Genomic DNA, 71,684 nt, shown 5'->3' with positions numbered 1-71,684 from the left:
TTAAAAATAAAATGTCACAACTTCAGCTCTAGAATGGTACATAAATAGGTACAAATTGATTCGTATTGAAGGGAGAGAATCTTTAGATAACATAAAGTCTAAATTTATGATTGCTTTTTATTTATCTTTTATTATTTTTCTGTCTGGATCCATAATTCCCTTTACTAGCTCAAGGAGAAATTTCTGCAGCCCGTGATCTTCAGTAATTGTCTTGGGGCACCAAGCTCACACAGCCCTAGTGTGACAAACAGGTCTCAGACCCAAGACTTGTGAGGCCTATTCTCCTTTTAATACAAGGCTGCCTGATAGCTGATTTTTCTTTATATTTAAATACAAAATAATAATTTTAATGGCCAATGCATTACTTTACAGCTACGAGATTGTATTCAAAAAACACTGAATGAATGGAGCTCCCAAATCAGCCCTGATCTCATTCGGGTAAGTGAAATAACTTTTTAAAAGTTTAATTGTATGTAACTAAATATTAGTTCTGTGGTTGTTCACATCTTGTTCATAACAAAAGTGAAATTAGCAAGAAGTTCATTATGTCTTTTGACTGAATTCCTTTTCGTTTTTCATGAGGAAAACACAGTACATTAACATCTTATTCCCTTATTACACATCATAATACCCATTAATAATTTGTAATGGCAGTTTCTTTTACTGGACTACCTTGGAGCAAAAGATCAACTAATCCAAAAACATTTCACTAGACTTTGTGGCAAAATAGAACTCTTCAAATGATATTCTAATGATGATATGGGAGTTTTATTTAATAGGAAAGATGTGTATGGGTGAGGCTGCCCCCGTGGGCGGGTGTGTGGGTGCCCAGCAGGACTCCTCCTGCAGCCTCAGTGGGAACTGGGAGGGCTTTGCTTTAGGTCATAATCAGCCTCTGAAAAAAAGAGAAACCAAAAAGGAAAAGTGATCATCCCATGACAGAAGGACAACGGCGCAGCAAGACAGATGAATTTGGGGATGCCGCACCAGCCTTTGAAGGCTATAAAGAAATTTGGGGTGCCCTGAAGGCTGCTGCACATGCCTTTGGGAGCGATGATCATGAACTGGCACAAGCAGTCGTGGATGGTGCACACAGAACATTACCACATGGTGCCCGCCCTTACCCGGTGTGGTGAAGAGCTGGGAAGCTGCGTGGCCCCACTGCTCAGTAAGACAGAAAAAGAGTGATCGAGAGACTCCCGAGAGCCCCGATCCACCTCCGAATCTTCCCACAGGCAAAGGTCACAAACTTTTGGCTCCTAGTACAGACACAGCGTACACAGGAAGAGGAAGTTGAATGCTGTGGAAGGAGTGGAACCACGCGGTCAGCTGGTTCTTTTCAGGCAGGCCACTCACTGACAAAAAGAAACTGGAAGAATGAAGATCCCAAAGGCCTGCGCAGTACAGGTTCTTGTGAGCCAGCCCTTGCACAATCCAACACCAGCGGAGAACTGAACTGAACCTGGTTTTTCCTCTTTTATGGCATGAAATTTATTTTCACTGCCCTTATTTGCCCATGAATGGATTTAGTTCTGAGGAATGACCAATGAAAAACTCCATCTGTGATGGAGATCTGTACAAAAAACAAAACACAAAGAGCCAGCCCTTGAGACTCATGTGATTGCCATTTCAAATGCAAGAATCAACAAATAAAATAGATAATCATTTATTTAAAAAAAACCAAAACAGAAATCCAACATAAATGGCTTTGTTTAAATGATTTGAACTTTGAATAAAGCAGCCATCCATGAAGAGCAGCACCTTTGGAATTCAGAATAATTTTTTAAAAACAAAACAAATTATGCTGTTTCAAAAAATTCCTACTGTGTAATTTGTCCCCAAATGCCACTTCTTTGATGGCAATGGAAGTGCAGTATTTTGATATTTCTGTGCTGTTTTTAACTGCTGTTATTGATAACTCATCCATCAAGAGGAAAAAAGGGGAAAATATCCCTAGCATTATGTTTCAGCATTCCTTTGCCTTTCTCCAGTTTGTTGAGATTTTTTTTTTAAACCCTTACCTTCCGCCTTGTTTAGTCTTTAAAAATAAAATGTCACAACTTCAGCTCTAAAATGGTACATAAATAGGTACAAATTGATTCGTATTGAAGGGAGAGAATCTTTAGATAACATAAAGTCTAAATTTATGATTGCTTTTTATTTATCTTTTATTATTGAGTTTATTATTTTTCTGTCTGGATCCATAATTCCCTTTACTAGCTCAAGGAGAAATTTCTGCAGCCCGTGATCTTCAGTAATTGTCTTGGGGCACCAAGCTCACACAGCCCTAGTGTGACAAACAGGTCTCAGACCCAAGACTTGTGAGGCCTATTCTCCTTTTAATACAAGGCTGCCTGATAGCTGATTTTTCTTTATATTTAAATACAGAATAATAATATACCACAGTATTGGTTCCAAGGCAGAAGAGTGGTAAGGGCTAGGTAATGGGGGTCAAGTGACTTGCCCAGGGTCACACAGCTGAGAAGTGTGCCAGATTTGAACCTAGGACCTCCCGTCTCTAGGCCTGGATATCCATCCACTAAGCTACCCAGCTGCCCCCGAGATTTTTTTTTTAAATGTTCATACCAATTTTGGTACTTTTTATCAAGCTGGTGGTAGGCAGCTTTATGCTGTTACTGACTACTGAAGCACTAGGCAATAATTTAGTAAATATAGTACAATCTCAAAAAAAAAGATGTGTATATGTGTATTAATGTGCACATATATAGACCTGCAGTTCAATTGGTATTGGGAATTATTAAGTAAGGAAGCTGTCCCTACCAGTGCAGGTTGGTATCTTTTCTCCAACTAATAATCTGAGAGCACTGAATGAAACACTGAGAGTTTAAGGGATTTTCCCAGAGTCACACAGAGAGGGAGGTCAGCAGCGAGCCTTGGATTGACATGCTCTTGGCCCGGAGGCTCACTCTGTCCACCATAACATGATGCTTCAAGTCTCAGAAATCCAGGCCCTGAATGACAGTGGTCCATGGGCTGGCTTCTGGTGGTACAATGACAAGAGGAAGACAGAGTTTGAGGGGGATATAGTCCATTTTCGAGTCATACATACACATACAGATAAAACTTATTTAAAACTATATGTATGTATGGGGCAGCTGGGTAGCTCAGTGGAGTGAGAGTCAGGCCTAGAGACAGGAGGTCCTAGATTCAAATCTGGTCTCAGACACTTCACAGCTGTGTGACCCTGGGCAAGTCACTTGACCCCCATTGCCCACCCTTACCACTCTTCCACCTATGAGACAATACACCGGAGTACAAGGGTTTATTTTAAAAAAAAACTATATGTATGTAGACATATGAGTATAGAAGTTATCCCAGTTTTAAGCTATTGAAGTCTAAAACTTCATTAAGACTTCTGGAATGCCCTGGCTCTAACCATTTTAACCATTCTACTCATATGTAAATATATGTATTTCTTCTGGTTACTTCTACTTGTGCCATTAATTGAACACTGTTAATCATTTAAATTTTTTTACCTCTGATTCCGAGACCACATACAGTTTTCTGTATGATCTGTAAAGCAGATATAAATCATAGCCCTCACTAGAAGAGGCATAGGCTTGGTTGGCCCATATCTGGAAGGTGAGATTCAGTTCTGAGTGTCTCATTTTTGGAGGAGCACCACAGCCAGAATGTGTCTAAGGGAGAACAAGCAGGTTGGCTAAGAGCCTCAGGTTTATCAACTCTAGATCAGTTGAAGGAACTGGGAATGTTTGTCCCAGAAGGGAAAAGACTTGGTGGCTATAAAAGAAAAGATTTGGTGGCTTTTTTCAAGTATTTGGAAAACTATCAGTGGAACAAGAAAGGAATTAAACTTGTTTTTCTTGGTGTCAGAGGGCAGAACTAAAAGGGAAGTTAGAAATTGCTGAGAAGCTTATTTAGATTTGATGGAAAGAAAAATTTCCCATCCAAAAGTAAAGCATACTGCTTTGGAAAGTAGTGTCCCATTTCCCTTGAGATATTCAAATGATCATCCAGCCCTTCCCTGATGAGTCTGTTGTTGTCCACTGCTAGAAGTCAGGCTGTGGTTTCTCCTTTATTAGTTAACAGCCTGAACTAGTTGACCTCAGGTATTTCTCAGTTCTGAAATTTGACTCAGATTTCAAATTTCACTTGATTCTGTGATCATTTGCAAAAAAGTCTCCATATGTGCAAGACACCTTCAAAGAATAAATGTTAAAAGTATAAGCTGAGTGTGTTAAATCCATGTTTGCCAACAACTTATTCCTATCTCATAACATTTTAAATTACAATAGAATTACTTATTTTTAGGATTTAAGATTTAGCATGAATCATTGTCCAAGAATGTTAGAGGCACAATAGAACTTAGAGTCTAACTCTTTTATGAATTATACGATGTAAATAGTAAATAATTTTGCTTAAAAGTTTCTACATGTTTTATGGAGGATTTTTATACAGAATATATCTTTTCCCCAAATAACTTTAACCTAATGTGTCTATTTTGAAAAATACACAATTTTTGAAAGGTCATTACTTTACCTGTGGATTTTTTAGGTAAGTATAATACTTTAGTCAAAATTTTCCATTTGTTTTCATTTTGTACTGATAATTATTTGTTTACGGCACCTTGATTCTAAAGCAATTGACCTTAAGGAGGAAAAGCAGAATTATTCATTAATAATCATCTTCTGAACTCAACTCTCAAACCTACTCTCTTTGTTATAGGAGTTACCAGATGTTTTGGAATGTTCCGTAGCTCATGCAGTAGAAAAGATAAATCCGGATGAAAGAGAAGAGATGAAAGTTTCTGGTAAAGTCCATTCTTTAACACCCATCTTACTGTTCCATTATACAGTGCCTGTAACGGCCAGATCTTTTCAGGAACAGAATGAGCCCCTATTGCTTCCTCATAGGATGCGAATCAGTCTGCACAGGCAGGTCATTCAGATGGATGGCAAGTTGTGCAACGCCAGGGAGAAATGGAAGAATGAAATTCGCTGAAGACTCAATTTAATCAAGAGTCAAAGAGAATTGTCCATGAATTGGGTCTCCTGTGTAAGGCCAGGCAAGGGGTGCTCTGTGTGGCTATGGGGATGTCTCAGTGCTGTGGATTTTAGGGTGCAGCTTAGCCCTGGATAATCAGGGAAGAGGGAGTTGGAGCAGAAGGTAAAATGGAAAGTCCCGTTCCTTTGCAGAGGAGCTGTAAGCCGCCCTTCCTGTCCTGGTTGGGAAGCTTCCTGGAAGTCAGGATCTGGGGAAAGAGCACCCAACATGGGAGCATACCTATTTGGAGCTAGAGAGGAGCTTAGAGGCCATTCAGCACAACCTCCTCGTTTTACAGATGAGGAAACTGAGGCACAGAAACATTTGAGCAATTTGCCTAGAGTCAAATGAAATACGATTAGTAATAAATGCTCTTTGATTGATTTACGAGGAGGCTACTCTTCTAGCTTTGCCTTTCACTCACACGTTTAAAATGTGAATAGGTAGGGGGCAGCTGGGTAGCTCAGTGGATTGAGAGCCAGGCCTAGAGACGGGAGGTCCTGGGTTCAGATCCAGCCTCAGACACTTCCCAGCTGTGTGACCCTGGGCAAGTCACTTGACCCCCAATGCCTATCCTTACCGCTCTTCTGCCTTGGAGCCAATACACAGTATTGACTCCAAGATGGAAGGTGAGGGTTTAAAAAAAAAAATGTGAATAGGTAAACTGTCCTTTAATTGTGAAAGCAGCCTCAAAATCAATCAACAACCATTTATCGAGTGCCTACTGTGTGCCAGTCATAAGAACTAGGAATACAAAACCAAAAAAACGAAGCAGCGCCAGTTCTCGGGAAGGCTCCGTTGTGTTGGAAGAGCCTCGTGCCTGCAACAGTATGTGCGGGGGAGCTGTGGGGTCCTTCCGGGTGCCAGAGGAGGGGTCTGCGTGCTCCAAGGCTGGGGCAGGAGGAGTGTGTTCCGAGCACGCAGCCCAATGGAGGCAGAGGCCCCGACGTGGGGTTGGAGAGCGGCATGAGGGGCAGCGGCCGGACACGCCATCCCGGCCAGAACCTGGGTTCTAGGCCCTGAGGCCGGCCTCCACGCCCCGAAGCCCAGGCTCCATCCAGCTCTGCCCCTTCTGTGGGGAGGCGGAGGATGAAGGCTCCTGCCCTCGGGGGCTCAGCCAGCCGAGCAGAGCCTACCCCTGAGCCAGGCATGCAGGGACCCGGAGCTCGGGGAGAACGACGCGAAGGTCCTGGAAAAGTCTAGTTTCGTGGAACAAGAGCAGCGCCGACTGGGCATTCCGGGGGCCGGTGAGGACCGGGCCTTGGGGCCGCTTTGGCTGTCCCGGTGAGTGTTCCACCAAGGGAAGCTCCCAGCTAACACAGCGAGGCTCCCAGGAGCCGGGCCAGCCACGCCTCGACTCCCTGCAGCGCTTGGGCTGCCGCCGTGGAGGCCGGCACACAGACGAGAGAAGAGGTTCTGGTGCCCCGCGAAGGGGCCGAGCGTGAAAGCTGTGTGAAGTGAACTGTGATGGGCTGGCTACTTCACATATCAAAGGGTTCGTCATTATTTAAGGAAATTCTGTAGACGGTTTAAAATCAAAGCTCTAATTCGTACCCAGGACTGTTAGTGAGGCACCTCGTTGCTGCCTCGGAGGAGCTGACCGTCTCCTTGGGGAAAGGAGGTCCCTGCGAAGACGTTAAGTGTGACAACATGGTGGGAATTGTTTTTGAGGGTATGGGAGGGGGTGACAGGCCTGGTGCGGGCCGGCAGAGCCCACTTTCCGGATGGGCACCGAATGCTTTTCAGACTGAGAAAACCCCCTCTGCGTGGTTAAAGGCAAGCAGGAAGGAAGTAGCAGAGAGGGAGCTCTTCAATAATGCTGGCGGGAGAACCGGGACCAGAGGAATAGATGATGTCTTAGAATGTAGATAGCTCTCCACTTTCTTTCCTTCTCCTTTTCCCTTTCTCCGTGGATCCCTTGAATGAATTTAGATTTTTTTATATCAGGTTTACTGAAAGGGAAGCCTATTGGTGGTATTTTTATTGAGTTATTGAAAGACATAGACCTTGTAGAGTGAAAATAGTAGCCACTCTAGAGAAAATAAAAAGCATTCCTCCAAAGGGTTTTATTTTTTTTTCTCCCTTACTACTACTACTACTACTACTACTACTACTACTAACTTAAAATTAAATCTCAAGTAAACCTGACCAGGTCTCTCCCTAGCTAACATATAAGCAAACTTTCCTGGTTTTAACTAAATTGAAAGTCAACATCAAGAGCTTTACCAAATCTTTGAAATATAAAACAAAGGACTGAGTACCAATAGAAGCTGCTGCTCTCTTGTTCTTATCAAATGAAATCTAACTCTTATGATCTGAATTATTTGCCTCATCCGCCTTGCTCCAACTAATATAAAGGGAATAAACTCTTTTTTAATGAAGATTTCTGTTGATATGACATATCATTAAGGAATCATTATGGATATAAATTTTATAATTAAAAAACTAAATTCAATAAAGCAATTAATGTGAGGCGAGGTTTAAAGTGAGGAAAATGGAAGAAAATTTCTTTTGTGCTATTTAGAAAAGTTCTGGAGTACTTCAGGGCATACTAATTTTTAAAAAGATATTTTTTGCATTTAGCATTAAAAATTGAATACTTGCTAACTTCTTTTGTTTTTTTATTTGGCGGACAGCAAAACTGTTTATTGTAGGATCAAACTCTTCCTCCATGAGAAGCGCCGTTGAAATGGGTAAGCAAGAACAGAGCTGCTCTTTTCCTTCATGTTGGGCTTTACAGGGAGAGGCCTTTAAGTTGTTGCTGGCTGACATCACAGAGAGGGCACTGATCTTGAGAGAAATCGTTTTCTCTTTTAGAAGCCTACATAAACTGCAGATGCAGGAAGCATGAATCGTTCTCATCCATGAGGTTGAGAATGGATGCTTATTTTGGCATTTAAAAAGGTACTCGATCTCTTTTGTGAGTGAGTGTGTGATGGCTGCAGAGGCTGCCTGCCACCTGCGGCTCTCTACATTCTGGCCCCACAGCTGCGTGACCACAAGGGCCCCAGGTGTAGACACGGGTGGTTTTCCCCGCCACTAATAAAACGAGATTGACGTGGACAGCTGAAAGAAGCGGTTCACACATTTCTGTTTCTGGAGTGAGCGGTCATGTCTAAAATCATGCCAAACCATTCTTAGGCCTTATGGCACCATCACTTGCCCGTGTCTGGGAATGTACATCAAGAATGTAGATCCATTTGCCATATTCTTGACTTCAAACAAGGCGACTCAGCAGATGGAGCGCCGAGCCTGGAGTCAGAAAGACCCGAGGTCCGAGCCAGCCTCAAACTTGTAGCGATGGGACCTGTTTGCCTTCGTCCCTGAGGGAAAGAGATGACGCCCCACGCCAGGGTCCGTGGGGAGACTAAGAGTGGGGTGCGAACGATTGAACAACAGCCACTCACTTCCAATAAGAAAGACTCAGTGTTGGGAGAGGAGCTGCCAGGGGGCTCAATGGTTAGAGAGCCAAGCCTGGAGACAGGAAATCCTGGGTTCAAATGTGGCCAGAGACCCTTCCTGGCTGGGTGACCCTGAGAGAGTCGCTTAATCCCCGCAGCCTAGGCCTTCCCCCGCTCTGCCTTGGAGCTGCTCCTCGTTGATTGTGAGACAGAAGGGAAGGGTTTTATATACATATATAGGCACACCCTGGGGGTCCATTCTCCCTGGGCAGCAAGAGCAGCGATAACTGGGAGGCTTCCCAGCAGAGGCCGGGGCCTGGCCCCAAGCAGTCCGGGGGCGGGAATCTGGGCTGCAGGGTCCAGAGCCCCCTAGACCTCACAAGCTCGCTCTCTGCCGCCAGCTTGCTCCGCCCTGGGCATCGCGCAGCTGGATTCCGTGATCATCGCTTCACCGCCTGTGGAAGACGGCGTGAATCTTGCCCTGGAGCACCTGCAGCCTTACTGGGAGGAGCTGGAGAACCTAGTGCAGAACAAGAAGGTGGTGGCCATCGGCACCTCCGACCTGGACAAAGCGCAGCTGGAGCAGCTGTACCAGTGGGCACAGGTAAAGGGCAGCTCTGAGCCAGCCGGCGGCGAGGGCAAGAATTAGGGCATGAAAGGGAGGCTTAGTCAAGCAACTTCAGACCCCTCATTCATGTTAGGGATTCCTATTTTTGTTATTAGCCTCCGTGGAAATGAGGAAGCAGCATTTTTTAATGCACATAGAAGTGTTCATAGAGGAGCGGTGAGAGCTCCAGGACTGGCCTCGAAGGCCCCAGGTTCAAATGTGGCCTCAGACACTTCCTTGCTGGGGGACCCCGGGTAGTCCACATAACCTCCCTTCTGTTGTAGGGTGGATACCAAGGCAAGAGAGCAGGGGAGAGACGAGGGCAGAGCAGTGACCAAAGTACCCTTTTACATGGAAGTTACGTTAGGCCGGTTAGCCGGTGTGGGAGAAGAGCATTCTCCATGATAAATTTTGTGGAGTGCATCATTTATTGTAATTCTTAGTAGAATCAAGGCCTTTATGCTACAAATATCGGTAGGAGAGAGCTGTTCTGGGGTTACTCCCTTACTCATGTCTCTTCTGCCCCTTTCAAGGTTTTTAGACTTATTTTGGCTCAAAGAGCCCCAGGCCAGGACGTGTCCATCACAGAAGCAGAGGTCTGGGCACTGCGCTCAGCTCTGTCCCTTCTGGCCAGTGTGACTTTGGGGACGACGGTGCCCTGTTGGGCCTCAGTTTCCCCTCTGAGCTGGATGGTCTTTCGGGGCCTTTCCACCTCCAGCATTCCGTGACTCAGTGTATTTGGTCCTCTTCCTTCCTTGAGATGTTACTGCTTGCTAGAATATGGTTTATTTTAAAACAAATGTGGCGTTCTGCTCAATGGTGCTTGCCGTGGGCATTCTTAGCCATGGATCATGAGGATTTTCTTCTTTTCTGGCCATTCACCCTGACTCAGTTATCATGAACACAGACTAGTGGTTATATTCATAGTTTTGACATTTGAACACTTTGTGATGGAAGGGATTGCTTTTGTAGCTCCTAATTTGTTAGGAAATAACTCAGGATCCCTGTAGCCACTATAGAAGTGCATTTGTGTCGTCCTTTTGTTTTTCTGCAGCATTTGTAAACTTTTGGGAGATCTAGTTATTTTTTTAAAAACCTAATCATGGTTCCCCTTTTTTTGCCGCTATGGCATTTTTCTACAGCAAGAATCCTAGATGGTGACAAACTCTCCATGTCCTGATAAAAGTCTGTGATGGTGCTGATCTCCCCATTTCAATTTATACTTTACCACTTGAGAAACAAAGTATGTCTGGCATTTGAGTTTTGATTTCTTTGTGATGTGAATGTTTATGTGTACCAAGGCCTACCCTGTGTCTTAGAACTTAAATAAAGGCCCTTGGATCGGTGAGAGGGACGTGTTTGATTGGCAGGCCAGGACGCATCTATGCCAAAGAACTTAAGCTGGATCTGGAAAGCCATCATTAAATGAAGATTCTTTTCACCCATAGGTAAAACCAAACAGTAACCAAGTGAATCTTGCTTCCTGCTGTGTGATGCCACCCGATTTAACAGCATTTGCCAAGGAGTTCGACATACAGCTGCTGACTCACAATGATCCCAAAGGTGAGCCGGATAGTTCTCCTTGTAAGGACAGACAGAAATCTGGGGAAAAGAGCCTCTTGGGGTTTTAGCCAGATGCCATGCTAGAGGCACAGTTCCGGGTTCTGAAATGATTCCTCAGAGAGAATTCAGAAGAGGTGAACCCTCGAATCTTGCATTTCTTTCTGGGGAAGCAGGAAAAAGAGAAGCAGAGGAGAGCAGCTCCAAAAGCCTTCCCTTGGACACGGGCAAACCCAAGGCCATGATTGCAAGGGTTGCATTTTTCTCACCTGAGAGCCCCCCCCCCCCAAGAACATAACTATGGCTATCTAAATGCGACCTAATTAAAGATAGGTATCTGGAAAACGTACTTGTAATTTAATCATAATTTGAGTAATTAAAAACTTAATACTTACGACCCACTCCTGGAGAAGGTGGGTTTGTCGTGTAAGAGAAATGAGACTTTATGGAGCAATAAGGGCAGACATTATAGAACAGAAGCCCCCCCACCCCCCCCCTTTGGAACATGCCTACATGGATGAAATCACCTCAAATGATAAAAATAAATCCCCTTTGAACTCCTAGGAGTGTTCAAAATATAATCTAAACTTCCTACTTAAGAGAGTGATTATTTAACTTCATCACTTTTAAGTATGCTTCTGGATAATATCCTAAGATTAGTTCACATTCATTCCCATCATTCAGTTAGCATTTATTATTATTACAATATATTTATTGCTCTGTGCCAGACACTGCTAGGAATGGGGGGAGGGGGGTACAAAGACAAACATCAAGTCTCTTCTATCAGGGAGACACCATGAACATGTAGATTCAATAGAAATAAATACAAAATGGTTAGGATAGACAGATTTATTTCTATTGGATATAGTTTTTACTAAAACTATTAGTTATAAACAAATTGAGCAGCTAGATGGTGCAGTAGCTAAAACACCAAGCCTGGAATCAGGAAGACCTAAGTTCAAATCCAGCCTCAGACACTTACTAACTGTGTGACCCTGATCAAGTCACTTAACCCTGTTTGCCTCTCTTTCTTCGTCTGTAAAATAAGTTGGAGGAGGAAGTGGCAAACCACTCTTTGCCAAGAAAAGCTTCCAAAGGGCACGACTGCAGTGAATGAACAACAGATTATCTTGGCTCGGGAGCATCTGTTGGAGTCTGCCTGTCATGTTATTGGCCAGCCTTTATTTATCAGTTCAATAAACCTCCATTGAAGCCTCTGAAGGGGAAAGACTATGCCGGCAGAGCCCAGGCTCCCAGACAGGCTCCCAGGAACCTTCCCTTCTGGGCTTGGGGACAGGGAGGTGTCTGTGGCCCAAGAACTAGCCCGGCTCCTCAGCAGGTTCGTTGTATGGGAGGAGTACTTTCAACTATCGCAACTCGCACACAGCAACATTCCAGAAACATTTCAAATTTTTCTTAAAAATAGATGGTCTTTATCAGTGTAACAAGGATTCTCTATTGAAAAAAAATCACAGATCCTTGAAGTATTCAATAATTTTTAGATTTTCTGATAAATCCATCCCTATTTTTTCAGTGATTTCTCTGTCTTCATCTGAAAGCATGTCAGTCTGAAAAACATGTACTGTTTCATAAAACTTGTATCTAAATGATAGAATCATAGCATTGTGAGCTAGAAGAGAAAATAGCTGGTGTGGAAAAATTAGTATTTATTTCTCTACATTGGAAAATTAAAAAGGGAGGTTATTAGAGAATTATTTTCATAGAAGTTTGAACAGACTTAATAAGTTGACCTTTCAGTAGAATACAAATGGGAACGCACACTACTTTTGCTGGTACGGTGTTTCCATATGACATTTTTCTTTGTGATGTTTAGTTTGAATTGCCATTCCATTATTATGGCAAAATAAAAAACTGCAAGAATCTCAGTTATTCTTAGAGTGTGCATGTATGTGTGTGTGTCTGTAAGGAAGGGTATTTTATATGTACAAAGCTGTGCAAACAAAAATACAGAGGGATGACCTGATTGTGTTATTGGTGTATCTCCCTTAGTGTGCCAGCATGTGGCCTTGCACATAAACATGGAATACGTGTATGAATGAATAAATGGAGCGTCTGTTATTGACAGTCAGGCACCATATTGTCTTTACATAATTTTAAATGTTTAGGCTACAATTTTAAAACTTTGTCTAGACCAGTTCTGGGTATCACTAAAATATTCAGCAAGAGTAAGTAACCTTGCCAAGGTCCCTTGGGCTGGGCAGTACCATGCACCGGCCTTCTGATGGCCAGAACCAGCTTGTCCGGCCCCCAAAGTCCGTGCCGCATTCATTTAGGAAGTCCAGGTGTAACTGTGCTTTATAGACCCTGCTAACGTGTACCTGCTAGTGTCCTGGGAGGATGTGGACAGACGCTCTGTTTTCATTCGGCCTTCTATTGGGAATGATCACTCTCAAGAAGGTTACAGCAATATCTGTTGGAGTCTTTTCAGCCTCATTCTCGTCTGTATTTTAAAATGATACAAACTTGACTTGGGCCCTCTCAGAAGTAAGTCACTTTGTTCTATGGGTGGCTTGCTACCATATTTTCTCCTTTCTCCGGTAGGTACGGTTTAGTGGTGTTTTCTCCCCTCTTGGCTTTGATCATAACAGTTTCCTAGAAGCAGTTTCTTTAGGGGTAGCACCTTTTTACAAAGATTTTTTTCAGTGATTAAGTGGGAAAAGCCTCAAAGGTGATGCACTGAGAAGAAGAAGCTGAGTTTGTTTCTTGGCTTCTCCACTCCAGCGATGGTATGACCTTTAAGGGCAAGAAATTTTACTTCCTTTAGTTTCTTTATCTGAAAAATATGTAAATATGAAGAATGTAAATGTCTAACATGTAAAGTCCCTATATAGAGAGTGCTTTGACCTTTTTCATTCTTAAGATAGCTAAGAATTAATTGCATTTTGCACAGTTTAGGTGCCCAATAGACACTTAATTATTTAATATCGTGTTCTTCTCTGAACTAGGTAATGCAGATTTAAATTGGTTATCTGTGATAGTCACTTGGTGCTTAATCTTTTTGGCCTTGTAATAATATATATTTCTGTAAGATGTTCTATAGGAGAAGATTCTGAGCCATTCAATTAAATTCTACATACTTTTATTTTAGGTTTTAAATCATTGTTGCTTGTGTATATATGTGGCAGAAGGGCTTATGTATCACTGCTAATCACACATGATGATTTTTTTCTCTAGAACTGCTTTCTGAATCAAGTTTCCAAGAAGCTCTTCAGGAGAGTCTCCCTGACATCCGAGCAAATGAGTGGGTGCCCCTGTGGGTACTTCGGTATTCTGTCATTGTTAAAAGCAGAGGGATTATCAAATCAAAAGGCTATATCATACAGGCCAAAAGAAGGGATACTTAAATTTCAGTGGAGGGTGGCCTCCTGACTTTTTATGGCAGAAAAGTAATTTTTTTCCAAGTTGAGATTCCCTAAGATAGAAAAACCAAAAGTTATAAACTTTAAATTGTGTCAGTGAAGCAAACCACTCTTATTTTGACAGTATGTTTTAAGTACTGTATGCTATGCTTCCTTCCTTGTCTCCAGACCAATTCATTCCTCTACGAAACATTGTATTGTTTTAATTAAACTATTGTTTTCTAATAGAAATTGTCTATAAAGAAAATACTTACAACATAGTCTTTATTTTTATGACTAATATAAATCAAGAAAATTGTTACTAGGTATATTTTGACCATAGGCATCAGGGTGAGATATATAGAGATAGATATGCCTATCTATCTCTCTATATATTTTATTTACCAAGAAAAATTCATTAATCACTTCTTAATTCTTAAATAAGGATCTTTAAGTACAGTTGTTAAAACTAAAACACTGGAGAATATTCTTCCTATCATTGATTGAAATTACATCTCAAAGTAAATAGAGAAGTTGGACTCTGCTATATACTATAGTGTTTTTTTTCTTTTCAATACATGAATTTAACTTTTTCCCTGGCACTCTGATCCTTATATTTAAGCTATAGTGATTTCGCCTTGTTCTTGTGCCATATTTCTTCTTGCTTATGTTTCCTATAAGAACAAACCAATGTAACCAAAAAGAAACTGGTAGCATTCTTAATCACAAATGACAGCTTTTTTTGGGAAAACAAACAGCACTTGATAATCTTTACACCTCTTGAACCATCTGGAATAATCTGCTGCCCCCAGATGATTTGGATGCCCAGTTAGCTGAGTGCATTATGTGCCATTCCCTACTAATGATCACCACCATTAGTGTAAATGACTACCTAGAAGAGGTGTCTAAAGGCCACAAATAGGATTTTTTAAATGCCCTGAATTCAGAGCCAAAGTCGTATGTAATAACTCTTTAAGGTATGGTCCTACTATTCAAAAACAAGGAATAAAATAATAGCATTTTAGAATGGAAAGGACCCTAAAAACCATCTAATTACATTTTAATTATTTGCTATTAGTTCTTAAAACTAAATTTTTTTCATAGGCAGTATTCCATAATATAGCAATTGAATTTTATTATGTCCTAAAACTTTGTATTAACCCAATATTCTTGGAATCACATTCAATATATTTGGCTAATGAACCCAGGGGAAACTGCAGACCTCATTTTGCTTTAGCTTTCTCAGCTTAGCTAAAAAAGACCTACATATAAATATTTAAAATATCTTATACAATCCTTTCTAGCCCAAGAATTTTTTATGCCAGTAGATAACTTATTTAATAATAGTTACTGCCCTGTTGAAATAAGATAACCTAATTTTTATTCCTAGAGATGTAATTGTTATTCTAGACTTTGAACTTGCTTGAAGCCTTATAGCATTTTATATTCACTTTTAATATAGTATGTTCTCAAAAATAAAACTAGTTTTAGAAATGCTAAACATTCTTCCCATCTAACACATCTTTTAAACAAAAAGTTTACAATAATCATTTCAACCTGTAAAATGAATTATTCTCAAAATATAGAGAGAAGCTAAATGTTACATTAATTTTTTAAATCTTGGTCTTGTAAAAATTGAAATTGTTAGATTTGGTGTTTTTTTGTTTTTAGTTGCCTTGCTAATGCTTCTGCTGAACTCTAGGTACATCTTGCCCTCTTTTGCTTTGAGATTTCTAAAGAATATAGACTCATTTTGTGAAAGGGGGATCATGTGTGTCATTTCTTAAATGAGCTTTTTGTTCCTTTTGTTGCTGAATAACAATCTAATGTAGCTTGTTGAATTTTTTAAAAAGCCTTTCTAATTTAATTGTGCTTTATTTCTAAAATACTTTTTTCTAAAAATATTAGAACATGTGATTACCTTTCCATTTTTTTTTTAATATTTAGGACTTGTTAGAGTGACAAAACTCCAACACTAAGAATCATAACACTACAAAAAACCTGAGTTTTAAAAAATAGTTATCAATATCATACATGATTTGTTTCTGTGGGAGATATGGTCAGTGACCAGAATATAAATAATTTATATTACTACTTCCTTCTAATAAACTATAAAAGAGGCTAGCAAGGTGGAAATTGGATTTTTCAAACTACACTGAAGATTTACTATACTATAACATAACTAGCAGAATTGTGGCATTGTGTATATAATGGGTCTGTCTTGAACCTCATCCAAGAGTTTTTGGTTTCCAGAATGACCAAAGTCTCATAACATTGATTCTGAAGACCACATTATAATAAGGCCCCAGTATAATACCTAATTAGAGATGCCAACTGAAAAGAAATTAAGTTAAATAATAATTGGAAGTTGCTATTTCAAACTGTGGTCATCAAAAGTAAGTCATTTGAATGGCTAAGTGTAAAAAGATAAGGCATTTTTCTCTAGTGCATGAATGTCTTTTTCCTATTTCCTAGTAATGACTGACATAAATAAAACTTTGTTTTTCTAGAAGTACTGATTATACACAGACCATTCGATTATGTATATTGATAAACAGATTTTCATTTTAACATTCCTGCCTATAAAATGTTTTCTATATTTGGGCAATGTAAGAAGGTGATATAGAAGTGACATGCCAACAAGTAACTTTTCCAGTCAAGATGTACATTTAGAGATCATTTTAAACTATTTAATTGTGAATTAAAACTCATTTTAATAGATTGATTTGTGTTCTTGCTATCATCTAGATATCCATTTTGACCACATTTTTTCCAACGTTAACTATATAATGTATCAGAGCTTTTTTTTTCTATCAGCAGATTTATTAAGTTGATAAAGGGTAGTTTAGTATGCTAGTGTGGTATTTTAAAAAAAAACATGTAACATGGCTTTCATGATATTTTTATAGTTCTTCAGAATTATTAATCTATTTAAAAAAGGGGAAATGCTTTAATTTAGATAGTCCTGCATTTTCTTGCTATATCTCTCTTTAGAGGTGTGCTATGAAATAAAACATTACAATATTTATAATAGTTTTTAATTTTATTTCATGAATTTAATTAAAATAAAAGTGTGAACTGAATGTGTTTGAATTGTCTTGCATTTCAGTCAGGATAATTAGACAGGCCCTAATGCATAGTTAACATTCATTCAACTGCCTACTGAAATTTAATGTATCCAAAAACAGATCTCATCTTCTTTTCACCAAAACCCACCTCTTCACCAAATTTCCCTGTTTCTGTTAAGGACACTTAACATCCTTCTAGTCACTTAGATCCTAAACATCAGTCTTTCTTCACTCCTTCCTCCCCAACATCACACACAGCCAATTGGGTGCCAAGTTTTGTCAGTGCTACTTCGACTCTCTCTTCCATCCATCTCCTCTCAGCCACCTCCTGAGTCCAGGCTCCTATGATTGGACTGTTTCAGGAGCCTGCTGATTGTTTTCCCTCTCACATATCTCTCCTCCACTCCAGTCCATCCTCCACCCAAATGCCAAGATGAGCTCCCACAGCACAACTGACCCAGTCAGTAACCTCCTCACTCCACAATTGAGTACAAACTGCTGTATAACATTTACAGCCTTTCGTAAGCTGCTTCCGACCTACTTTTCTGGACCTATCCATCTCCTTCACAACTCTGTCCGCCAGCCACATTTGGCTTCTTACTATTCTTTGTCCAGGGTCCGGAATGGACTCTCTCCCATCCCCTATCCCCAACCCCTCCACACACACACACTCTATCTCTTTGGACTTTGCTTTCCTTCAAAATGAAGCTCAAGAAGTCTTTTTTTGATTTCTCCCAACTGCTACTGCTTTCTCCCCACAGATTATCTTTATTTTGCATCTACTTCCATGTCTTATTTATCTAGTCCTTCCCAAGGAAGGGTAAGTCTTCTGAGGACAGAAACTGTTTCATTTTAATCTTTGTACCTTCAAACTTGGCACCTAGTGACTGCTTAATAAGTACTTGTTGACTAATTAGTTCAATCCATGTATTTAATCTGCCTACTAGTAGAGAGAGAAACAGCTTTAAAATCAGGAGATACAAATAAAGTCATTTAACTCTCAGTTTCCTGACTATAATTTGTAGAATACATATGCCAATTTTTATTGGGGAAAATGGAAGTTTTCCCTTCAACTATGAAATCATAGATAAAGAACAAAAAATGAGAAGAAAATAAAATTAAAATAATCATTTGTCTTATGCTTTTAAAGGTTAAATGGAAAAAAACATTCTCAGAAAAAAATTTTTTAAACCCTTACCTTCCATCTTAGAGTCAATACTGCATATTGGCTTCAAGGCAGAAAAGTGGTAAGGGATAGGCAATGGGGGTCAAGTGACTTACCCAGGGTCACATAGCTAGGAAGTGTTTGAGGTCAGATTTGAACCTAGGACCTTCTATCTCTAGACCTGGCTCTCAATCCACTGAGCCACCCAGCTGCCCACTTCAGAATTTCTTAAGGCAAACAGGGTCAAGCAACTTGCCCAGGGTCATACAGCTGAAACTGGATTTGAACTTGGAAAGATGAATCTTCCTGATTCCAAGCCCTGTGCTTTATTCACTGCCTAGCTGCCCAAATTTCTTAAGATCTTGAAAGTATTAGTCATAAAAACTTAAAAATCCTTAGTTGTTGCCTCTAGCAACAATGGCATGCTTAAATTAAACATGTTAAGAAGTCCTGTCAAAGTAAAAACACGTAGAACTTAGAGACAGGAGACCTGGGCTTGAATTCCTCTTCTTATTAGCTATGTGACCCTGGGCAAGTCACTTGATCCCAATTGCCTAGCCATTGCTGCTCTTCTGTCTTAGAATTAATACCAAGACAGACGGTAAGGGTTGAAAAAGAAAAAGTAAACAGAGTGGGAGACAATAACCACCTGGTAACCCATGTGTTGTTGTCTGAAGAACAAACTGGCCCATTTGGCTGAACTGAACTGAGTGTAGAGGAGGAATATTTCATAATCAACTGGAAGCCAGCTTGCCAAATGCAGGCCACGAGTTTGCATTTCATCCGAAAGGCCATGGAGATCCATGGAAGTTTCTTGAGCAAGTGAATAGTCAGACCTGTGTTTTATGAATATCAATCGGGCCTCGATGTGCAGGATGAATTGGAAAAGGGAGAGGCTGAATGCCAACACAGGCCAGGCTCTTGATGTCCAAAGCGTGCACAAAGGCCATGAGCGTGTGAGTGGAGACTAACGTGGAGACGAGAAATGTTACGGAGATAGTTGGTATCCAGCACTTTCTGGATATGGTCCAAGTAAGTGAATTACTGAGGGAAACGCCGAGGCTGTGAACGCTGGGCCCACTGGAAGGGTGGCGATAACGTGTATGTCAGAGGAGGAGGGCAAGGCAGTGAGTTCTCTTGCAGACATGATGGGTATAAAATGCCTCTGGGATCCAGGGGAGACCTGCAGAGAATGGAGGGCTGCATGTGTAGATTGGAGAGGGCTCTTCATAGAGACGACGGTGAAGCTTGGTGAGATCACCAAGACAATGAAGAGGGCCAAGGGCGGAATCAATCCTAGAATATATTCATGCAAGAGGGATAAGCTTGGAGAAAGATAAATGGGCATGGTATAAAAAATAATTTGCCCAACAGCAAAGGAAAAAACCAAGACTGGAGTGCAGGCCTAGGGGCCAGAGGTCCTGGGTTTGAATCTGGCCTTAGATGCTTCCTTGCCGTGTAACCCCCAGCTAGTCACTTATTCCCAATTGCCTAACCCTTACCATTCTTCTGCCTGGGAATCAATGCTTAGTATCAATTCTAAGATGGAAGGGAAGGGTTTAAAAAAAACTAAGGAAGAAATATCCAAAAAGTGAAAGTAGGAGCTGAGGGTAGCAATGGATTGTTGGCACCCTGCCAACTAGCAAAACACAATCAAAAGAATTAAGAAATAGCTGGTTGATTAGTATGAGGCTACCTTTCATATTAGACTTATGAGTCACAATTACAAGAAAACTTACACCAATCTTTTTTTATTTTATTAATTTAGATTATTTTTCCATGGTTACATGATTCATGTTCTTACCCTCCCCTCCTTCCCACCCACCTCCCGAAGCCAATGCGCAATTCCACTGGGTTTTACATGTACCATTGATCAAGACCTATCTCCATACTATTGATATTTGCACTAGGGTGATCGTTTAGAGCAGTGGTTCCCAAACTTTTTTGGCCTACCGCCCTCTTTCCCAAAAAAAATATTACTTAACGCCCCCTGGAAATTATGAAACTATTTATTGAACTCAGAATAGAATGTAATTACAAAAAAAGTGTGGCCATCACCGCTTTCCTGGATCGCTGCAGTACCCACCAGGGGGCAGTAGTGCCCACTTTGGCAATCACTGGTTTAGAATCTACATCCCCAATCCTATCCCTATCAACCCATATGATTAAGCAATTGTTTTTCTTCTGCATTTCCACTCCTGTAGTTCTTCCTCTAGATGTAGGTATCGTTCTTTTCCATAAAGAAAGCACTGCTGCTAGTAGAGAAGTCCATTACATTAGACTGTGCCACAGTGTATCAGTCTCTGTGTACAATGTTCTCCTGATTCTGCTCCTTTCACTCTGCATCAATTCCTGCAGGTCATTCCAGTTCACATGGGATTCCTCCAGTTCATTATTCCTTTCAGCACAAGAGTATTCCATCACCAACAGATACCAGTTTGTTCAGCCATTCCCCAATTGAAGGGCATCCCTTCATTTTCTAATTTTTTTGCCACCACAAAGAGTGTGGCTATAAATATTTTTGTACAAGTCTTTTTCCTTATCTCTTTGGGGTACAAACCCAGCAGTGGTATGGCTGGATCAAAGGGCAGGCAATCTTTTAGTGCCTTTTGGGCATAGTTCCAAATTGCCTTCCAGAATGGTTGAATCAATTCACAACTCCACCAGCAAAGCATTAATGTCCCAATTTTGCCACATCTCCTCCAACATGTATTACTTTCCTTTGCTGTCATATTAGTGGGAATTAGGTAACATAAGGATGCTAATGGATGGCTATTCAGTGTGTGTATATGAACAGGCTAGCTGGGTTACCCTCCCTTCTAACTAGAAGCCCATAAGGGTTTTGTGCCTGAGATGATGACTAAGTCCAGGGAGGAACAGGATTCTGTATTTGGATATGAAACACCAATGGGGTAAAGTATTGCCAAGACTTAGCGAAATGCCTGGCACCCCTAGGTGCTCTTCTGATACAGATCCTGTAAGAGAAGCAGCAATGTTGCATGACCTCGGGTTTGACGTCACCAAAGTCTGTGAGAACTGCCTCCCCACTTGACCCCTTTACCTTCAAACCTCCCGTTGTATCTCCAAAGATTTATCTGACTGCATTGGTATATAAACTCAGAAGTGATTTAATAAATTAGTAATCAGGAAGGATTGGGAAAGAGGGAAAACAGGAGTGCCCTAAGAAATCAGCACAGAGACTGTTGAAAGGTCTCTTTGGCTTTGGCAAAAATAAAAGGGTAGGCTTAAAAGCTTTTCTAGTTCTTCGTCTTCTAATGCTGCTTACCTAAGCTATTAGTGAAAGATAACAAAAGTCTTTAGATAAAGCTAGCACTGAGATAGATGTTTCTTCTCAATAAGGACACAGGATCAAATCCTCTTGGGCAAATGATGAAGTTTATCAGCCTACAAAGGTTTGGTGACACAGAGATTCAAGTTCAATCCACAAAGTTGAAGGCAAGGATGTCCTAGGGAAATCCTCAGGGAGAGGTAAGGCTTCACTCCTCCCAAGGGAATCTGAGCTGCAACTGGTTCAAGGCTCAGAACCGAACTCCCCTGAGACAGTTCTTCCCAGAAGTCATTGCTCTCTCCTCTCCAACTGCCTTGGCTGTCAGTCTTGTCACATTCCAACATTCCATATCCATCTCTGTGCAAAATCTTTCTCCCTCCTACATTAGCCAATCTGCTAGGTCCTCACATCAATCTTTAGATATAACCTAGATCTTTGGTTGGGGTCTCTGAACAGCAAGTACATGTGGTTCAGTTTCCCAGTCACATAGGACTAGGTTCAAACAATGCTCAGTTTCTGTACTCACTGCCTTTCTTTTCTTTTTTTTTTTTTTTTTAACCCTTAACTTCTATGTATTGGCTCCTAGGTGGAAGAGTGGTTAAGGGTGGGCAATGGGGGTCAAGTGACTTGCCCAGGGTCACACAGCTGGGAAGTGTCTGAGGCTGGATTTGAACCTAGGACCTCCCACGTCTAGGCCTGACTCTCAATCCACTGAGCTACCCAGCTGCCCCCCTCACTGCCTTTCTTAAGTCTCTGCCCAGAAAAGAGCAAAAGTGAGACCCATTTACATTGCACTTTGCTTCTGCCCTGCCCAAGAAAACAGAGTGAACCAAAGGTAAAGCCACAGAGACCAGAGTTGACCATGGATAAAGTGACATTTCCCTGGAAACAGGACAACTGCCCAAATGACCCCTTCCTTAGTAATTAAAATAAAAACATTCCTAAGAACCCCTACACACACATTCTTTATTCTCTCACTACCTTTACTTATCACACCTCCTTACCTTACCTTAATTACTTATATACTAGCTACTCTTACTATATTCCCTTGTAATTAAAACTTGTTTCCTTGGAATGGAATCATCAATCAGTTCTTTGGACGAGTCCCAATAAGCATTAACTCCAATCAGGACGATAGCTTTATGGAAAGTTGGGCCAAGTGAAGGCTTTTTAATGATGAGAGAGATTTGGACATGTCTGAATGCAGTAGGAAAGGATATCTATCAATTCAGAAAGAGGTTAAAAAGAAAAAGAGGCAGCCATAGGAGGAGAGAGTAGGGAATGAAGTCAAGGTATAAGTATTTAAGAGACTGGCCTTGGCAAAAAGGCCCACCTCATCCTTTGAGACTGGAGCAAAAGAGGAGAGATAGGGTTTGATCCCAAGATGATCCATAGTAGTATGGAATTGGGGGGGAATGCAAAAAGGATACCTCACCATTTTTCTGTGAAGTATAAGCTGATATTCTCTAATAGTGGTAGTCTGAGTAGCTTGAGAAACAGCTTCTGTGGAGATTTAATTGCCATATATATATATGTATGTATTCATAGAATCATGGAGGAAATTTGGAAATAAACCATCCAGTCCAGGAAAGCTTAACTGCAATCTGTGAACTTGTCTTATCAGTATGTTGGACTCAACACATCCAAATAAAAATCACTCTTTCCTGTCCCATTCCTCTAAGTGTCCATTTCTTTCAAGAACATCACAATCACATTCCATTACACTTAAAAACATTAGTCATCTTTGATTCTTCCCCTTTTCCACATCCAATCATTTTCTCTGTCCTTTTGATTCCACATCTCTTGAATGTATTCCCTTTGCTCCATTTACTGTTAAAAACCTTATTTTAAATGCTTAACACTAACTTGGACTATTATGATAGCTTCCTAACTGGTCTTGCTTTCAAGTTCTTCCCTATGCAATCCAGGCTCCACACAATTGTGAAAATAATCTTCCTAAGGAATAGGTATTGCTAAATCACTCCCCTGTTCAAAAACCTTGGACTTGGAGCCAAGATAATCTGGATTCTAAGCCTTCCTAACAATGTGTACCCATAGCAAGTGGCCTAACCTTTTTGGGCCTCAGTGTCCTTTTCTATAAAATGAGGAATGTGTGCTACATTACTTCTAATGTTCCATTTAGTTCTAAATATGATGCTATGCTCCTTCATTGGCTCTCTTTTGCCCCAGGATAGTACAATATCCTAATCTGGTTATTCAGTCAGGCCTTTATGTTCCCTTATGCTTTGGTTGTGACCTCCTGTATTTCACACTGCTCCTCCTCGTGCACCTCTGCATTCCAGAGAAACTAGACTAGTTACAACATAAATTTGACATTCCATTTCTTTCTCCAGGATTTTGTGTAGTAATTATATAGACATTTGAGGGCAGTGAGGTGGCTCCAGTGGATAGAGCCAGGCCTAGAGGTGGGATGTCCTGGATTCAAATCTTGCTTCAGATACTTCAAAGTTGTGTGCCCCTGAGCAAGTCATTTAACCCCCATTGCCTAGCTCTTACCATCCATCTTGGGCAGGAAGTACCCAGCGGAGACTTCCTGCAGACATCAATTTCACTGACAGGGAGGAGCCTTTGACTCCTCCCTCGAGGGACTTTAGAAATTAACAAGAGAAACCTCTAGCCTGATCTAAACTTTCCTGGCTGGCTGTTGTGTGGAGATGGAAAGCATGGAATCCCTGCAAAGATACAGGGACAGCTTCACCCAGAATTCCAGGGGACCCCCCCTGGAGAACTTTGGGTGAGGGGGCAGTTGAGAGGAATTGACAGTTACTTTGTGGAGGTTGAAGTGAGAAGACACCCTGCTTACTACTCCACACTTGGGGGTTCACTTGAGAGGCCATAGTGGCATAGCCAATGTGGTTACTACATAAGGATTAGCCTGTTTAGTAGGGTTAGTTTATATCAACTTCATTACAACAAATATTTAGTGATTAGAGAGTAAAGATATTCATTAATAGCAAGAGAGCCAGTTTTAGTTAAGTGTCTCATCCCCTCCTGTGGGGGGGGGGGGGAAGGGCAGCTTCAACCTAACAGTTCAGGGTCACCTTTCATTATCCTAAAACCCTCATTAACCTCTCCAGTTTTCTTTGTTATTTCCTAATATAACCTTTACCTTCAATATCTGTGCCTGGTAATTATTTGGGGGAATACTCACAACTCAGTCTGGACATCTAGTTTGAATCCTGTCTGCTGCAGTTTTAAGAAGATCATCTCTGTCCTCAACAGTTATATAGCTAGCTTCTATTTACTCATTTGTCAAACCTGTGAGGAATATAAATTAAAGAAAAGGAACATCATTGGGGTTTCAGCCATAACAGAAACTTACCAGAAGAATCTCATTCCTGTCTCCATACCCAACTGAAACAACTGTTAGAGGGGGAGGGGTTTGAGATTCAGGAGTGTTTTGCCCCCTCCTTCCTCACTGAAGCCTGTCAATCTGTGGCTCTTGACTTGAAGCTCTATCTGGCCCTGACACATTTATCTGCTTCTCCAAATTATCTGTTATTATCATCATAACACTGACTCACCAATTAATGTTATAAATAAGTACAGCAAAATGTTGATAATGAGGAGGAATAAAAGGAATAAAGGATAATGGCTGAGTTAAGGGAATGAATAGGCAATCTTGGTATAGGGAGGAGTAAAGGTGTTAGGTGAGTAATGAAGGGATGAATGGTTTGTATATAGGAAGGTAGGGAATGAATGGGAGTATAGGAGGGACTGCTCAAACAGGCTAGTCACTGAAGCTAGAGGCAGAGGGTACAGGAAGGAAATAGGCTGATCTTCAGGCAGGGAAGGTATCCCTATGATACAAGAGGAATTGGGCCAGCCAGAAAAGTTTAGATCAGGCTAGAGGTTTCTCTTGTTAATTTCTAAAGTCCCTCGAGGGAGGAGTCAAAGGCTCTCCCTGGCAGTGAAACTGATGTCTGCAGGAAGTCTCCGATGGGTACTTCCTGCCCAAAATGGATGCCTAGGTTTCCCTCAAGAAAATAAAAGGAAAGTTATTCTTCCCTCTTCAGCCTTTTTTGCCTTAATCTTCAATACAATGATTCACCAGAGGCTTTTATATAGGTAACAAAGGGGATTTATTGATGGCAGGGATAAGTTGAGGGAGAAAAGGTTTCAGGGTTTTGTAACTGCTGTTAAGGAGAAAACTGGTGTTGGGGGAAGGGTCACAGAGAAGGGAGTCAGACTGAAAGAGGCCGGCTCTCCCAGTCAGGAAAGTTTCACTGCCCTGAAGTAAAGTATTTATCAGATCACTAAATAAGGGGGTGGCTTGATTTAAGGATGTCCTACTTGCCTACAGAAGCTAATCCACAAAGTCCAACCACCAAAACCACCCTTCCTCCCAGGGCCCAAAGGGAAATTCAGGGAAATAGTAAGGATGTAAATGGAGAGATCAGGGAGAGGTCCAGAGAAATCAGGCTTTTGCTAGCAACCTTGCATTACATACCACTCTTCTGTCTTAAAAGGAATACACAGTATTGATTCTAAGATGGAAGGTGAGGGTTTAAAAAAATAAATTATACAGCCATTTGGAAATATGACAGTACTCTCAGCTCTTGGCCTGTCTTAAAAAATAGGTCAGATTGGAAATGTTTTAACTGAGCATTTTTTTTTTTTAACGAAGTAGCTACTATATGTAGGGTTAGTCACTAGCAGATACAAAACTACTGGCTCATAAATTTACATTCCAGCTGTTGTAATTGCATGTTGCCTCTTTTCTTAATGCTATCTTTGTAATTTGGTTTTGACTGTTTATCTTAAATAAATTTGTCTGAATTTGCACAAAGGGGTGATTCAGAGATATCTCCCTCATTGGTAACGAAATATATTCTGTCATTTTTTTGATCACTTCTTACTGTCTAGACTCTTTCTGGTTGTGTTCTTTAGGGAAGTATTTATAATATATAGGAATGGCACTATTAAATAATCTATAAGCTTTTAACATCTCTTGTTTTTCTTGTAGGATTTCTCTTCATCCTTGGCAACATACAGTAGTCTATAAGCTGCACTGATCATTAGGTTGGTCTTTTTGCTTTCTCATCACAAATACTGCAATAAGAAAAAACCAAAAACATCATGAAATATTTCTTCCCACCTTTGGTTGTAGGATGAAACTAATTCTGACAACACTTATTTGCCTCTCTTAGAAAAATCTGTGAACAATCCTTCCATTTAGCTACAAATGCCTTTTATGTTTTGGTTTCATCTGTAGCAAAAATTTCATATTACTATAGTTCAATTTCCTTCAATTACATTTTGAAAAACTAAAGTTAACTGATTTCCTGTTATCCCTGTCTCTTCCCTGATAAGCCAGTTTGAAGGTCTTAAAGAATATGGTATATTGGACTTGTGCTGTCAGGAAAATTTTTAAAGTTTAATCCCTCTTTAGACATTTATTAATTACATGATCCTGGACATGTAATCTCAGCCTCAGTTTCTTCATCTGCAAAGGCTCTAAAAAGTTCCTTCCACTTGCAAATCTGTGATCCTATATTTTTTAACATTAGCCTAGTCCACTTTTAAAGAGTTCTAATTATTAGGAACTTTTTCTTTATACCAAGCTGAAATGTTTCTCTGCAACTTTTAAACATCCTTCTGTTGCCCAGCAGAACAAATTCTCTCCCGTTGCATTTCAGGATTTGAAAGTTGAACTAAGGTTTTAAGAAATCTCATAGTCTGGCCACTCCATTTTAAAATAGAGAAAAGAGGAACAACTAATATTTAAAAACAATTAAGCAATTTTATGAAAGGTACTACTAAGAAAAAAGACAAAACAGTTCCTGCCATGTAGGAGCCTACATTCTATACATCCACTTCCACCACTTGAAACCCCTCTTAAGATGCAGCTCAGGCACTATCTTCTGAATGAAACTTTTCCTGATTCCAACTACTAGTGCCCCTCCTCCCAAACTACCTTGTATTTAACTAGTTCGTATATAATTGCTTTATATTTTTCCATGTTGTTAATAATGTAAGCTCATTTCAAGTAAAAATTGTTTCATTCTTTGCACCTGTAAACTCAGAGCCTAGCCTGACAACATTCTGTTAGTTGATAGAAACATAAAAATTGGGAGGGGGGGGGAAGGAGGGGAAGTGTCTTGACCAAGGTTACAAAGTTTAGAAGTGGTCGAGTGAGCATTTGAACTCGGGTTTGCAGATTCAAGTTGCTTCCAACTGCAAGGGTTATCTAGTAACCCCTGGAGAATAGGAAGAATTAGAGGCTTGGGGGTATGTTGGGCTAAGTTTGAGGTGACCCTAGGATAGTGTGAGCGACACTCGTTCCTTTCTCAAGGTGTGGCTCAGCACCAGAGAGCAAACATTCTCTCTAGAGCCCTGATGGCAAATCTATGTTTCAGCACTGATACACAGTCATTTTCGATGATAGGCAGCATCAGCCGCATACAGAGAAGTATGTTATTTAAACTACAAATATTGCAAAATTATGAGGTTTTTTTTCCTCGAAGTGACACATCACCTGAGTTATGCTAGGCTTTTTGACGAATTTTGACACACCAAGCTCAAAAGGTTGGCCATCACTGCTCTAGAGACTCCCGGAAGTATTGGGGAGGCGGGGCCACCTAGCGAGAGGATACAGGAAGAGGCATGCCTTCAGACCCGCTTCTTCTTCGCTCTCCTCCGTCCTCCCAGCTTAATGACCTCCAACTACGGAAACGGAACCAAACGGGGAACAGGAAATTCCAGGGCGAGGAGGCGGGACTTCTGCTCTGCCCTCTCCGGCTTGACGTCATCGAGGGAGGAAGCTTCGATACTGGAAAAAATGGCCAAGACCGGATTAGAAAACGTATTTCCGGGGCGTCCTAAAAGAAGGAAGTGTCAGAACGTGAAGACTGCAATAGCTGGTGGGTGAGAGGCCCGGCAGAATGGTGGCCACCAGATCGATGCGGCTGGAGGAGCCGCAGCCTAGGCGAATTCAGAAGAATGAATCCCCAAGGCACAGGGTAAGAGACTGGCATTCGCCATTACTCTTCTTTTATCTTTTACTGCCCCCGCTTTGCAAACTGTTAGTCCTGCCTGAGAAAGCGAGTCTGGATTTGGGGTAAGAGGAATCGGCTCGGAACGCGGAGGGAGACCTTTTCGAGTGACGTTGCGCGCGCTTGGACCCCGGCCCAGCCCGGTGGGCGCGGGGAGAAGCGTGATGGCGTCAGAACGCATGCGTTGGGAGGAGCGTGGTGGCGTCAGAGTGCGTGTGCAAGAGGCTGCACGTACGTAGCTCCGCCTTTCCGTTAACCCCACCCCCTTCTGCAGCGTGGCCGGCAGCCAGAGCTGAGAATCTCTTCTCAGCTGCGATCCTTCGGGCTGCTGCGGATCCCAAATTCCCTCAGACCTGAGATCCTGGGCTGTGTTTGGGTACCAGGGCTAGCCACGCAGGGAGAACATCCTTTCCAGGTGGGCTTGATGCCAAAACTAGCCCCTAGAGTGGCGGAGTAGCTCTGGAGGGGATCCCAGAGGTCATCTCATCTAACTCCCTCCCTTTGTCACATAAGTAAACTGAGGCCTAGAGAGTCCGGTAAGTTGTTGGGGTTTATCCAGGGAAGTGACTGCAAAACTGGCACCTGAATCCAACTTTTGACTCTCATATCTGACCTCTTTTCATGCTCAATTCCACACGTGTCCCTCCATCTCTCTAATGGGATTTTTATTCCCTCCTGCCTTTCAGGATTCCCCTGCCAAAGGAGCAAGAAGTGAAAACAAACAGCCAGAAGACATGAAGGACTCAAAGACTGATGATTTAAATGATGCTGACTCCAAGGCCCTCCTGCAGGATCCTCCCACAGTCAAAGCAGCCAAGAGTAGAAGTAGGAGTAATTTAGCACAGACTATTGAACCAGTAACAGATGGAGAAGTCTCAGAAGCTGAGTCCACTTGTTCTTATATGTCTGGACTGCAGGAACCAACAGTAAGGGTCACCAGAAGAAGGCGCATCATCATTCCCTGCCAACCAGAATCCAAACCTAGGAGTAGACATAAGACTACTCGGAGTGAATCCATCAAATCTGGGGATGAAGGTGAAGTTTCTGAAACTGAGTCCTGCTCCTCAGTTCTTTCTTCCCTTTTGGCATCTCCAGTTAGAACCAGAAGGGGGGCCAGACAGAGAGAAGCAAGATTCTATTTAGATCCAAATTCTGCTTTATTGGCTGAAGAAACTTCTGATGCTGAGTCATGGTGCTCAGGTGTTTCATCTGTTGGAAGCCGAAGAACTACTCGGAGCAAACAGATCAAATTAAAGAAAGAAGCTGATATACAATCTGAAGGGGAAGATAATACACCCAGGCCAGAAAATGTAAACCAGAGTGAGCATACAATTCCTTCCCAACTGGAAATCATCTCTGAATCCACATATGTGAATACTCAGAGTTCAGATACAGAACAGCCTGCTCCTTCTCCGGGAAATAGGTCCAATCAATGTAAAAATGAAATTCAGAGATTTGGTGATGAATCCTTGGTGAAGAGTTCAGAAGAAAAATCAGAAGTTCAGATGAGAAGAAAGAAAGATGTCATTGCAAAAGAGTTTTCCAAAGAAGACTTAAGTGAAGAGCTTTATACATTGGAGGAGGAAAAAGAAACAAGTAAAGGACTTCAGCAAAGCAGCTTTAAAAAAATTTTTACTTTTCAAAGCCAATCAACACCAGACAAAACCAAACCGGAGCACACAAAAACAGCTACTGAAAGGGAAAGAAAAGCTTTTGTTCTTTCAGTTGAATGTTTGGAAGGGATAAATGATCAGAATGAAAAGGCAGAGGATTTAGAGGAAACCAATGATGTTACCCTTACAGAAATTACTGGTAATGAGAGCAGTGACTGCAAAATCGGTGTCACTGAAGATACTTATGACAAAAAAGAGCATTTAAATGGTGATGCCATGGTAAGGCCCCCTTCTGTTACCAGTGAGTCTCAAGATAACAATAATTCTGGCTTCTTGGTTCTCAGCAGCGATGAGGACCAGGTGTCTGAAGATAATGAGAGTGAAGAAGATACATTGTGTTTCGTTGAGAGTAGTGAACAAAAGCTTTCATCAGAGAAAAATCCAGCAGATAACCTATCTGAGGATGTCTTATTTGTCATTGACAAAACCCCTGGATTGAGTTCTGATAAGAATTATTACTTGGAGGAAGAGGAAGAAAAAGCAAGTGAAATAGCCAGTGAGCAGGAAAATGATGAAGAGGAAAGTGAAGAAGAGGAGCCTATAGACAAAGAAGAAAATGAAGAGGAGTTCATAGATGAAGATGACTTATTGAGTAACACCAAGTCTAACCTGTAAGTTTTTATATTTATTTGAAGAATTTGGGTTTCTTGCTATATTATATTAAATACCTTGAACCTTACCTACAAATGATAGACTAATAGGCTGGGCAAAGGGTCTACAGGATGAATATTTTCTGCTTCAGAGGTACTTAGTCTGTCTTGTTTCTGGCCTTCCTTGAACATAATTGTTTGTAGAAGGAAAGATGTCTGAAGAACGTCTACAGTGACTTGGGGATTTTGAGTATGATTGGAAGGAAGCACTCAGCTGTTTGTAATGATGATTTTTCTGCTCCAGAGTTAGGACCTACTTAAAGAGAAAAGTAAGCTGTCAGGTTTTAGCTATTGAGCTTGGAATCCTTGACTGCAGTGTAAGTAAAGTGGGTAAAAGTAAAGAGGAAAAGAAAAGAAAGGTATTTTTTTTTCAGCTCTATGCACAGTACTCTGAGGTCCATCTGTTTCCAATGATTTAATGTTTTAATTAAGTGGTAATTTCTCTTTCAGCTTGAAGTTGTCAAGTAGCAGCATAGATCCTGGTCTGAGTATTAAGCAACTTGGAGGCTTATATATTAATTTTAATGCAGAAAAAATGAACTTCAACAAAAATGCCCTTACACAAATAAAGGAGAAAAATAAAAAAGAGGTGAGTTTCATAACATATGCTGTTATGTTTTCATATACCTAAGCCTCTGGCTTAACAAAAGTATTTCATATTTCACTTTTCCTCCACTGGTACTAAAAAGGTGGGGCTAATTTTCTTTCTCTACAGTATTTAGAATCAGTACTCCAATTTAAATTAACCAGTGTATTGGTTCCAGGTCAGAAGAACAGTAAGGGTTAGGCAGTGAGAGGGTGGGGGTGTTGGGGGGTTAAGTGACTTGCCCAGGATTACAAAGCTAGAAAGTGGTATTTTGAGACCAGGTTTGAACCCAGGATCTCCCAGCTCTGGGCCTCACTCAATCTACTAAGCCATCTAATTGCCTCCAACATTTATTTTTTTTCTTTTTCTTTTTTTTTTTAAACCCTTAACTTCTATGTATTGGCTCTTAGGTGGAGTAGTGGTAAGGGTGAGCAATAGGGGTCAACTTGCCCAGGGTCACACAGCTGGGAAGTGTCTGAGGCCAGATTTGAACCTAGGACCGCCTGTCTCTAGGCCTGACTCTCAATCCACTGAGCTACCCAGCTGCCCCTTCCAACATTTATTTTTACGTTTTAGTGAGAGAGTCTTACTGTGTTAAGCTTCTTGAATACCCTCAGTTCTAGAAAATTGTTATTCCCTTCCTTTTTGTATGGGGCCTTGTTTCAAACAACATCTCTATGGAGAAAACTTCCCAATTTATATCTATAACCTTCAAGATCAGACCCATATTGCCAACTCTATGCCAAATGAATCTGTCTGGATGTTTCAACTAAAGAAAATGTCACTCTTACCAAAAATTAAACTATAGATTGTCCTCATTTCCCTGGTTTTGTTCATTCTTCATCACATGGACACACAGTTTGTTTGGTGTGTTATCTTCAACTTGCCTGTCTGCCTCCCTGAATCCTGTTGCTGCAATCTCCACTCTCTCCCTTCTTATTTCCTCTGTCTTTACCAAAAGCCTCCACGAATCCATCTGGCTGGATTATTTTAACAGATTCCTAGTTTAACACATTCTCTAGTCCAGGGGTCAACAACGTATGGCTCTCAAGCCATATCTGGCTCTTTTGAGGGCCAGATATGGCTCTTTCTGCAGGAGCCATAAAGTCAATTTTTTTTCAGGCGCTGTTACAGGAGCGCATACTGTGAGCACTGTACGGCTCTCATGAAATTACATTTTAAAAAATGTGGCGTTTATGGCTCTCATGGCCAAAAAGGTTGCTGACCCCTGCCCTAGTCTAGTCCCTTTCATTTTCAATTCACATATTGCTGCCAAAGTAATATAAATAAAAGAAATTATTGTATTTCTCCCTTTCCTCAGAAACCTTTAATTAGGTTTTTTTGTCTCTTGAATAATAACCAAATTTCATACACTAGCCAAGGCCTTTCCAGAACTTATCTCTCTAGCTTTCTTTACTACTCCTCTTCATATGTTACATGTTAACCATTATTAACTGTTTGCTATTTTCTGTTTTTGCTGAGTATTTTCCTGTCCCCATCCTTTGCTATACTATCCTGTCTTCTCTCTTCTCTCTATCTCCTCTATCTGTTATCTTTCAAGTCCAAGCCCTGAAGTTCTCTCTCTCTCCTGTGCCCCAGATATGCCTTGCTGCCACTGCCTCTCTACCTCTTGTTTCCAGTTGTCTTTGGGACCACACTCACTCTAGCTTCCCTACCAACACCAAGAATATTAGACCTTATAGGCTTTGATCTTTACTCACCCTGACCTGGGGCAAGTCTTGGTTCTGAAACTGTACAATGCCTATAATGATTATTGTGGTCCTCAAAGCACATGTTCTGTAATGGGATAGGTAGGAACAGCAGTGTTTCCCTTATATAGCCTTTAGCACAGTATCTTACACAAGGTCTCTTTAAGATATTTTGTTGGGACTTTTTTCCTCTGAATCAGTAACTAGAATTTCTTAAACTTAGAACTGATTTTTAATATTACATCCACCTTTAGAAGTGGCTGCAAGTTAGTTAGCATTGTCCTCATATTTGGCCTTTCCTGTCCATCTTTTCCCTTAATTCTTTCCGTTAAGCCATCTGTTGCATAACTCTGACATTTGGAAAAACAGAAGGGACTTTATGATATGGAACACTAATACTGTTTATATAATTATGAGTAAATATGTCCAAAGAAATTTTAGACTTTTAAAAGTAAATCAACTATAGATGGTGAAGTAAGATATAGTATATGCTCTCTAAAGAATTCATGGAATTTTTAGAGCTGGAAATAAAAGACTCACCATCTAAGGTTTACCCGAGTTTACATTAGTAGGGCTAGGACTAGAATCCAAGGGTAAGGATTCCCAGCCTGGTACCCATTCCTCCCAAATATGGATGAAGAAACTGAGACTTAGAGGTGAAGCGACTTGTTTTTAGTCCCAACTAATAAGTATGGGTTCAAATCTGGATCTTATGACTCCAGATCCCATGTTCTTTCTACTGTGCTCTTAGTTCTTCCCAAGATGTTGCCTTAGTGGGAAATATGAAACCCAAGGAAACAGCCTCCCCAAAATTTGGTAGACCTCGAGCCTTTACTGAGTAATTAGATGTTAATATCTGGAATTAATACCCCAACAAGACAACAGAGAAGGAGGATGCTTATCTGTATTCAAAGAAAATTATCTCACATTCAGAAAAATGATCATTTAAGCTTTTGGAGGCTCATTTGCAGAGCCAGAAGCAATTATAGCTGAACTTAAGCATATTACCAAATGCGAGCCAGTTTGCTCTTCCAAACCAATCACCTGCAGATATCTCTGGGGCTGTACCTTTAACTTATACCGTAAAAATATAAAACATTTTTCTCCAGATACAAAAAGTTAAGATGAGTTATAACAGTGTTATACTACCAGGAAAAAGAGCTATTAGGGTATGCTATTCATGATTCAGTTAGATCCTGTAAGAGAAGAGATTTTTTTTTTTACCCATCCCCATTGCCTTATGTTTTCAGATATTCCCATTGTTTTATGTGCATATATTTTATGGTAATACATATAGTTAAGTAGCTCTGTGTTATGTAGATTTATTACATGAAAATGATAATCATAATAGCTAGCATTTATTTATGATGTGCTAGATATTTTGCTAAATATGTGCTTTACAAATATTATTTGGTCCTCACAACAGCCTACTAGGAGTAGATGATATTATTATCCCCATTTTAAAATTGAAGAACCTGAGGCAAACAAATCAAATGACTTGTCTAAGATCAAAAGTATCTGAGGCTGGATTTGAATTCAGGTCTTCCTGACTCTAGGTCCAATGTTATATGTACCAAACTAATGAGCTATCTTTATAAAGTGTATATATTCATAGCTATTAAAGGAACAATTCTTTGCTTTATGAAGAATTCTCTAAGATGATTTTTCATCCACTAGTTCATCTGATTTTATTTTATTTATCAGATCTGATTTACACAAAACTCCTTAGGAACATTGTATTCAACAAGGTGTGAGGCATGGACTCTAACATATGGAAGATATTTAAATGTCAATTTAAAACACAAAATCTGACTTGGTGTTGTATAGCTTATTCTGACAGCATTCAGGACCTCATTCATTTTCTCTTTATCAGCTCTTGCAGAAAAGCATTATTACTCCTGATTTTGAAAAAAAAGATTGCATCCCACCATACAAGGAGTCACAATTTCAACTTAAGAAAAAACGCAGGGTAAGTACAGAGCTCTTGGTAATATTTTAATTTAAGATACTGGCCGTAGAAGACCACAGAAACATTTTCCAAAAACTTATATTTTATAAAAAACCAAGGTGGCCCCCAGAATGGTAAACAATTGTGTGTTCTTGGATAGAGTGTGGCCAAACACATAGCATGGGAGAAACACATCTCAGTTTACGTTAATCAACTGGAAGCCATTTCTTCCCCCTTTTTTAAAAACCCTTACCTCTTTCTTGGAACCTACCCTAAGGACTGATTTAAAGGCAGAAGAGCAATAAGGGCTGGGCAGTTGGGGTTAAGTGACTTACCCAGTGTCACACATCTAGGAAGTACCAGAGTCAAGATTTGAACTCAGGACCTTCTACCACTTTGTCCACTGAGCCACCTAGCTGCCCTAGCTAGGAACCATTTCAACAAAGTGAAGTTCAATTGGTGACTCTGGTTTTATTTTTAAGGAACACAGTGGCAAAATGTGCCATTATCAACTTTTTCCCTACATTTACACATGCTCTGAGAGTTTGTTATCTAAAGTCCAGGGACCATGTCTTTTCAGAGTACTATTACGAATAATATCATAGAGCTGGCATAAACTATAGATGAAGTTTCCTATCACTAATGTGAAACATAAGAGTAGGGGTATGCAAACAATATCTTGCCCCTGCATATTTTTGGAAGAATAGTAATTTCTGTTACTTTTATTTCAGTGTTTTTGGGGGGGGGTTTTCTGCGCTGTTAAAAAAATTATAGGAATGGGGCAATGAGGTAACTCAGTGGATAGAATTAGGCCTAGAGACAGGTCCTGGGTTCAAATCTGGCCTCGGATACTTCTGCCTCTTAGCCCCCTGGACAAGTCACTTAAGCCCAGTTGCCTAGCCCTTACCACTCTTCTGCTTTGGAGTCTAAGTATTGATTCTAAGACAGAAGGTAAAGATTTAAAAAAAATTTTTTTAGTAATAGGAATAAATGGCTTTCTAAAATATAGGAGATGGAATGAAAAATTCATTTGGATTTTCTTATACCTCTGGGTGTTTATTATATTTTTCAGTATTTAGCATTTTAATTTAAATTTAGTATAAAATAGCATTTTATTATAATGTTATAATTATTTATTAGGTGGATAATCAGTGATAGTACATGTTTAATGGAAAAACTATTATAGAAATAATGCTATTCTATTCTTCTTCCCTCTCCTTTAAGGAATCTTTTTCAGATATTATACTTGGTTATCTGAAAATTTTCTTTCCTGTACATGTATTCATTCTCTTTTTATATAAAATAAAGGACCATTAGACAAATCTTGTTTTTGATGTTTAGGGGTTGGTTGTTTTTTGCAAATTTAAATTCTTATTTATTGATGCCAATTCACAAAATATTTGAAAGTGTGTAATTTAAGGGAAAATAGTGTTTTGTACTGAAACATAAAATATGTAATGGTTTCTATTCTGCCACCTAAATTTCAGGAAGAACGGAAAAAAACAGCAGGAGATGGCTGGTTTGGTATGAAAGCCCCAGAATTGACAACCGAACTGAAAAATGATCTCAAAGCCCTGCAGATGAGAGCTAGTATGGACCCTAAAAGATTTTATAAGAAAAATGATAGAGATGGTTTCCCTAAATATTTCCAGGTAAGAAGCACTACTCTTTTATTTTAATTTGGACAAACTATTGCAACTGGTTTTCTTTTTACTGGCTTCAGAAGGTTAATGTTTATAGTGTATATCCCAAGAGAAATAGCCAAAATTACAGTGTTTTAGGTGAGGAAGACCTCCCAGCTCAGATCTGGCCAATCTTGGAATCATTCCCTTCAGGTAATTAATAACTTACAAAGGGATTGTGTTTTGGAAGTTTTTAATTGGGTTGTTAGGAATTTCAAGGGCATTCCTATAAAAATGGGTCAGGTGACTGACCATAGGATAAAAGCCTGTTTCACCCAAATGCAGCTGAACAATAATGCTGAGAGCAGTCAGAGGAGCAGGGAAGGAGAGGGCAGAGTTTCTTCTTTGATTTAGTAGGTCATTTTGGTTACGGCTAAAAAATAACATCAGTTTGTTGTCAACCTGGTCATGAATGAGCTTTTCCAATTTTAAAATTGCAGAACTTTAGTCCAGTTCTCAGACGACATACAAGAGGGTGATCCTTCTGCCCTTTGGAAGCAGGAGCCTCTTCTGCCCTCAGGCCTGAGGATCCTCCACAGGCTCAGTCCCTCCTCAGGGCCTCCCCCAACAAGTCACATGCCTGCCCTCTCCTTGGATGGGGCATGCCTTGGGGGAAGGGACGGGCTTGGCACGCATCTGGCACACAGCGGTGCTTACTCCATGCTTGCTCATTGACTTGACCCCCCCTCCACACCTCACCCCCACCCAGCCTTTTTTTCTCCTCCATGCTTCAGTTCTGAGCTACTCCTGAGAGTAGCCGTGAGTCTGGCTGTGCCTTGTCCTTGTTTCATAGCAGCATCCCGAGTGTCTGGCTGTGATCCTCTCTCCTTCCCCTCCCCTCTGCTCAGTCTTCCCCCCATTCACTTTTCTTCCTCAGCCTGCAGATCCCCAGATAAAGCTTGCTTTGCTGCTTGACACCTGGCCCTCCGGGCCCACCCTGCTCCCCTCCTCCTCACATCCCTGGCCTTTCCCAGGCCCTTGTGCGGCCCCCAGCCTTCCCTCTGCCTGCTGCCTGTCTCCTGGGTACAGTTGCCCCATTTCTCACCTCTTAGAAAGGGAGCTCCTGGAGGGCAGCCCCTGGGGTTTTGCTTTTTATCCCCAGCCCTTGGCACCCGGGGCCTTGCACAGAGCTTTAAGAGACTGGCTGTAGATGAATAATTTTATGAAATCAAAAGTAGTCATAGGAAGAAGAGGGGAAAATAGAGAGGTAGAGAAGTACTTAGCTTGCTAATCTGTGGCCACCATTTTGGGCCCCTACCACACCCACACTGAGGAGAGAGCCATCATTGGGAGCCCTTCCCCCCTCCTGCCTCCATTTATCCAGCCCTAACTCTGCCCACTAACATGTGACATCTCAGGAGCCAATCATGGTTTTCTAATTTGCCTGGGCCACAGGGGCAGTTCAGGGCACATTGTAGGGAAGACCATCCTGCCCTCCTGGTCTGGTCAGATTCTTTATTTTTTTTCCTTTTTTAAATTTAGAATATTTTTCCATGGTTACATGATTCATGATCCCTCCCCCGCCCCCATCCCCCCACTCTTTCCTCTCTCCTCCAGAAGCTGATTTTACTGGTTTTATATATATCATTGTTCAAAACTTATTTCCGTATTATTCATATTTGCAATAGAGTGATCTTTTAACACCAAAACCCCAATCATATCCCCATCCAACCATGTGATCAGTCATATGTTTTTCTTCTGCATTTCTGCTCCCACAGTTCTTCCTCTGAATGTGGCTAGTTTTCTTTCTCATAAGTTCCTCTAGCTTGTTTGGGATCATTGCATTGCTGCTAGTAGAAAAGTCTATTACATTCAATTGTGCTATAATGTATCAGTCTCTGTGTACAACGTTCTTCTGGCTCTGCTCCTTTCACTCTGAATCAATTCCTGGAGGTCTTTCCAGTTCACATGGAATTCCTCCAGTTCTTTATTTCTTTGAGCACAGTAGTATTCCATCACCAGCAGATACCACTATTTGTTCAGCCATTCCCCAATTGAAGGGCATACCCACATTATCTGATTTTTTTTTTTTTTGCCATCACAAAGAGCATGGATATAAATATTTTTGTACAAGTTTTTTTTCCTTATCTCTTTGGGGTACAAACTCAGCAGTGGTATTGGTCTCACCATATTCTTGACTCCTTTGCTCCATTTTTCTGGTTGTTGTTCTACCCTCGTGACTAAATTTATCCAGTGATTTTCCTCACACGTTCCCCCCATTTCCGGCCAGAGTTCAAAATTTGGCCATAGTTGAAAAGGTAAAAAGAACAAATTCTCTTTTCACAAAGTAAACACTTAATTAATGCTTCTAGATTCTCATTTCAATCCATCTTTTCCAGGTTGGAACAATTGTTGATAGTCCAGCTGACTTCTATCATTCTCGAATTCCTAAGAAGCAAAGGAAAAGAACAATTGTGGAAGAATTGTTAGCTGATTCTGAGTTCAGAAGGTAAAATGATTTGTTTGAGTTTTAATTACAAGAACTTGAGAGAAGCAGCTTACTGTGGTGGACAGAGACCCTGGGTTTGAATTATAACTGGCATTCCCGTGTCCTACCCCTTAGAGTGGTCAGTATCTCTGGGAGAGAAGTTCTACAAGCATTGTTCCCCATTTTATAGATGAGGAAACAGGTTCTGTAAGGTTGAGAGTTATTCATTTGTCCACAGTTTACACATTCTCCTGGTAGGTCACTTCACTTTTCTGTGTGTATCTCAGTTTCTCATCTGCAAAACGAGAGGATTGAACTAAATGATTTCTTGGTCTTGTTTATATTTAAATCTTACCATTCTATCGATATATTCCTATTTTTAAAGTATGAAATTAATTTTTGTAATTTGTATCCTTTAAAATAGAGGAGCTTGAGAGTCAAAAAATTTATAAATATTGTTTTAAGTGAATGACTACTTAACAGTGTTTCTTTATTGAAAGGTATATTTTCATTACCTGTTTTTTCTCCCAGTAATCTGTGTATGTAGTTGATAGGGTCAAAGAGCCATGAATAAATGTTGGGGTCTCACCCAGGGAGAAAGAAGGCACAAATAATTCTCACAGAGAGACACTGCTCCTCTCGGCCAAAGGTCGTGTACAAAGCTGTTACTCTGAGCTACAAGTGTCTTATCTGGGGACATATTGTTTATGTAAGCCACCAGGGATGTTTTTGTTCTGTCTCTGGGAAAGATTTAGACTTCCTGTACCAATCCTCCATAAACAAAAAATCTTTATGTCCTCTTGCAAGCAGATGTCTCATATATCTTGACATGTGGATCTAATTTGCCTAATAGAATTCTCATTATAAAAGTTGCCTCTTTGTCATCATAAATGGAGCTAATGCACAGCCCCCCATTTGACCTACTTTGGTCTCTCCCTCTGTCTCTTTCTCCTACTCCCTTTTTCTCTCAGTGTCAGAATCCTGGCTTCAACATGTAGTGTTGGTGAATTGTCACTTATATTCTAACTTCCAGGTGTCCAGCTCCATGGCAGGAGTTAGGAGCTCTGAAGTGAATCAGGGGAAGTTTTGTTTAAATAATAAATCAAAGTGAGGGTGAGGAGATGTGAAAAGAAGCTAAAGCTGATTTGTACTTATCATTTTTAGTTCAATTAAAGTTATATATGTATAAATATAAAGTTAGTGGCAAATTCTGTTCAACAAATATTTTCTTAAGCACCTACTTGTCCTGGGCTATAGGAATGGGAGGGGGAAAAAAATACCTGCCCTTGACTTAGATCCAACTGAGGGATACACCGTCTACACAGAGGAGTAAATACAAAATAATGAGTTTTGCCTCAGCAGGGTGTGGGATCTTCCTCTTTGGAGGCCTTGGGCATCCTAGGTCTGTTGTCCAGGGGATTCCTTCAGATGTGGATGCTAAGGTTCCTTCTGACTGTGATTCTGTGATACTTTGAGGATGGAAAGACAGATAGCTGGAAGGAGGAGGAAAGATTTCACCAAGGAGCTGGGTGTCCTGGGGGGGGGGGGGGGGGGGGGGGGGGGGGGGAGGAGATGAGAAGGCAGAGACTGCAGACACACAGAGTGTTGTGTGTGACAGCCCAGAGCTACGTGGGAGGTGGAGGCCAGAACCAGAGAGAATCCCCCAAAAGCTAGCAAGCTATCAAATTCATTGTCTTTGAAGATGACCTATATGGCCAAAAAATGAAAATTGTTCCTTTTTATGAATTTCCACCAAAATATGTCACTTTATATTTGGTGGAAATGACCTTTTCCACACATAGGATACGAGAGTGGGAGTGCATCTTTGGTCTCTCGAGATCAAATGCTTACAGCGTTGAATGTTACAAGTTTGTTCTACTCAGTTTCACTTTTTTCTTAGAGATTAGTAACATGTTGCTTTTGAGCTTTAATTAAGCTAATTTCATTGGAAATTTTAAGCCTATTGTTACTAAAAAATGACCGCTGTTACAAATTGTTCTACTATGTCTCAAACTGGGACATCTATGGTGAAACTTGCAATTTGTATTCACACTCTAGGTAGAATTGGTGGGTGGCGTTCTGTGCTCAGGCGTACCAGGAGGTCCTGGGACCAAGGAAACCAAAGGCAATGAGGAAAATATGCCAGTAGTAAAATGGCCGGGGTGTCGTAGAACTTTCATAGTAATCTTGTTAGAGGAGATAATTGAGCCAAGAGAAAAGGAGAGAGGCCCAGGTTTTGTTCCTCCTCTCCTGTCATAGTACTTACTAGCATCCACTGTGAAAAATCTGTGCTCGTGGCTAGAAAGGAGCCTACAGAAATGATTAGGGAGTGCAGAGGAGCGAAGGGTGTGCACAGAGAGGGAACAAGCCTGACACAACCACGTCCATGGGAGAGTTGGGGGCACATCACAGCCAGCAAGGTGGGAGCTGTGCACGCCTCGGGCTCGGCTGCCCCTTGCTCCTCTTGGGTCATTTCATCTTGCTTCATTTGCTTTGGGTCATGTTTGCTATTTAATCACGGGATAGTTATGATTGGAAATGAATGATGAATTATACCAGTTGAATACCTTCTGAGAGCAAAAGCAGGCCCCCCAACTTCAAAGAGAAGCGTCTGGAAATGCCTTTGTGATGCAGAATATTGAATAACCTCTTGGGCTACCAAATAGGAATGGCGGCTCTTTTAATTTATTTTTAAACCTTTAAATTCCATCAGAATCAGTATTAAGTATTGGTTCTAAGACAGAAAAGTGATAATGACTAGGCAAGCCAATTGGGGTTAAATAACTTACCCAGGGTTACACAGCTAGGAAGTTCAGAGACCAGATTTGAACTCGAGACCTCCTGTCTCCAAGCCTAGCCCTCTATCCATTGAACTACCTAGCTGCCCCAGAGCTATTTGTAGACTAAAATATTGGAATCCTTCTGAGATCCAATAGAAATGGGGCATTTGTAAATCTCAGAAAGGCTTCATTCAGGGGAAAGCTCCTGATTGTTACTTTTCAAAAAAAAATCATTTGTTGGGACAAATCACTTAATCCCTGGAGTTGTTACTAGCATAGAAAGTAAAGATTTAGGGGGCAGCTGGTTAGCTCAGTGGATTGAGAGCCAGGCCTAGAGATGGGAGGAGGTTCTAGGTTCAAATTTGGCCTCAGACACTTCCCAGCTGTGTGACCCTGGGCAAGTCACTTGACCCCCATTGCCTACCCTTACCACTCTTCTGCCTTGGAGCCAATACACAGTATTGACTCCAAGATGGAAGGTAAGGGTTTAAAAAAGAGGAAGGAAGGAAGGAAGGAAGGAAGGAAGGAAGGAAGGAAGGAAGGAAGGAAGGAAGGAAGGAAGGGAAAGGAAGNAGAAGATGTGAAAAGGTGAGTACAATGATGACTTGATATAGTTAAAACTCCATTCAGATGTGATAAATCCAAGATGTGTGAAGAGTTCTATATAACTCAATAAGCTGCCTCGTAATGTGAGCCTTGAATCTGTTCTTCTTTGGAAACATCAATTTAAACAGAAAAGGTAGAATTATGTTACAAATATAATCTTGAAAGATTGGGGGGAATCATACACCCTAAGAATTTTAGACATTTGATCTTAGATTTAAAACTAGATTTTAGATCCCTTATCTAAGAGTTAAGGGACAGCAAAAAATAGTGGATAGAGAAACAGCCTCAATTAGAAAACTCTGTGTTCAAAACATGGCTAAGAAAGAAGTAAATGAAGGAAGGAAGGAATTAAAGAAGGAAGGAAGGAAGGAAGGAAGGAAGGAAGGAAGGAAGGAAGGAAGGAAGGAAGGAAGGAAGGAAAAAATTTAAAAAAATAAAAATCATTTGTTTCCTCTACTTTATTTTACCTTTTTTTATTTCTCCACATGTTTCATTGCATTTAAAATGATTTCCAGCATCTCAAAGTAATATTTGCCAAGAAACTGAAGAGAAGAGTTTTGATGAATTTAGAAAAATCAAGAGTTTTTTTCTCTTTTAGTTTTATCTTACTGTGTTATATATAATTGGCATTTCAATGTCTTTTCAGGTACAATAAAAGGAAATATACTGAGATCATGATGGAAAAAGCAGCCAATGCAGCTGGCAAGAAGTTTCGGAAAAAGAAGAAATTTCGGAACTAAGACTGTTATCTAAATATAGCCTCAAGATTTTTATTTTCACCTTCCTTTGTCCTTTATTTACTAAAAATGTGTTGAAGGCTGCTGGTGTCATACTAATAATGTATGACAGGGCTGGCTTCACTTATGTAGCTCTTCATCTGGAAAAAGTTATTTAAGAAAGAATGAGAATTTTGTGTGCATTTTTATATTTGTAGTTGAAATGGGTGTGTGTTTGGGGGTGTTTTTTTTTTTGGAGGAAAGACCCCCAAAAGGCTCATAATATTTTTTAAAAATGTTTTTACGTTACTGAAATTTTTGTAAAGTTTGCAGCATTTTTGCTTATCTAAGCAGTGTAGAGGGTGCCAATGTTTTCCAAGGATTCTGTGTCTCTCCTGCTCTCTTAGAGCTTTATAAAGATGAATGTACTTACTGTACAGTGATTTTTAGATTTGGGGTAGTTAATAGTAATAGAATATCAAAATGATAATATGCTTTCACTGTTTCTCTTTGCATATTTTAGTATAAAATTTTTCAGAAGATTACACTGCTGTATAAGAAAAATTAGAACTCATTAAAGTGAGTTTTAATTAAAATTTATTTTAATACTCCATTGAAAGTTTAGAAGTTAAGAACATAAGTTCACTGCCTGAAGTTTTCAGCATCTTCAGGTTATGCATTTGGGAGACAAAATTGAGAAAGGCGTAGACCCTGGAACTAGTTCTAGGTCCGTGGTTTATGACTGGACAAATGCACCTCCAGCCCATCCCTTTACTTGTCAAGGTATTTGAAGCTCAGTGTGGTTAACCTTAAAACACTCTAGAAATGTGAATTACTGGCATCATTATTATCAGGATACACAGTGAGAAGTAGCCATGATTCCACTCTAGGTCTTCTTACCTCAGAATCTAGTCTTTGCCCTGCTGTATCATCTGCCTAAAGAAACCATGCCAAGTAAGGCTTGTTGGAACACTTTGGGAATGCTTAGCCTAATAAAAGAAGGGGAAAGGAAGAAAATGCTCTTTGTCCTTGTCACTTAGATAAGAGAAGATTGATTCTCGTTTGCCCAAATTGAGCAGAACAAGGCCCATTGGGGAGAAGCTACCAGGATACACTTCCTTACTCAATAAAAAGGACACAGCTTGGTCCACAAGCACTTACTAAAGTCCTTGCTATGTGCCAGGTACTGTGCTAAAACCCTGGGGTTACGATAAAAGGCTAAAATGGTCATCTTCCTCCACGAGGTCACAGGGAAGGGGAGAAACAGTACAACAGATGGTCATTTTCAGAGGGAACATGGGAGAGAAGACTTGTAGGGATTCAGGGTGTGTTTTAAAGGCAGCTATGGGGGGGTGAGAAGGGAAAGTGTGTTCCAGTATGGGCATATGACCGATGTCCCTAAATTATGAGCATATAAAGAGTAAGAATACTGCTGGAAAGATAGGAAGGAGCCAGGTTGTGAGGGGCTTTGAATGCCCAATGGGGTTTTGTGTTTGATCCTGGAGATTATTGAGTAGGGGGGTGACCTTCCCTGTCTTCCAGCAGGTCTCAACCAAAGTCTCACCTTTGTTCATTCGTGTATGACTCTTCATGACCTCATTTTGGGGTTTTCTTGGCAAAAATACTAGAGTGGTTTGCCATTTCCTTCTCCACCTCATTTAACAAATGAGGAAACTGAGGCAGTTAAATGCCCCAACTAGTGTCTGAGGCCAGATTTGAACTTGTGAACATGAGTGTTCTGGGCACCCACTGTGCCACCTAACTGCCCTAAACAAAAAAATCCCTCCAAACTCATCTAGGAGAAGGCTGGTGATTTTCCCTGTGTTGATTATGCCCAATTTACATACGTGCATTGCCCATTGTTATTTGTGTTGTCTTCCCCCATTAGACTGAGCTTAAGAGTGATGGGGGTACAGGGCGGATGGTGAGGGGCAGTAATAGGACCGGGACCCTCATACTTGGAAATCTTGTGTTTCTCACCAGTTAGCATTAGTCAAGCAGGAACCAAAAAATCTGTGTTCTTGATCAGCTACCCATTCTGTTCTGTAATGTTCTACTCTGGGCATCAGCTTTGTTCCTGTTTTACTAGTTACTTTTATTGTTTCAGATTTGGATGACATAATTACCTACAGTGGTCCTCCAATGTATGGGACCTCCCCCCACCCTCCCTTGTTCTCATTCCAGAAGGCAAGAGAGACCTCCCACATTGACGAATGATGACAAGGTGGACCATGGGGGCTCTGGCATTCCAGGGAATTCCCTAAACCTGTGTACGCTCCTTATTCCCTGTGAAGAATGTGTCAAACCCCAAAGCACAGCTCCACCTGAATCTGGTTGGGCTCATTTTCCAGGAGTCAGAGGAAAGGAGAAAACTTCTCTAGAACTGGAGATGACAAGCTCTTAAGACCCTAATAAATAGGCCAGCCACTCCACACCTGGAGGGCTGCTAGTCCATTGGCTCCAGAGAGGCTACTCTGCCAGCCCTGGGCTTATCCCTCAGTCCCAGGGCTACCTGAATAGCCCCCAGACTTTTCCACTAGCTATTAGGCTTATTTCACCAACTTTAACCTCCTCAAATAAAATTCTTACTTCTGGGTTGAACAGAATTTGAGCCTCCCATTATTGAGACGAGCCCCTGCTACGTACTCGGTGTGTTTCTCCCACAAGAGCAGGGGCTGGGTTTTGCCTGTCTTAGACTCACTGGTGCATAGCGGTATCCAACCCCTCATAGGTGTTTAATAAATGCTTGCTGACTCAGTGTGGCTATCTCTGCCCTTTGTCAGCTAAGTGTGGAGAGAAACGACTGCTCAAAAGGTTATGAAAACTGCCTGGGCCAGAGGAGGATGAGGGTCTCTACTGGAGATGCAAACATAGAAAGATAACTGGGCAGCAAGGTAGCGCAGTGCCAAGCCTGGAGACAGGAGCTCCTGGGTTCATGGTGACCTTAGATGCTGATGAGCTATGCAACCCTGGGCAAGTCACTTAACCCTGATCGCCTAGCCCTGGTCACTCTTCTGTCTTAGAACTGATTCTAAGACAATGTATGGTTTTTTAAAAAAAGACAACACAGCAACAGAAGGGCTTTGGTGGAGGGAGTAGAAGAGAAGGAAGAGGGGACTCTGATTAAATGACCTTTTTTTTTTTTTTTCAGGAAAGTAAGAGTTGAGGCCTTCAGCTGAGGGGGTAAAAAGGGGGAGCCAAGAGGAGTTAAAGGGAAAGATTTGGAAAAGCCACCAAGACCAATGAAAAGTGAATCTGTCACCTCCCTGCCCCAAGAGTAGACGAGATGATGTTTAACAAGTTTGTAGCAGCTCCAGTGAACACGATTTCGAGGTTTTCTCCAATTTCCTTCAGCAGCCCATGAGTGAGATCCACAGTAAAGATTCAGCAAGACAAGATCAGCATTTTCTCCTGTAGAGGCCTCGATTCCCCCGAGGTCACTATAGAATAGGGAAGAGGCCGGCCAGTGCAGGTCTGGTGAAGACTGTCAAAAGATACGAATACCATCCAGTTGTTTTGGGCACATGTCTGCCAGGAACCATTTCACATCACTCTTTAATCCAAGTTTTTCTGGAGAAAACGGTCTCACTGGCATAGCCCTGGCCCATTCCCACATGCATGTCTCTAACCCAAGACAATCTGAGGTAACAGAGGAAACATAAATTAAAAAAAAAAATACACTGAAATACAGTTTTGTGTTAACATTCCAGAACAATAGTCATAACCGTACTTAATTCCTTCCTTGACAACTCCTCTCATGGACTGGAAGAAAAGACTTCCAGCAGTGGCAATACGGTGGCATGAACAGCAGAGGGCACTTCTCTCTTGGACCAGTTACTTCAAAGGATGGAGAAAGCCAGGCTCTAAACCAGACTAAAGTTGAGTTATCACCCTTTGTTCATTTAAGTAAGAGGGAAGCCTTAGTTTTTGTTCCACCAGCCTTCCTGCAGGGAAATGCCCTTTAGACTGGAGAAAATAATATTTTTAGTATAACTAAAGAGTTCTGGGTTTTGTTTAGTTTTATCAAACACATGGTTCAGGGAAAGAACAGAGGGGTAGAAAGATTGGCCTCATTTCAATGTTTACCTCCTAGGTAAGTGCAGGCTCTCTCTTGCTTGCCACTTAAAAATATTTTTGACATCCCTGTAGTGTGCTGTAGTTTGGAGCCATTGTAGGATACAAAAGAATTATATGATGGTTACTGCCCATAAGATTTTTAATTTAAATCAAGAATTTATTATTATATGGTATGTATAATATGTAGTTGTTATTATATATTATATTAATATATATGGTATATATAAAACACCATGTGTTTTATAATTAAAATATTGTATTTTAATCACAAAATAATTATTCATTTGTAATGATATATTTTATATTATATATAATAAATAATAAATTAAATTCCTTGGTTTGTGGAGTTGTATAGAACTATGCCTAGGATAGGGCAGCTGATACTTTTTCCCAGGATGCTGAGCAGGGACAGCTCTTATTTTTCTTCAGCATCCTATGTACAGCTGAAGTTAACATCTAGTTAGCAAAAATAATTAGCTGAAATAGGGCACTATCAGATCAAGTCAGCCTGCAGACTTCCCCTGGCCATCATACCACAAGAAGCTTCCCCCTATCCCATAGCAAAGCATCCACATTCTGCCCATGTATCTCTGTCCCACAATTCTCCAAACTTGAGAATTTCATTCTTTAGAGCTCATCTCTTGCATACTTAGAGTTGAGTCCATTGGATCCTACCTGTATTTTCTCTGAACCCCATAATCTGGAATGTACATTAGACTATGCCAAGAGTTCCTCTCATCATAAATACTATGAGGGATTGTGTATGGTCATTTTACTCTAAGGCTTCCATTTTTTTAAACCCTTACCTTCTGGCTTAGTATCAGCTCTAAGGGAAGAGTGGCAAGGGCTAGGCAATTGGGCTTAAGTGACTTACCTAGGAATAGACAGCTAGAAGTGTCTAAAGCCAGATTTGAACATGGGAACTCCCATCTCTAGACCTGGCTCTACCCACTGAGCTACCTAGCTGCCCCATAGTTGTATATCAATATATAATGCTAACTTCCCCCATCAAGGAAATTCTGTAGATCTAGTATACTTTTAGCAAAATGTTTGTTTGAGAAGTTCCCTCATTCTTTGTTTGTGGATGAGATGGAGAGCTCCAAAGTTTAACTAGTGTATTAATGTCAACTTGGAGGGAGATCTCTAAAGTTGTGCCCCCAAAGACTTGCCCTTAGTTCTGGGCAGTTTGAAATTTTAATATGGTTTGGGTGAAAACAAGTCTTCAAAAATACAGCATTTTGATCAAATTTTTGATTCAAATTTGAATCAAATACTTAATCAAATTGCAGTTCTAGGTATCACCAAGGACTAGGGCTGTACATAGAGTACATATTCATGCTCTTACCCCAATCCTCACTCAAACTGGCACATCGGGACTCGAAATGGAGATAAGAGCTCTCAAGTTTTAGGGGTCAGCCCCTACGCAACCCCTAGGAGGTGGGTTTCTTGAATAAATGAATCAAGAAATGAATGAATGAATGAAGAAAAAATTTATTAAATGTTTATGTCCAAAGCACTGTATTGAGCATGCAAGCAGAAAGGTAAGTCATTCCTCATCTCTAGGAGCTCGAATTCCAATATGGAAGTCCACACATGGAAAGTTTCATGGTTTTGAGGTATAGTGACAAAGCAGATATAATGCCTCATCATTTCCACTGATAAAATGACACCACTGGGCACTATGCTAGGTGCTACAAACCCAAATATGAATGGATAACTTATAGGACTATGAAATGGGGACAGACCTGGTTTTGGGGGTACCCACTGGGAAAGATCAGGCAGTTGGAAATGGGGAAGGTCATCACACTTTCATAACCACAAGGGGTATAGAGATAGATGAGCAACAACTGGGATATACAGGGAGATAGCATGGGAACAGGGGATGGGATGGGGAAGGGAGCTAATGTGAAGAAGATGGAGAAATGGAGAAACAATATCACTCATGTAAACATGGATTAGAGGTTAGGAGCACTAGGCGGCATGGACACAAATGGAAATGGAAAAATGTTGGGAGTGGGGTGGTTGACTAGGTGGCTCGGTAGACTGAGAGCCAGGCCCAGAAATGGGAGAACCTGGGTTCAAATCTGATGTCAGACCACTGTCTAGCTGTGTGATCCTGGGCAAGTCACTTACCCCCACTGCCTAGCCCTTACCACTCTTCTGCTTTGGAACCAATACACAGTATTGATTCTGAAACTAAAGATAAGGGTTAAAATTTTTTAATGAGGGACAAGAGCTTAGACCTATTTTTTAATAGTTTTTTGGGGGGAGGGGAAGAGATTCTTATCTGTGCCACCTTGGGAGTTCATTAACATATCCAAATTGTCTCAAGTGATCAGTAAAACTCTGAAGTCAACACGTCCACCTCAAACCAAAGTTATCAGCACTTTTTGACATTCTGCTGGTCTGGAGCTGTGGGGGGCTAGGATTTGTCTGGGATTTACATATCAGAGGACCAGGTGGTCCTAGAGGAGCACCTAGATGGCTTCTGCTGATCCAGCATATGTTGCCATGATATGAATTTTGGTTCTAGAATAGAATACAATTTGTAAATTATGCTCCTTTGATCTTTGGGATGTTTTGTATGTGACTTCCAGGGTCCCCCTGGCAAACCTACTTCCTGCTATTGCCCCTTTACACTGGCTATTTATAAAGGGAAAGGGGGCAGTCAGAAGAATCAGAACAATGCAATTTGAACATAAAATACAAGCAGAAAGACAGTCTCTGCCTTCAAGAGCTTAATGTTCTAATAGGCTAAGACAATGCAAAAGGAAGGTGAAGTGGGTAGTGGATGTGCTATTGAGGACAGAACCTAGCACTGGGGCATGAGAAAGCCTGGGAGTGAATCCAAAGGAATGAAGATCTGACTGGCCTGGGCACCATCTTTAAATGGAGGTTCTGATAGGAGTCATCCAGCCTCAGGGAGAGGCCCCAAGGGTGCCAGGTACTTCCAATGTCTGAATTCCAAGGCTGGAGGGAGCTTCCACCACGGACTTGAAGAGGAATGAAATGAATTGTTCTTCCCAAGGCTCTTAGGTTCAGGGTCTAAGCTGTCTCCATCAGAGTCTGAAAGGTTGTGGTGGTAAAGGTGCTCCCAACTCTAATCCCTGGTGATGTGAGTGGTGGTGTTTCTCCATTTCTCCATCTTCTTCCCGTTACCTCCCTTCCCCATCCCATCCCTTGTTTCCATGCCATCTCCCTGTGTATTGCTGATCATTCCCAGTGATTTATGTTGTACACGCTGCTGTTGCCTGTCCCTCCCTCTGGGTGCGCCTTGATGTGTCAGCTAGACTGGCTTTCTTGCCTTGTGAGTGCCAGTTGGTTGGCAATTAATGGGAATAGCTGGCCCTTTCTCCATAGGAGCTGGTTCCCTAGATAAGAGCTGTAAGGACAGGACTGGAAGCAAAAGGGGCAAGGGTGCGGGGAGTGTCTTACCCACCCCTTGTTGGCAACTGGTCAACCAGTGCCACCTTATGGAGATGAGGAAATGAAGACAAAATAAAAGCTTAAAGCTGAGAAAAATTTTGAATTGAGAGAGAGGCTGGTAGTGGAGAGGAAGATAGAGGGACATTTTGATCTGGACCAGAAAGACCTTTGGCAGAGAAGGGCATCTCAGAGCAGAAGATGTAAGCTAACATCACCAGAGGGAAATTTCCAGAGAAGTCTGCACTTTCCCCAGCTTCTCCTCCTAGAGTCTATCAATAGGCATGTTAATATACTTCGCTGCCTCTTTAATCCAAATGCTTCTATGGACAAACTGAATTTTTGCCTCATCCATCCATCCATCTATCCTCATCCATCCATCAAGAGACCAGGGATTAATTCTCTCTCTCTCTCTCTCTCTCTCTCTCTCTCTCTCTCTCTCTCTCTCTCTCTCTCCACACACACACACACACACACACAGACAGACACACACGCACACACATAGATAATAAGACAGGGAGCCATTGCTTAAATATTGAGAATTTTCCTAGGTGGAAGTTCAGAGCAATTGTGAATGTGTTCCTAACTTTTTCATCTAATCTCAGCTCCATAAAGCAGTGGAAGAGAGAACTTCATGGACCTGAGGGGCCATATAATGGCCCTTCAGGCACAAAAGGAGCTAATTGTTATAACAGGGTATAATACTAATGGTTTAATTAAAGAATTATGTACAAGAGGAAGTTGTAACTGAGATGCATTGGGGTCTGAGTGAAGAGCCTAGTCATTATCTGATTGAATAATTCACATTGCTGAAATAATACTGGCTCTTGAGTCAAAGGATCTGAGTTCAAAGCCTTGCTTTTCTTGCCCCATGTATGACCTTGAGCAAGTCATTTAACTTACCTAGGCTTCAGTTTTTTCACCTTCAAACGAAGAGGTTGGATATCATGGTATCTGAGGTCCCTACCAGCTCTTGATCTTGCATTTTGAATAATGAGCTAATTAACACCATGAAGTAACAGGAGAAAAAGAGGCAGCTGGGGCTGAGTAGTTAAGAGCACTGTGGAGCTAGGTGGCTCAGTGGATAAAGAACTAGGCCTGGAGATGGGAGGTCCTAGGCTCAAATGTGGTGTTGGACATAGCTATGTGACCCTAAGTAAGTCACTTAACCCCCATTGCCTAGCCCTTATTGCTCTCTTGCCTTGAAACCAATAATTAGTATTGATTCTAAGATGAAGGTAAGGTTTTTAAAAAAAATAAAGCACTGAGCCTGGAGTCAAGAAGATCTGAATTCATATGTCCAAAGGACTTTAAAAGACTGCTTGTCCTTTGATCCAACTATACCATGGCTGGGTTTGCACCCCAAAGAGAAAATAAGGAAAAAAGACTTGTACAAAAATATTAATAGTCGCACTCTTTGTGGTGGCAAAAAATTGGAAAATAAGGTGGTGTCCCTCGATTGGGGAATGGCTGAACAACTTGTGGTATCTGTTGGTGATGGAATATTATTGTGCTCAAAGGAATAAAGAAATGCAGGAATTCCATGTGAACTGCAAAGACCTTAAGGAATTGATGCAGAGCAAAAGGAGCAGAACCAGAAGAACATTGTACCCAGAAAGTGAAACATTGTTGTATGATCTAATGTAATAATGGACTTTGCTACTAGTAGCAATGCAATGACCCAGGGCAATTCTGAGGGTCTTATGGAGAAAGAACGCTATTCACATCCAAAGAAAGAACTGTGGGAGCAGAAACAGAGAAGAAAAACAACTGCCTGATCATATAGTTTGATGAAGATATGATTGGGGTTTTGGCTTTAAAAGATCACTCTATTGCAAATATGAATAATACAGAAATAGGTTTTGAAAAATGATACATGTATAACCTAGTGGAATTGCATGTGAGCTCCAGGAGGAGGAAGGGGAAAAGGGTGGGAAAGATCATGGAAAAATATTCTAATTAAAAAAATTTTTTTAAAGATCTGAATTCAAATCCAGAATCAGATATTTCCTAGCTCTGTGACCTTGGGCAAGTCACTTAGCCTCTGATTGCCTGATAAAAAAACAAAAAGTGGAGAAAAGTAACACACACAAAGATGGATAGCCAAGGGGTGAGTGGCAGCTAGTTCTCAGCCAGAGAGAGGCAGAAGAAAATAGGATGATACTACAGAGTGCCCTGTGGTGTTGGGAATAGGACATTGAATGTGATTGGTGATGACAAATAGCTGAGTGACCCGGCAAAGCCTATGCTCTTAACTGATGAGGATGATTTGACACATGGATTACTTTCCAGGATATCACATCACTAAAGACATAGATAAGCTTGAGCACATCCAGAAGAGGACGATCAGAATGATGAAGTGCCTGGTAAACATTCCATGGGATGGTGCCATTATAGGAGCAGAGAAAAGAAAAATAGTGGAGGGAAGAACATAACAACTGTCTTTTTTTTAACCCTTACCTTCCCATCTTAGAATTGATACTGAGCATCGTTTCCAAGGCAGAAGAATAGCAAGGGTTGGGCAATGGGGGTTAAGTGACTTGCCCAGGGTCACCCAGTTAGAAAGTATCAGTGATCAGATTTGAACCTAAGACCCTGATCTTGAGGACTAGCCATCTAGCCACTGAATCACCTAGCTGCCCCATTCAAAGAATTATTACATGAAAAATGGTTTAGATTTATTCCATTATTTCCCAGAGAGTAGAATTAGGAATAAGTGAAGGGTATAGGGAGATATCTCTATATTATCTACATATATATGTCTATATGCTATAGCTACCCACCCATGTCTCTCTCCGCATCTATATATCTATCTATATCTGTATTTAACTACATTTGTATGTAACCTTATTTATATATCTGAATTTAACTATATATAACTTTCCTTATATATCTGTATTTAGCTATATTTACATCTAGATATCTACATCTAGGTTATCAATAGCCATGCCTATATCCATATCCTTGTCTATATTGGTTCCTTTTCTGTCTGTATCTGTATTTCTAGCTCTACTCATATTTTCTGGCGACCGGTTATCCAGCTTATCCAGACCCTGGTCAGAAGATGGCTGGGGCCTTCCTGACTCCAGGTCCAGTGCTCCATCCATTGTTCCACCTAGCAGCCTTGGGCAGTATGTAGACCCCTTCGCATTATTAAGAATGTTAGAGGGAGGGAATGGGGCACATGAAATGATCTCTAAGGTCCCTTCTAGCTCTAGTTTATCATCCCATTCTTTCTGCCTTTTAGAACTATTTTCTTTAGGGATTCTGAGTTCTAATTTGGATGCAATGTGTGAATTTCTCCTTAGCTCCTTTCCTTGACTCTTTATAATAGCTTATTCTCTCCTCTGCCCAGTTTAGGGAATTCTGCTCAATGCAGAAGACAAAAGCACTCCTGATCACTCCCATGCAAGGATCTTTCTTTGGAGAGGGTGGCTGGATCAGAGGAAATGAAGAGAAGCTGGAGCAAGGGTCTGTGGTTAGGCTGGGTATGGGGAGAGGTAAAAATGGGACATGGTTTTGGGGGGATTCTATAATAAAGACAATAATAATATCTTGTGCTTATAAAGCACTTTAAGCTTTATAAAGCCCTTAACATATATCTTCTGATACTCCCTTTGTATGATGAGCAGCAATGGCAAACAGACAAGGCTTTCCTTCCCCTCCTCCTTTTCATGTAATGTAAAGACAATCTCTCCCAATATTGAGTTTATGTGATCTTTTGAGTCAGGTGAAATTCAAAATACTGTATTAATTTCAGCTGCACACCCAAAGCAGAATAATATAAATAACTCCCTTCTCTCAACATAGAGGTGGGGGACCATAGGTGCAGAATGAGGCATACCTTATTAAGCCTGTGTATTTGTTTTGTTTGAATACACTTCTTATGTATTAAGACAGGGTTCTGTGAGAGCAGGGCACTAGAAAGTGATAGCTATGTTTAAAATGCATGATATTATCTTAAATATTAATTAGATGGTATTTTTGGATCAATTTAGCAGTAGAGAATGAAAGTAACCTGGAAATTTATACCTGTAGGGGCAGCTAGATGGCTCAACAGATTGAAAGCTAGAGATGGGAGGTCCTAGGTTCAAATTTGCCTCATATACTTCCTAGCTGTGTGATCTTGGACAAGTCACTTAACCACCCATTGCCTAGTTCCTACCATTCTTCTGCCTTGGAACCAATACATAGTATTGATTCCAAGATAGAAGGTGAGGGTTTAAAAAAAATGTATACCTATGCAATTCTTCCCTTTCCCATTTAGTCTTCCCTTCTCCTCTACTCTCACTTCCTAATAAATAAATGATAATTTTATCAATAACAAACATTTATCATATATAATCTATTATTTAACATATTTATTTTTATTGTAAGTGCTATGAATAAAAATTATCTTTTATATATTAATTATTATATTTCCTAGTAAGGGTTAGGAATACAAAAAAAAAATCTCTCAAGTAGCTCACATCTATAAAAGGGGGCTCAAATATGTACACAAATAATTCTTGAGCTGGCTAAATTAAATAATAAAAAAAGAGAATGCTTACATTCCATGAACTATAATTTATTAATTTCAATACAAACCAGTGATGAAAGGATATAACAACAATGAGTGTAGAGGAAAATCTCTAGTAGGATGCCCCAGAGATCTTGTACTATTCATCTTGTACCATTTATCATTAATATCAATGGCTTGGATAAGGGCAAAAATTGCATATTTATACAATCTTCAGATGACAAAAAAGCTGAGAAGAGTGATTCTTTGAATAATAAAGTCGAGACTTCCAAAAGACCCAGAGCAGTGAACCAAAACTAATAAGAGGAAATTAAATGTCTTTAAGGCTTTAATAAAGTCTTACACTTGGACTAAAACAACAACCAAACTTCATAAGAGAAAAAGAATTTGTGTCCATATCATTTATTTTTGTAAGTGAATAATCTTACAAAACCCAAACCCCCAAACATATACCCATATACACAAATGATAAATCATGTGCTTCCACCTGCATTTCTACTCCAACATCTCTGAAGATGAAAAGCATTCTTTGTCCCAAGTCCCTAAGGACTGTCCTGGATCATTGTATTACTGTTAGTAGTAAAGTCTATCACATTTGATCATCCCATAATGTTTCAGTTAATGTGTACAATGTTTCCTGGTTCTGCTCATTTCACTCTGTGTCAGTTCATAAAGGTCTTTTCAACTCCTTATGAAATCATCCTGTTCATCATTTCTTATAGCACAATAGTATTCTGTCACCATCATATACCATTTGTAGTCATTTTATACCAATTTAGTCATTCCCCAAGTGAGGGACATCCCTTTAGTCTCCAATTCTTTGCCACCACAAAAAGAGCAACTATAAATATAAATATTTTTGTACAAACAGGCTCTTTCCCATTTAAACAAAATCTCTTTGGGATACAATCTTAGAAATGATATTACTAGATCAAAAGGTATGCATTCTTTTATAGCCCTTTGGGCATAATTCCAAGTTGCCTTCCACAATGATTGGATCAAGAACAAGGATTTATTAAAGTACCTACAATCTTCCTGGAACTGTGCTAAAGGCTTTCCAGATATCTTATTTGATTCTCCAAACCACCCTAGAAGGTAGGTGCTATTATCATTCCCATTTTACAGATGAAGAAAGTGAACCAAACAGAGATTAAGTGATTTGCCTAGCTAGTCAATATCTGAAACAGAATCTGAACTCATCTTCTTGACTTCAAACTCCATGTTCTGTCCACTTCAACAACTAGCTGAATGGAGAAGCATAACTAGGTAAGAATCTCCCTGGAAAATATCTCTTTATTTTAGTAAACTGTATACTATCAGTCAATAGTGTAACATGGCAGCCTACAATCCTAAAGTGATTTTAGGATTCATTAAGAAAGGAAAAATTTCCAGGAATAAGGAGATGATAATCTCATTGTGCTTTATCCAGGTCAGATCGCATTGAGTTCAGTTCTGGAAAGGACTTGTTAAGAAAGACATTGATAAACTGGAGAGTATCACAAATAAGAAACTATTTGGTTAAATGCTATATGAGAATTGATTGAATCTATCAACAACCATTTATTAAGCTCCTATAAGGTTAATTAAAAAATTAATCTGGGGAGTAGGTAAGTAACACAGTGAATTCAGCCCAAGGCCTGGAGTTCACAGGACCTGGTTTCAAATCTCACCCCAGACATTTCATGGATACGTGACCCTTGGCAAGTCACTTACCTTAGGCTCTTCTGCTTTGGAATCAATGCTTAGCACTGATTTTAAGACAGAAGATAAGGGTTTAAAAAATTAGTTTGACATAATCTGTTCTTGATGAAATCTTGCAACCTTTTTGATGCCTTATCTAAATATCCATCAGCCATCTTCATCCATTCTAGAATTTCTCTAGAAATGGAAATTGAGTTCATTGGTTTAGTTTGCTAACTCTGTTCTGTTTCTCTTCTGTGAAAAATCAGAACATTTCCCTTTCTCCAACTGTGTGAGCGAGAGGTCTCATCTTCCACAATCTTTTAAATATTATTTGTAATGTTGACATTCTCTGAGATCTCTTCTAATTCTAAGATCATGTGATCCTGTGAGTCAGGTGAAAATCCAAACATTTTTTATTTCAGCTACAAACCCAATGGAGAGCAATATAAATAATTCCCTTCTCCCAGTAGGGAAGTGGAGGACCAAGGGTGCAGAATGAGGCATGCATTGTTAGCAAGCAAAGCTCCCGGTCCTTTCAGGACCCAAGAATAGTGTTTATTTGGCTCAAGTGACTTGAAGCTATCTTTTACTTCCTCTTTACTTCTCTTAGGTATCCATTCCCTGTTCTCCATTTTTGTTTTGTTTCCATTGTGAAAGCCATCCATTCTTTTGGATAGAGAAAACAGGAATTCAGCATTTTGCCTGACTGTTGTTGGTTGTCAGGTTCCCCTACTTGAAAACAAGCTCCCACTCTTTGTTCCTTTTCTTCCCAATTTAGCTTTGGGAGAAAAAAAATGTTCTTAGCTTCCCTCGTCTACCTCAGCACATTCTAAGCTCTGGTTCTCCAAGCACTATTTTTATAGAACCATGACATGTTCTTATCTCTCTCCACTATTACCTGTTCTTGCTTCAGTCTTCTATATGCTTCCTGGCTAAAAGCAAGTTGGATGATGGGGTAGAGCACCCTCTCCCTGTGAAACCTGGGTTAGGTTAGTTTTTCCTCTGGAAGTTGACAAAGCTGTCCCCAGGACTAGATTGGCCCCAGGGACTAAGTTTTGAATTCTTCCTACTCAACACAGCTCCTCTGGTAGCCTTTGACTGTACTAATGGGGCTTCCTAGTCAGCTAAGGGCATAAAAAAGGCTCCATGGAATCTGGACCCACATCCCAAGACCAAGAATATTGCCCCATCTTGCCCTGTTGACCAGACTGGTTTCCCAATGAAGAAGAGAGGGGCTGTGTTTTACCCAAGGAGAGTGCTGGAATGCCTTTAATGAACCTTCTTTTCAGGGATGGCTAAGGCAACCTCCTTATGTTAACTGTTGAATGATCTGAGTGTCTCATTCCATCCAATACCTAACCAGGGATAAACTGGGCCAGACCCAGTCTTAAGAGTCAAGTTCTCCATGCATCCAGTATTTCTTCAGATTTCTCTTTTGTGTCTTATGAATTTCTTTCTTGAGCATCTCTCAGCTCTCCTGGAATGACTTCCCCTGTGAAACTTTATTCCATGGAATTCCTACTTGGCTTGACCTTCTATAGAAGTACTATTCTATAGTACTCAACAAAAAAATTCAATTCAACCAAAATTTATTAAGCATCTATTATGTACCCAGGCCTGTGTTTGCCTCTTCAGGTTTCTCCTGACTCTCCATATGACCTTTTTTTTTTTTTAATTTTATAAACTCTTACCTTCCATTTTAGAATTAATACTGTGTATTGGTTCCGAGGGAGAAGAAGAAGAAGGGCTAGGCAATGGGGGTTAAGTGACTTGCCCAAGGTCACACAGCTAGGAAGTATCTAAGGCCAGATTTGAACCCAGTTCTTCCTATCTCCAAGTCTGGCTTTCTAGCCACTGAGTCACCTAGCCGTTCCCCTCCCATAGGACTTTCACAACCTAGAAGCATCTCTGGACTACTTTTATTTCTTTTTAATCCTTACTTTCTGACTTAGAATCAACACTGAGTATCAGTTCCAAGGCAGAAGAGTGGCAAGAGTTAGGCAATTGGGGTTAAGTGACTTGCCCAGGGTCACACAAGTAGGACATGGCTGAATCCAAACTTGAACCCAGGACCTCCCATCTCTAGGTCTGGCTCTTTATCTACTGAGCCACCTAGTTTCCCCTGGACTACTTTTTATATTAGTGATACAACCCCTCCCTCTGATTGGATGATTCCTCCCAGAATCTCTACTTTAAGGAGGATAAATAGCCCAACCATATCTTCATTCTTCTTCAGGATGCCCTTCTGACTATAGAACTCCTCCACCCTACCCCTAACCAGGTATCCATCTTTCCCACCCCTAAAGGCTTCCTTTTATAAATTGTCTTCCCGAACTAGAATGGAAGCTCCTTGAGGGCAAAGTCTTTTCTGCTTGCATTTGTATTCCCTGCCCTTACTATAGTGTCTGGCATGTAATTAGGGCTTAATAAATGTTTGTTCAATTTGACTTGAAAAAGCAAAGACAAAAATGAAACAGTTCTTCCCCTCAAAGATTTTGGAATTTAGTGAGAAAAACAATGCTTATACTGATGGGTGAACCATAGGACAATCTGTGAAATGATCCAACCATTCTGGGAGGCATTTAGGAACTATGCCCAAAGGGCTGTCAAACTGTGATACCCTTTGATCTTGTAATATCACTACTGGGTCTGTGTCCCAAAGAGATAATAAAAAAAGTGGGGGAAAGGACCAACTTGTATAAAAATGTTTTATAGCTGTTCTTTTTATGGTGGCAAAAAATTGGAAATTGAGGGATGTCCATCAATTGGGGAATGGATGACAAATCATGGTATATGATGGAATACTAATTTTCCTGTAAGGAATATAGACAGGATGATTTCAGAAAGAACTGGCAAGACCTTCATGGACTGATGCAGAGTGAAATAAGCAGTACCAGGAGAACATAACAGCAATTTGGTACCATGATCAAGTGTAAAGACTTTCTCAGCTGTATATACAATGATCTGGGACAATTCTGGAGGACTTATGATAAAGACTGTTATCTCCCTCCAGAGAAAGAACTGTTGGAGGCAGATGCAGATCAAAGCATCTTTCAGATTAGTTTATTTATAGTTTTATTTTGGGGTTTTGGTTTTATATGTGTATTCTCTTACAACACTGGCCAATATGGAAGTATGTTTTGCACAATAGTACTTGTATAATCCAGATCAAATCACTTACCATCTCTGAGAGGGGGGGAGGCAAGGGAGGAAGGAAGACAATTTGGGTCTTATAATTTTGAGAAATGTATGTTGAAAATTGTTATGACATGTATTGGGAAAATAAAATATCTTTGAATAAAAAAATTTTTTAAAGAAATTAAACAGAAGACAATCTAAGGAGGAAGGAGAGAGGACTAAATTCCAGGAAGACAGAGAGGTTTCATGGAGGAGGAAATACATCACCTAAGGCTCAAAAGAAGCTAATAATTCTAAGGCAAAGGTAAGCCTGGAGGTGGGAGATGGGAGACTGAGTTCAGGCAATGGCAAATAGACTAGTTGGACTGGAACATAGAATGTGAGGGGGCAGTCATGTGAAATGAATCTGGAAAGGTAGTTTGAAGTCAGTCAGACTGTCAGAGATGCCAGTGATCAGATTTAGACTGGGCAGTCTGCTCTAGGTATGTGAAGGTTTTGAAATTTAAGGTCTACTGATAAGCTTGAAATGCCTAAGTCTTCTTATCTTAAGAAAGCGTATGTAATGGACTTCTTGGTCTTTTAGAATGTGTCTCTTGAACAGATACATGAAATTTTGACTCCTCGGTTGGGTTCCTCAGACTTCAGGAACTCCACTTGCTCTCTCCTTCTTCCCTTCTGTTCATTATCCTCATGGAGGCTAATCCCCCAACCTTCACTCCTGATCTCATTCCATCCTGCTTCCTTCAAGATCTGACTCTACAAGTCCCCCTCCATCTCTCTTGGGTTGCCTCGCTCTCCCTCACCACTGGTCCCTTCCCATCTACCTACAGATACAATCAGATGTATCCAGCCTTAAAAAAGCAAAAATCTCTCACCCCTTTATGGAGCTATCATCTCATATCTCTCTCCATCTTCAGTACTGAACTTACTGAAAAAAAAATTGTCTGGACTATTTTCCTACTATCTACTCTTGGGAAAAGTTTGGATGATTAGATTTAATGTTTAGGGCAAAGGTGACAGCTTACATCCTGGTACCTTAGATTACCAGAATTTACAAAGATTGCTGAGAGCTTTTTGTTTGGCGGGGTCATTTTTTTCAGGGTGGAGTATACACTTAAAAAAAAAAAAGCCATTAGCTTCCACTTTAAAATTAATATTATGTATTGGTTCTAAGGCAGAAGAGCAGGAAGCACTAAGCAATGAAGGTTAAATGAGATCACATTTGAACCCAGGACCTCCTTTTCCTTCTCCTTTTCAGAAGGCAAAATTCTCCAAGGCCCATGAAAAGGGGAGGCTGGAGGCCCTTGACAATTGCTGACATACTGGGCAGCTCCTTTAGGATTTGGGCCAAGCACCCGTGTTCACCACGGGCAGCCTACACCAAAGGATCTGCCCCTCCCAAGAAGAGAATCTAAAGATCAAGGCTGTCCCCTTCACTGCCTGCATGGTCTTGGGAGTCGCTTACTCTCTCTAGTCCTCAGTTTGCTCATTTGTAAAATGGGGAGGGGAGAGAAATGTAGATACGGGTCCTATGTAATTTCTTAGGCCTCAGTTTGCTCCTCTGTAAAAAGGGAGGGGACATAGTTCAGACTCATGCATGTACTCTTTCTAGGTCTCAGTTTACTCATCTGTAAAAGGGGGAGAGGATGGAGATTGGTTCTATGGCTGTAACAGTTTGTTCTGACTCATGCTTGCAATCTCTTGGGCCTCACTTTGCTCATCTGCAATATGGAGAAGAGGATGTAGATTGGCCAAGGGCTTATAATCGCCCTGGGCCGTGGTCTGCTCATCTGTAAAATGGGAGCCTGAGGGGTTGGACAAGACTTGTGTTTGCAGCAGCTGGAAGGAGCCCGACACAGGCGGGAGCCTCCTGGCTCCTCCTTCCTAGCTCTATCTCGGGTCCAGGCTGATTGCGCTCAGGCCTGAGGTTCCAGGCCGGGAGTAGCGAAAGGCCAAGCGCGGCGTGGGCCGACGAGAAGAGCTACCACGCTGCGGGAGGAAAAGTAAGGGAGATGGGGGAATAAAATTATCCAAAAGAAAAAAAAAATTGTTGCGACTCCGCCGGGACTCGAACCCGGAACCTTTGAATCCCTTCACCCTCTAGAAGTCCAATGCGCTATCCATTGCGCCACGGAGCCACCTGTTGGATCCGCCGCGCAGCTGCTACATAAAGCCAGAGGCGAGGGCCCTGCGCCCGCCCGCCTGCTTCCGCCGCTGTTGTTGCCGCTGTCTGGTGCCTCAGCTCATCGTGACTGCCTAGCTGCCCGGCAGGACCCGGAGTAGACGGCTTCGGCACAGCCTCGCCCAGAGCTTCATGTTCCGGGGAACCCCGCGAACCCCGACCCTACAGCAGCTCCCGCACCCCCCCACCCTCTGGTTCCTTTCGGCTCCCGTCCATCGAACCTCCCCCCATTCCACCCTTCTGCACCGCCCCCTCCCCTGCCTGCTCGTCAGTCTGGGGCGAGAGCGCCTCCGTGCGGCGACTGTGTTACGTTACCGCGGGCCGATGGCGCCGCCCCCGGCTTCCTCCTCTACCTCTACCTCCTCCTCCTCCCGAACCGACGAGCCGCTCCCCACTGGCCCTGGAACGACAAGCGGAAGCGGCTGTTAGTCGGCTGGTCGAGACCCAGGTCTCTCCCTTGCAGGCCACCGCCGCCTCTAGGTCAGAATCAAGGCCGTGCCTCGGAAACAGGCAGTGAGCCCCAAGCCGAAGGCAGCGGAGGGTGGAGAGAAGCACGTGTATGTGTGCCCCCCACGAGTATGCGACCAAGACGTGGGGGTCGGGTGTAACTGATGGGGCTGGAGGGGAGGAGAGAAGGATCTCCCAAGTCTGCGAGGGGCTGAATGATGCGGGTGTGCGCGGGGTGTGGGAGCGTGATACATGCGCGTGAGACAGGGCGCCAGCGGCCGTGCACGCGTGGTAGATAATGTGGGGAGATGGGCGTTATAGGGGACATCTGACCGACGACGTCTACAGGCGTGTGTCCAGACGGGTGCGTAGATGCCCATTGTTTGCAGGCGGACGTGTACAGAGACGTGTGCACCTGTGTGTTTGGTAATCTAACACGGCGGTGCGGGCAGAGGCCCGTAAGTATGTATGTGTGTATGCTCACAGTATAGGACGGCTGTAACGGATGACTTCCGGTGCACGCAGGTGCGCACGCGTGCATTTTATGTAACCTGACTGTCGCGTAGAGGGGTGTCCCGACTGGCACGCCAGCACTTATGCTGCACAACGTGACTGGCGACTCCAAGCGTGTGGTCATAGACCGACGTATAGAGCTAGGTAACCTACAACTTAGGTACCCGGCATGCATCTGTGTATAGGAGACATCTGTATATATCCTAGGTAACGGGGTGGATGTCAGGGATGTGTATAGATATTAACACATCATACGTGTAGGGCAGTCAAGGCGGTCCAGCGGAGTCATGAAGACCCGAGTTCAAACCCAGCCTCAGAAACCAGCTGTGTGACCCTAGGCAATTCCCGTTTGCCTTGGTTTCCCCATCTTGTTCCCACCCCTCTCCCCTATCAGTTATAGAAATAAAATGGCCTTTGGGAACCTTTATATGTTCTTGCCAGAGATGGTTGTAGCAGGCATTAAATCAACGTGACTACGGGGTTAATTCCTTCCCGTGGTACCCAGTAGGAATTTCACATGGTTATTAAGGGTCAGTTTTATTATTTTCTTTTAATCAGGATTTGTGATTTTATCAGAATGGGGAATTTCCTGCATTAGAATTCCCCGCAGATAATTGGCAATTTCTTTGTAATTTATAGTCTTGGGGCCTAATGGCTTACTTAGCCATATAGCATATATGACTGAAATATGTCATGTGGGTTGTATATTTACACATATGCACTCAAGTAGATGTTATATATTCCAGGACTGGTGTGTACCAATGGGTGGAGTGTAGGTAGACATTTGCGCTTGTATAAGCTAATGGCTTATAGCTAATAGATGTTAGAGACAAGGCTTCAGTCCAGTCCAAGGCTGCCTTGCTAGCTGCCATGCTGCCTCTCAGGGATAAGAATGTTTTCATTTTTATAGAAGTAAATAATAATGCTACAATCTAAAAAAAAGCCCTTGAATGTCACCTCTCATGGAAAGGTCATCTTCCATTATGTCAGAAGAATAATTTTAGATATCTATCCCTCTCTACAAATTCAAACCAAAGGTGCTTATATATACTTGGAAAATATTAAGATATTAGAAATATATTAATAGGAAATAAAAATAATGAATGTAATATTATATAAATACTACATAACTGTAAATATAATAAATAATAAAAATATATTAAATATAAATATTAAGATACCAGTTAGCTGTGTGTTGGGTAGTTTGATGGTGCTAATTATGCAGTAGGTTAATCAAGTCCTCCTTAATAAAGTAATAGTAGGATAAAGTTCTAACTAAGCACTTTGGAAATCAAGATGTCCAACCTACAGCCCCAGTGCTGCATGCAACCCACAGCACTTCCCCCCCCCCCCACCTGGCCACCGGTTAAAATGTATTTAACAAAATAAGACCCAACTACAGTTCTCTTGGGATAGCTTTCATATTAAATTCGTTCTAGATCTGGTTTTGTTGGTGGAACTGCTATGGAGCATGGGCATGTTATTTGACATTTGAGGAGAGGGACCTATTGGAGGTAGAGCATTCTCTCTCTTCATAGACTGCTTGCAGCCAAATGACATTTTTACTAACTCGAACCTTACCGAATCAGTGTTTCCTCAACACGATGGCATTAATGTTCCTGACCAGCAGATGGTAGTAACACATTGGATATACATTTAACCCAAAGAGTCATTGTTTGCTATCTGCAATATGAATTACTTAAGAAGCCAGGCTCTTTGCATTACTTCCTTTTGCTGTTTGTTTTTTAAACCCTTACCTTCTGTCTTAGAATCAGTACCGTGTATTGGTTCCGGGGCAGGAGAGTGCTAAAGGCTAGGCAATGAGGATTAAGTGACTTGCCCAGAGTCACACAGCTAGAAAGTGTCTGAGGTCAGATTTTAATCCAGGACTTTCTGTCACTGGGCCTCCTGGCTCTCAATCCAGTGAACCGTGCCCCCCCCCCCCCATTTTGTTGTTTATAAGTAAAAACACACTATATACCATTGGGAGGTACATACTACACTACTGAGGTTTGTGTAGAAGGAACCTTTTTTTTTAAAAAAAAAAAAACACAGTTCCTTCACAAATTCCAACTCCTATACCTCATTGGTGACATTGGGTCCTGAGGCTGGGAATAGCTGTAGAGGAGAAAGCAAGGTTCAAGAAGAAGGAATGAGATTTATGGACCAAAGATCTTTGGATTTCACAGAAGCCCCACTTCTATATCATGAACACTGAACCAAAAAACTAGTTAGTACTGAACACAGTGAGCACTAAGCACCATCAAGAATGAAACACATTAGATTTTAATGAACAGGAAAAGACTTGTTATTGATGTGGGAGTCATCTCTGAGTCAGCTACCTGTACAATCAGACCACTGACTCATCAGGGCAATAATGAGTTGCTGCTAAAAAAAAAATGAAAGAAAAATAATGAGAAAAGGCTATGGCTATGGCTATGGCATACAATTTAAATGACCAAATGGTAAATGGAAGAAAGAAATGACAGTGACGCTGACCATAAGTTTCTTCCACAGGGGGCAGCTGGGTAGCTCAGTGGATTGGGAGCCAGGCCTAGAGATGGGAGGTCCTAGGTTCAAATCTGGCCTCAGCCACTTCCCAGCTGTGTGACCCTGGGCAAGTCACTTGACCCCCATTGCCCACCCTTACCACTCTTCCACCTACGAGCCAATACACAGAAGTTAAGGGTTTAAAAAAAACCAAAAACATGTTTCTTCCACAAATTTAACCAAATTCATATTAGCTGCCATAACAAAAACCATCTAACTGACTTGTCAAGTAGAAAAAGATAGTTACCAAAGACAACAATGGTTTAAAAGATAAAGTTGTCTGTAAAATCTTTAGAAAAAAGATGACGTATGGAGCAGAGAGTAATGACACCAACTGAAGAAAATTTAGCAACATCTAACTAAGCCAAATCATATATCAAGGTCAATCAAGAATGAAAATGGAAGAAATACAATGAGAAGGACTAGCAGGAGAGGACTAGCCTTGAAGTATATGCAGATATTCTCTGCCAGCTTTCAATCCAACCATGTAAAAACATTAGGGAGCTGGTTTCTGGCCATGAATTGGTTTGGATCTTGCTTCTGTTATCCAACACATTGGTTATTCCTTCAAAATTTGTGTCAGTCTGGCAAACAGGCCCTCTATATCTTTATCCAAGTCATTAATAAAAATACTGAACTGAAATTGACCAAGAACAGAACCCTTCAAAGTTCCATTAGAGAACTCTCTCCAAGCTGACATTAATCCATTAATCACCACTGTTAAATTCCAATGGTTCATTCCTTTCCAAATCCACTTAACTCTATTATCATCCCACCCACATCTCTACATCTTATCCACAGGAATTTTACAAGACTTTGTCAAATGTTTGGATGAAATGTCTACAGCATTTCCCTAACCTACCAGCCTAATATTCCTGTCAGAGAAATGAAATTAGATTCGTTTGGCAAGGCTTATTCTTGACAAAACTATGCTGGTGCTAAGTGATTGCCATTTCCCTTTCTAAATACTCATTAACTAGCCCTTTAACTGTGCATTTCTTGAATTTTGTCAGGAGTTTGGAATGGGTCCAGTTGGCAAAGGAGATCCATTTAGGTTGTAGGCTTTTATGCAAGACCAGTCCCTAGACATTTCCTAACCTCCTGCTATGTTGACTGGACATATGTACAAGCTCCCCCTGGAGGACTTGCCTTTCCTATAACTTTACATACCCAAATATCCCTCCTATCACTCCCCCATTAGAATATAAACTACTAGAGGTCAGGAACTGTCTTCATTTTTATATTTGTATTCCAAGTACTTAGCACAGTGCTTAGCAGAAACCAAGCCATTAATAAATATGTTTTATTCATTCAGGAGAATATTAATCTGGCAAGTGGTAAGGCTGAACTGGATTGAAGCTTAATGGGTTGCTAGGGGTGAGGAGAAAACTTTTTGAATACTATGTTGATTTGTCCTTGGTTCTTTGTAGGTTTTCTTACATTCTTTTGCATAGGCATGGTTTATTTGCCCTAGAAGACAAGCCACTTGTCTTCTCTTTCTTTTGTACTTTCCCATTGTGTTCAGTATTGTTCTGCACTTGGGAAACCTGTGAAAGAGATGTAGTTTCCTTATAATAAACCCAGTTAATTCTGGCATCTTAGAATCCCTAGTTTCCTTTAAGACTTGGCTCAAGCACAGCTTTCTACATGTAACCTTTCCTGATACCCATTGTGACTATTGTCCTCCCTGCCAAAATCATCTTCAGTCTGTTTCATACACCTATATATGCACATGTTGTATTCTAAAAATACTATAAGCTTCTTGGGACTGGTAGTGTTTCACTTTTATCTTTTTGTCCCCAGTGTCTATCATCACCTAGCAGGCAATTAAATAAATGCTTATTGATTCATTGTTATTCTGGAGGGTTCAGTCCCCTTCAATGTTTAGTTCAGTCAATGACTCATAGTCAGAACCTTCTGTTCACCATCAAATCTCTAGCACTGATCAACTAGGTTGTATCATTAATATGCTCCCCTGCCCTCTCTTACCTGTTTTGTAAGTCATTCCCTTACAACTTTAAGTTTCCCTCTGCCTTCCAGTGTGTCCACTAACTAAAAGGATGAACTCATAAATATGCCAAGGGGATGGACTCTTTGGATCCACTTCTATACCATACATGCATCTTTTGCATCCACAGCTAGGACCAATACATTGAGTTATAATTAGCTTAATTCTCTAGGAATTAAGAAATAAGTCAGGAGAGGATCAATAAACATTTAGGTACTTTTCCAATTAGAATTAGGAGAGCTAAACTCTTAAGCATTCATTAGAGCTTTCAGGGCATGAGCTTTCAGAACATTGAATAAAGTTCTTAATAAAGAGAATTAACAACTCTGCTGAAAGGGCAGAACCAATCAGATTTATTGTTCAAGGAAACTACTCCAGGTATTGTTCAAGGAAACTACTCCAGGAATAACCCATATTCCTCTACTTTCCACTAGTAAGTAATATTAAGAGAAGAGGATGTATCCTATTGAGGATAATCAGTAAGAGAAAAATTCAGTGAGTATCAAAATAGAAGAAAAAAGGCATGCCAGACAGCCATTTCTTTTGTCTGTCTTCTCTAAATAACCTGGTGCAAATATGCTAGAAAAAAGGATATGTAACTCAAGTTTGGAGATTATTAGAGCCATGCATTCATATCTGATTAAAGAGGGTTTGCAAACATCTAAATCCTTCAATATTTTTTTTCTATTTGTCTCTGTGGAATACTTACCAATAGACCTTTCATCTGAGATATCTCCTCCAGACTCATTCTAACCAACTCCCACTCTAATTAGCTGGGCAAGTCTCCAAAGTTTAGCTGATACTACTCCTTTCAGGGCATCCCTAAGAATCTGGGGTTTCTAGTACTATTGCACATGAGCCCCTATCAGTGTACTTCCCATTGCTTATCAGCTAGAGTTAACTATTAGAAAAAGTAATGAGTAAGCAGGAACAAGAAGAATGTTTATTACAAAAACATCCTCCCTCCCCTCGAACCAGGGAGAGTAGGCTCAAACTTAAGATAATACTGTACATGTGGACAACTTTAGGCTACTAAAAGTCTTTTTTCTGCTTTCATGAGTTTCTCATAAAGTTTACCTTAGTGTATATGGCTCCCTACTGGGCTTAGAGGGCAAATCCTCCTTGTAGCATCCTGAAGCTAACTGTGGCTATCTCCCTAGGCTTGGCCCTCAGATTTCTTCTCTTTTTTCTATAGGCAATATTGATGAGTGATCTCTTCAGCTCCTGTGGGTTCAACTATTATCTTTATGCAGCAGATTCTAATCCATATGTATCTATTCCTAATTTCTTTACCAAACTCTAGACCAACACCACCAACTGCCTCTTAGACATCTCAAATTGGATGCCCCATCTTAAATTTAACATATCTAAAACTGCACTCATTATCTTTTCTTCCTAAACTTTCCTCTTTCCCTAACTTTTCTGTTACCTTGGAGAAGACCATTACCCTCCCAGTCTTCCAGGCTTGCAACTTTACTCCTCACTCATATACATCCCAAATATCCAGTCTGTTGTCAAATCTTATGATTTTTACCTTCGTAGTATATCTCCTATACATTCTCTTTCTTCTACTCACAGCTGTCACCAACAGTATAGGCCTTTGCTTTTTTTTGTCTGACCTATTGCAACAGTCTTCTAATTTGGTTTTCCTGCTTCATCCCCCCTACTTCAGGCCATCCTCTATTCAGCTGCCAAAGTGATCTCCATAAAGCAGAAGTCTGAAATTGTAATGAGCAAATGAGAATAAAATATTTTGTAAACCTTAGTGACATACAAACAAAAGCTATCATGGTTTACAGAGGCAGTGTGACATAATGAAAAATAGACTGGATTTTTTGTCACGGGGAATCTGAATTCAAATTCTGTCTCAAAGATCTGCTCGTTGTGTGACCCTAAACAAATCACTAAATCTTACCAAACTTTTTTTTTTTTCATCTCAAAAGTAAGGATGAGAAGCGGTGTATTATAATGACTAGTAAGCTGACATCAGGGGCAAGAAGCTGAGATCAAATCACTCTAGTGACACCTATTGGCTGTGTGACCCTAAATAGTGACTTTCATCTCTCAGTGACCCATTCAATTCAATAAATCTATAAATTGCAGGGCAGGTGAGGCTCTGCATTGGTAGAAGGAATTTCTTTATTGGCAAATACTAGTGTCATCATAGTCTAGTCCCCAAAAGTGGGGTAATAAAACCTTGAAGTACTTAATAGGGTTGTTGTGAAGATTGGATGAGATGATATATGTAAAGTGTCTTGGAAACATTTTGGAAAGTGCCATATACATGTCAGCCATTATTATGATTATGAGATGCATCCCTTGGGTGAATGTTTCTCTAGACAGGTTCTCCCACGGGCATCATGCCCAACCCTAGCAGATGTAGCTTTAGGTTCACCCCAGAGCCTCAAGATAGATTCATTTTGGATGAATTACACACTTGTCTTGTTAAATCTGCCCAATCTTAATCAGACCATATGTGCCCTTTATAGAAACCTACCATCATGCCAACCTAGCAATGCACAGTTCTAAAATTCATGACTTTAAAAGCTCAAGTTCCTCTCATGTCACTCATGGCAGAATGGGTCCCCCAGAGATGTGATGCCTCACCTGGATCTGGAAAGGATAGATTTTTCCATTTGTCAGATCCAGAGTGGATTCTGGTACCCTGGTACAGGGGCTCTTTCTGAGGATTCTCGGCATTGGGCTGAAGCCTACCTGAAACCTACCATCTGGGAGGGAAATTCCTCCCCAGTGCCCAAGAACTGTTAGATGATCAACCCTTTGTCTGTAGTCTCCCTGGGAAGGGAGCCAGTACCAGGCCAGGGGCCATCTCCTCCTCTGGCCCCTTCCTCCTCCTGTTGTGAAGAATGATGCCAGCAGCTCCCAGAATGACTGCAGTGATATCTTGTAACAGCAAGCCATGCCAGAAGGGAGGAAGGAATACTGACAAGGAGAAGCCAGGGGGGATTTCTCTGGAGCTGCTAGGTTTGGGGGGGGGGGAGGAGAAATCCAAAAAACCAATCAGCAAGAAATTGTCAGGGCTCCTGGGCCTTAGAAAATGTAAATGGAAAGGTGGATGAGGGTGAGTGGGGGAATGGAGGAGCTGAGGAGGAGGAAGCAACTTTGAATGCTGGTGCGAACCCAGGAAACTGAATAAGAACCCAGAGAAAAAACGTGGCCATAAAAAAGGCAGGAAAGAGCTTACCTTGTTGGATGCATTATTCCTAAAGGCAGGGCTTGCCTCGTCTCCTTGGTCTGGGGAAATGGCTTGCTTCTGCTGCAGCCCGTGTGATGCTGTTGTCGAAGGCTGGCTGGCGCAGTGCAGACAGGCAGAGGGAAGGAGGGAGTGAGGGAGGGGGCGGCCAGGCTCCCCGCGGGGAATCGGGGCACGTTTTTCACACGTCTTTTCCACCGAGGGAAGGGCTTGGCAGAAGAGAGGGGAGGATGGGGAGGGTGGCAATGTTTGCTTTTAATGAAGGAGATGGCGTTGGAGTCAGCCTGCCAGGGCTTTGGAGCTCACACCACCACCCTAATCCCAGTGTAAAATGCGCGTATGGCTTTTCCTTCCTGAGCAAAATGCACCACCATCCTCCCACCCCCAAGTACAAAGTGTAATCTGCCTGCAGGCAGCAAGGGAGGATGTGTGGCGACCTGTCTCTGGAAGGAGAGCCCAGTGGGTTGGGAAGAGGGCATTCCCACTAGATTCTTGGGTACTGGGGACCCATACAGAGCCCCCGTGCCCGTGACGCAGCTCTCCCACTGCACCGAGATTGGGGCGGGAGCTTCCCTTGCCACGCCACCCGGAAGGCTGTTAGAGGTCACTGAGTCCAGAAAATGAGATTGCAGAAATTCCTCAAGGGGCTGTGTCCCTCAGAT

The 71,684-nt window shown here is 41.2% G+C and overlaps 2 protein-coding genes, 1 long non-coding RNA gene, 1 other non-coding gene and 1 pseudogene across 5 annotated transcripts in view; 3 read left to right on the top strand and 2 right to left on the bottom strand.

Moving 5' to 3' along the window:
- GCLM (glutamate-cysteine ligase modifier subunit) overlaps positions 1-17,035 on the top strand; it is a 29,825-nt gene extending 12,790 nt beyond the window's left edge. Inside the window, exons 2-7 of one of the 2 annotated variants that reach the window (XM_044672009.1) lie at positions 373-438; positions 4,708-4,792; positions 7,662-7,718; positions 8,828-9,030; positions 10,482-10,596; positions 13,789-17,035. In XM_044672009.1, the coding sequence (XP_044527944.1) occupies positions 373-438; positions 4,708-4,792; positions 7,662-7,718; positions 8,828-9,030; positions 10,482-10,596; positions 13,789-13,958 (696 nt within the window). In that variant the 3' untranslated portion in view covers positions 13,959-17,035. The remainder of the gene's footprint in view (positions 1-372; positions 439-4,707; positions 4,793-7,661; positions 7,719-8,827; positions 9,031-10,481; positions 10,597-13,788) is intronic. The other variant, XM_044672011.1, reaches the window with a different exon arrangement.
- On the top strand, positions 730-1,455 carry LOC123243875 (annotated as a pseudogene).
- Positions 17,036-28,294: 11,259 nt separating the features above from the next.
- Positions 28,295-43,451, top strand: DNTTIP2 (deoxynucleotidyltransferase terminal interacting protein 2). The gene is made up of 7 exons (XM_044672007.1): positions 28,295-28,457; positions 29,177-30,774; positions 31,264-31,402; positions 34,982-35,077; positions 36,544-36,708; positions 39,078-39,187; positions 43,199-43,451. Exons 1-7 carry the CDS (start codon positions 28,380-28,382, stop codon positions 43,290-43,292), a joined length of 2,280 nt encoding a protein of 759 aa, XP_044527942.1. The 5' UTR covers positions 28,295-28,379; the 3' UTR covers positions 43,293-43,451.
- An 18,710-nt stretch (positions 43,452-62,161) lies between these two features.
- Positions 62,162-62,246, bottom strand: TRNAR-UCU. Its single transcript is given in 2 exon segments — positions 62,162-62,197; positions 62,210-62,246. It is a non-coding gene; the product is annotated as a tRNA-Arg (tRNA).
- Positions 62,247-65,317: 3,071 nt separating this feature from the next.
- On the bottom strand, positions 65,318-71,548 carry LOC123247056. The gene is made up of 3 exons (XR_006506133.1): positions 71,014-71,548; positions 69,343-69,526; positions 65,318-65,638 (listed from the first exon to the last, which is right to left on the bottom strand). It is a non-coding gene; the product is annotated as an uncharacterized LOC123247056 (long non-coding RNA).
- Positions 71,549-71,684: the final 136 nt, after the last annotated feature.

This window comes from Gracilinanus agilis, chromosome 4, assembly GCF_016433145.1.
Source record: "Gracilinanus agilis isolate LMUSP501 chromosome 4, AgileGrace, whole genome shotgun sequence".
Lineage (NCBI taxonomy): Eukaryota > Metazoa > Chordata > Mammalia > Didelphimorphia > Didelphidae > Gracilinanus > Gracilinanus agilis.
This window is presented reverse-complemented; position numbering and strand designations above follow the sequence as displayed.

Coding starts and splice junctions, on each gene's coding strand:
- DNTTIP2 (XM_044672007.1), top strand. CDS start 28,380: ATGGTGGCCACCAGATCGATGCGGCTGGAGGAGCCGCAGCCTAGGCGA. Junction 28,458..29,176: donor ATGAATCCCCAAGGCACAGG/GTAAGAGACTGG, acceptor CCTGCCTTTCAG/GATTCCCCTGCCAAAGGAGC. Junction 30,775..31,263: donor AGTAACACCAAGTCTAACCT/GTAAGTTTTTAT, acceptor TTTCTCTTTCAG/CTTGAAGTTGTCAAGTAGCA.